Consider the following 72,089-nt stretch of genomic DNA (forward strand, 5'->3'; position numbering starts at 1 on the left):
GAAGTCTTTATAACTTTTAAAATTGTAGCATACATATCATATAAGGCATATGTATTTGCATAATAAATACTATTTAGCACATGTATTCTCCCTCAAGATTAAATAAAATATTGAAAAGGGGCCGTAACTCTCACCTTATCGAGTGGTAAGCGAGCAGTTCTGAAGACCAGAATGTATTGCCGTGAGGTCGTGATCTCCGGGATTAGTTCGATTTCCTAGAAATTTCGATATATATTAATATTTGGACGTGATTAGGTATTATAACAATTTATTGAATAAATTCTTAAGTTTTGCCAATTTAAAATTTATTAAACTTTAAAATTTAATTTATTATTTTTCTACAAGTGTTAAATAACCCAAAATTAATTTAAACTTGAAATCAAATTTAGAATTTCTAAAATATACGTATAACATTATTCATTTAATTTTTGTATTTAAAAAAATTTGTCCATCTTAGGGTAAGTTTTAAACATTTTAATAAAACTTTCATGATTTAGAACTTAATTTCAAATAATTCTAAATATGGAGGGACTAATAATGGACAATTTCAAAGTTAAGGGATCATATCTATTTAAATGGAATGCATGTTTGTATAGTGTCGATCAATTACACAGGAGGTGTTAACCTCCTGTGTTCATTCAATATCCATGCATAAACAAAGGAAAATAATTACGCATGATTTTTATGGTTCTTCGATTGTTTATGATGATCGACGATACGGAGGAAATAAATATACAAGTTGGTGCGGTAGGGACTTACAGTGACAGCAACACAGCAGTGGCAAAAAGAGAATGTGGTTTGTTCGTCGGTGGTGGCAGGAGGGTCCCCGACAGCCTCCTGTTGCCTTCTGTTGCGTTTTCTTGGTGGAGAGACTCTCGGTGGTTGAAATCAGGAGCAATCCATGGTTGAAGGAGGTGTTTGATATTAGTTGCAGTGGGTGGTGGTGTAAGGAAAGAGGAAGAGAGGGAGAGATTAAGAGAGGGAGTAATAGAGAGAAGAAGAACTGATGAGTTTGTGAGATTTCAAGTGAAGCAAAGCCCTCTATTTATAGTATAAGTCTACACACACATGCTTACTAATGGCCATACCTCCATCTGTTTATGTACTTTTGGTGATACTTGCACACCAAGATGAAGAGTGAAGGAGAGGAGAAGGAAACCCACGTGGGTTTATACCAACTGGAAAAGGATCAGATTTTTGGAGTCCTTCACTCCATGTGGGCCCCACATGGGGTCTCCATTTTATGTTCAAAACAAGCAAAAACCGGGTGCCTTGGGATTCGTGCATCGAATATTTTTTTCGAAAGCATTTTTAGATAGAGTATACTTCAAGGATTCCAGAACCTCAAACGGATTAATTTTTCGAGTTACGGATCTCCGGGAACTTGTGTTTGAAGTTTTGCGTCTTAACGGTAGGCGGTGTCCGTTTTCGCGACTTTCATAAATATTTTCGTAAAAATTATTTCGAGTGTGAAATTAAATAATATACTATATCCTGATTCCAAAAACGCTCTCAGAAATCCCGTCGGCAAAGCGTACGAACTCCATTTTGGACGTTCTTTATATTTTCGGAAATAGGGGAACACGTACTATCATATTTTAGTATTTGTTTTGCTCAAAAATGATTAATGCTAAATTTCTGTTTTTCAGACGTATTACCCAACGCTGCAGTTGAGCATTTTGATTTGGTTACTAGTTTACACGTTTGGGCATAAAAATATCAATAGATATTACATAATAATTGAAATTAACTCATTTATATTTCATTAGATGCTAGTTAAAGCTGAATGAGTTAATTACAAATAGATTTGCCGTAATTTAGTCGTTTGAAATTTATGCCCTAAATTCCAGGATGTCACAGTATTAACAAGACATTTGGTTTACGGGGCTAACATACCTTCAAATGGTTTTATTTAATAATACAACTACCTTCCACTTTGTAACAATACAATTGGTAGTGCCAAACACCTACATTAAATGGGGTATTAACAATACATTTAGTTTTCGAATACATACATATCTTTAAGTAGTTTTATTTATATAAAAATACATTACACTATTTTCCTGTACATTACGCTTTACATTTCTAGAAACATGAATTCAAATGGTTTTATAAAGACATGAAACCACATTATACTACTTGATTGTACTACAGTACTTATACATTTTCAGTCTTAGGATGTTTAAGACTACATTTCACTTTAAAAGAAAATATTGGATTTTCTGGAAGATCCTAGTTTCATTTTCAAGGAACAATGACATATCTTTCTCATACAAAATACTTATGAACTCATCAATTTAGTTTTTGACACTTTTTCGAAACCACTTGTATTTTCAAGGAATCAATAGACAGGTACAAACAATGAAAGTATAGCATGATGGTCAAAATTAGATAATTGAGTTACAAGGAAATCCATTGATTGTTTATAGGATCTATGGCATAAAACCTTGAGAGGTGATAATAATCACCTTCCTAGTTGTACTCTATTGATTTATATCTGAGATTACATATATTATGAAGGTAATACGAGTACAAGTGTAGTAGTAGAGCTAATCGTGTGTGTAGTATGCGTGTTACATATGTAATTTTTAGTTTAAGCTAATTAACAAGAAGTCTGAGATTTACGAGATCCTCTTTAAACAAGTATTTACATGACGTTTGACATGGTATTCCTGAGTCTTAAGCTTATTTAAGGTGACACTTAGGTGAGAATGAGTCTTGTGTTGACTAATTCTGCATATATGAGAAAAAGAAAGAAGAACATAGGCGTTACAAGTGTTAGTAAATATCAATGAGAATAATCAGGATCCTGTGATATATTTAAGGATCCTGAGGTTTCAGAAATGTTAAGGATCCTGAATATGATTTTGCTATCATGCCCTTAACATCTTGCTATCAATAGGCTAACCATTACATCATTTTTTATTGAAACAATATTCAACAACCATACTCATCACTCATGATTTCAATAAGTCAACATTAACACACCACATTTACTCCTTAGACGCATCATGTCCTTCATCAATATTTTATATATAGCAACTTACATTCCTTATAGCTCGCGTATTCTTTACTTACGCACAGTGCTTAGAAATTATTTACCATTTCTAATAATTCTTATCACTATAAGGCTTCATACAAATTTCTCAATGACCTTTTTACACATGTGAGCTTATAACTGCCTAGGTAATCACTTTTTACATACAAAATTATGCATACATATACATTACCATAGAAAATGGTTCCAGTAAGTAGGATAACTCGATCCCTATACTATTACAGATGTAGATGATCGTTATGTTTATTACGACGTATCAGTTACTTACATTTTTTCTTCTTAGAAGTTATATCTCCCTTCCTATTTACTTTTCTCTTTCCTTTATGCATGGTCGTGTTCTATAAGTGTTTTGGTCGAAAATTGATCAAGCAAAATTCAACCAAATTGCATGAGAGGCTATGGTGTTAGGATAATGCAAGTGTAGAATAATAATCAAAGTGAAGCAAGTGAGTTATAAGGAAAGCCCTTGAATAACAAGAAGTCCAATATTTTCAAGATGCTCGTTGAACAAGCGTTTGCATGTTGTTTGACTTGGTATTCCTAGGTCTTAAGCTTGGTTGAAATGATTCTCCATTAAGAATGAGTCTTGTGTTGACTAATTCTACACATGTGAGAAAAAGAAAAAAGAATATAGCATTTATAAGTGTCAAGAAATATTGGTGATAATAGTCAGGATCTTGAGATATGTTTAAGGATCCTGAGACTTTAGGGATATTGAGGATCCTGAATATGATTCTAGGATCCTGCCCCTAACAATTGCCCCAAAGTTATACCTGCGAAATATTAAGTTTAATTTCCAAATATTTTAAAGTATAATTTGAAAAAAATAAAAATAAAATAGATAAGGAGTTTTGAATTTTAAACCCTAACCGGATAGGATTTATCCGCTCCATAAGAATCGTTACATAGTCAAACCATACTCTCTCTCTTTTCTATCACTTAGGTGAAATAGGGAAACCAACTTGACTTCTTTTATCTTCCCTAATATTTCATTTGATCGTCTCTGGTCACCTTCATAGGTAATTTCTTTCTTATCTTTTTCCTTTTATTTTCCTCTGTAACCGATTATGGATAAGAAGGCAACCTATTCTCATTCTAGCGTTACCTCCCCTTCTAAGAATGACTTCACTAATCATGGGATCCTGACCCATGATGAGGTATGTTTCTTTGATGATGAAGACATGTAGTCTCTCAAAGCTGGTGGAGCTTTTCCTTCCGACATAATCATCATGTCTTTTGAAGCTTCTATTCAGCCTAATTTCATTTCTCTTTCCTGGGTATGCTTCACTGAGTATCCCATTTCTTTGGATCTCAAATATCATTTTTCAGGCATTATTTTTGATTTCTTTCAAGTGACCAATCTTTCATATATTAAAGTTATTCCTGTTATCTGGAGAGTTTAAATTTTGATTAACCAAGTGAATTCTTCCCACAATCCGGACATAGGTCTTACCGAGTTGGATTGTATTTATGATCTTTCTACTTTTGGGAATTATCGTTTTTTTCTTAAAGTTAAAACCAAAAAATCTTCTCTTATTCTGAAAACAAAAGACAATGATGGATTTGTCGACGAAGATTTGTTGCCCAAAGCTTGGGTTAAAAAGGGCAGGAACTATTTGTTGATTTTAAGGATCTAAGAATCTACTTTTCTTATTTTGTTTATTTGATGCATGTTTCAAGTTTAGAGAAGCTTTTTCTGTTGCTAAGGATGTAGAGGAAAAGAACTTGAACTTCCATACTTTACCTACAAACATCAAATTATTCAAGCTTGGGTACCTAGCCTTCAAGAAGGCTCATTTACCATAGCTTCGATGGCTACTGGTAAGGATTCTTTATCAGTTTTCACATTTGGAGCCTGAACTTAGGAGGATCCTTGACAATATGTAGGATCTAAAGATACTCATTCTAGTGCTCGATTTTTCTTATCTAAGATTGAAGATGACATCTCTAACAGCCTACTCGTGGTGAAAAAGGAAAGGATCCCTCCATCTCTTCGTCCCAAGTAGACTCAACTTGATCTTGTTGTGAAGACGCCGAGATCTCGCAAGAGGAAATTGTCCTATGTGTGGCATCGAGAGAATGTTGGAATAGACGATATGCTAAAGAAGTTGATCTTGTTCTCCCAATCCATAACCGTTTTTATGTTATTTTTGTTTAATTATATTTTATACTTGCAGTTTCTCCCATGATCCTGATCATATCTCTCGCTCCTATTAGGATCTCACAGTCAAGTTTGTTCAAACAAAGTTGTAACATCCAGTCCAGGTATGAATCATCTTTCATGTGATTTTTAAAGGAGTGGCAACGACGTGGTGGGCATGAACACAACATGGCGTATCAGTTTGGATCACGGATTCTAATGACCTAGCACAACGTAGTCTTGACGCACCACGACAGGGCGGGTGCTTTCTAGTAAAAACCCTAATTTCGGGTCTTGGACCCTATTTAAGGAACATTAAGTCTAGGCTTTCATCCTCCATCTTCCTCCCAACCTCAGAAACCTAAACCCTAACCTCCATTGAATTTTTCTGCTCATTCTTAGTTCATTTTGGTGATTATAGAAGGAGAAGGATGCTTTTGGTGAGGTGGTTTCGTGGAAGGCATCGTTTATTCCGCTAAGCTCATTTGTTGAACCTTGGTTAGTGCCAAGACTCAACCTTTTCTTTCGATGTTGTTAGATCTTTTCCTTTTTCCCCTTTTTCCATGTTTTCGATGGAGTTAAGTGATAAGGTCTCATAAAGTTTGCAACTTTATGAATCTGTAGGTCAAAATGTGCAACTAGTGTCTTGGATATGGAATTTTTTAAACCCTACTTTTCCCTTAAAATGCAAAATGGACGTTTTGGACATGAAAGTATATAAATCCATCATTTTTATGGTTACTTTGGAGGGTGGAAACATTCTAGAAACTTTAGAGGATGCAACTCCAAATATTTTATGCTTAATTGAAATATCGATGCAATAGGTCACCATTAGTGGTTGGGTTTGGGAGTTGGGCTTATGGACGGATTTTGAGGGATAAAGTTGGAAAATTTACACATCAAGACCATGAGAAGGACCGGATCAGAGCCTTCGAGTTCTTGTAGTTGAAGGAAAAAGTGCTAAATGGGTTATGATTGTTGGATAAGGTGTCTAAGTCCATAACTATTTCTGGTATGTACTTGACCCGACCTGGCATGGTCCATTTGGGTTGCATGGCATCATGCAATTGAATAAACTAAATGAGAGAACTAAAACTTATGGTTTATTAATATATTATAAGCTCTAATATATTAATAATATTATTTAATTAGTTTTGATCAAGGATTAATTTAGAATTAATTAAGTGATCAAAAGATAGCTAATTAGATATATGGGTAGATTATGTAAATCTTCCATATCTTATATTGTCACACCCCGAAAACTGAAGGCGAAAACATTTCCGGGGTTGACTCAACGTTGAGTATCAAATCCAATGCACATAGTAAGTAAAGTAAAACAACCATTACATTTCATATTGAAAAGTTTTACAATTGTTTCAAAAGCAAAGTTGTACAGTTGTGATACATAGTATATATATAAACAAAATGAAACAGGTCTTCTGCGCACTCCATCTTTGGAAAAAAGGATCTTCGGGTACCTGTTCTAACGCTGACCTGAGAACACAAGCGGTTTGAAAATCAGCATAACGCTGGTGAGTTCATAAGCGGTTTTGTTTTGTGATAATGTTCAAGTTTTGGAACAAGTAAAGTCTTGATTAAAACTTTAGTTCCAACCCTTAGAATTTTAAAAGTTAAATTTCAACCCTTATACTTTATAATATTATAAGTTAATAATATATATATGTATAATATCAAGTCGTCTTACCGCTAGTACGCCTTATTCACGAAGCCGTTCTATAAGGGGGGGTATAAGGTTGTTGCCTATAAAATGGCAACTTAATGCGTGTCCACTCTCACCCACCGCTTCCTTGATGGGTGGAGGGTCGTTATCTGAACGGGTAGGACAAGGACTTATAAATTCTCATTAAAAGTATGATGAATATATTAAAGTAACTAAATGCTTTTATTAAATTCCCAATCTTAGTTACTTTAGGAAAAATGTGAATAAGGTGCTAATCCATGAAATTACACTTTACACTTTGTTTAAGTCGTTAGTGGAACATGTGTGGTTAACCGGCACACTAACATGAACTTAACAAGGTACGTAAAGGGTGACTTAATGTTTATCATAGTATCGATGGAGAGTGTGTGGTTAACCGGCACATCGATTGAGGGGTAATACTTTAAGGGTACCAAGTGATTTGCATTGTTACTGTTGGGTTTTGAGCATTCTAACACTTCCTAAGTGAACATGCAACCCTAATAACCTTGGATCTATGTTTGTCTAATTATTATGCAAAGTTGATTTCCAAGGCTATGTTCCTATCTAGCATACATGGGCAACAATCCTAACTTGAATAATTGCTAGAATTACATACCTTGTTGTTGTAAGTGTTCCTTGAAACCTTGTGAGCCTAGCACCTCAAGTGTGATGCCTCAAATGCTTCACACAACACCAAATGCAAAGTATAAACTTGAGAGAATACTCTAACACACTCAAAATCGGCCAAGCCCTCTTGTTTCTCTACTGTATCACTAGTGTAGCCGATTTTGGGGAGAGACATGGTCCTTATATAGTATGTTGGATTAGGTAAAACCCTAATGTAACATGACTCTACATTTCTCAATCCATGGGTTAACTCTATGGAGCATCCATGGAGCATCCTATTGGTGGAACCCAACTTGATAATCCATGGAGCCTTTTAGCCCACTATATAAGATATGGAAGATTTACATAATCTACCCATATATTTAATTAGTTATTCTTTTGATCACTTAATTAATTCAAAATTAATTCTTAATGAAAACTATTTAAATAATATTATTAATATATTAGAACTTATAATATATTAATAAACCATATGTGTTATTTCTCTCATTTAGTTTATCCAATTGCATGGTGCCATGCAACCCAGATGGACCATGTCGGGTCGGGTCAAGTATTTACCAGAAATAGTTATGGACTTAGACACCTTATCCAACAGTCTCCCACTTGGATAAGTCTAATAGCTATAACTGCAATACTTCAAGAATCGATCGGCAATCCTAGCTCTTTCAAGGTCTCTCAGAACTGAGAAGATGTTGATACGCCATTTAAGATAAGTGATCATATAATCCTCTGTTCTCGATATCAGCCAGACAAATACATGGAACAATGTCTTACTTATTCTCCAACAGTTTGTTTCCCGATTTCCGATTTGCTTGAGAAAGAACTTAATTGAACACATCAACTTAGTTCTGACCTGGCCCGGTACATAGGTCAAAACAAAATCATCGAGTGTCCCAGATATCAGCTTCTAATCCAAGAAGGAACAGATAAACTTCGACTCATATGTTTGTTCTACCAGTCATTTAATTACACACAAAAGCATGTTTTATAACATCGAGTTACCAATGCGTTTTCGTTCAATCAATGCATAACCAACTCGTAAGTAACAAATCATATCTCTAGGTTTGAAGACTTATATGATATTACTGTTTCACGATCACTCGAGATAAAAATTCCATGAAGTGATTCCAGTGAGCGTGGGTTGAGTCCAATGCTCAGAACTTATGAGCACTCATGATTGTTGTAGCCATGTCCATCACCTTAGACTTCTGTAACCAATCATGACAGTATTGATTCATACCTACTTCCGACATACGACCGACTGTGGAGGTTTGAATAATATGATATACTAACCATAATTATTCTGGAAGTCAAAACACGCAAATGAAATATAGTAAACGATCGACAAGAGATAGCAACACTTTACTCATAAATAAAACACCTTTTATTCATCATCTAATGTAAATTACACTTTACAAATTTCATAATTTATCTAACTACTAAAACTTATATCATCCTTCAGCCCTATGCTCCGAGCATGCTGTAGGTGCTTAACCTTACTCAGTCCCTTCGTGAGGGGATCTGCTGGGTTCTCATCCGATGATACCCTCTTTTCCACGAGGATTCCTTCTTCTATGCGATGTTTGATAAAATAATATTTTCTGTCGATGTGTTTGGATCTCCCGTGATCCCTTGGTTCCTTAGCTAAGGCAATCGCACTTTCACTATCACAGAAAATTACCATGGGCTCCTTTATAGCATGTACAACTGCAAGGTCTCCAATGAAGTTCTTTAGCCATATTGCCTCCTTTGCTGCCTCGCTCGCTGCTATATACTCTGATTCACAAATGGAATCAACCACTGTCTCCTGCTTGGAACTCTTCCAAGTGATTGCTCCTCCGTTTAAGGTAAATACCCAGCCCGACTGAGAGCGGAAATTATCCCTACCAGTCTGGAAGCTAGCATCACTATACCCTACAACTCTCAAGTAATCACTCCCACCGAGGGTAAGGACCTAGTCCTTAGTCCTCCGTAGGTACTTGAGGATATTCTGTACCGCGATCCAGTGAGCCTTGCCAGGGTTCCCCTGATACCTGCTAACTATGCTGAAGGCAAAGGCTACATCAGGTCGAGTACACGTCATAGCATACATGATCGAGCCTACTTCTGAAGCATAAGGTACTTGACTCATTTCTGCTATCTCAGCCTTCGTACTTGGGCTTTGTGCCTTCTCAATATGGTGTTACTCTGGATGGGTCACTCTCTTTTCTTGGAGTTCTACATGCTGAATCTCTTCAACACCTTGTCCAAGTATGTACTTTGACTATGTCCAATTAGTCTTTTACTCCGGTTTCTCAAAATCCTTATCCCTAGAATATAGGCAGCTTCTCCTAGGTCCTTCATAGAGAAACACTTCCCAAAACAGGACTTAACTTCCTGCAGAGTTGGGATGTCATTTCCTATGAGTAGTATGTCATCTACATACAATACCAAAAAACTAACTATACTCCCACTAGAGTTGACAAACACACAAGATTCATCTTCACCCCTAGAAAAGCAAAATTCCTTGACCTTATAAGTGTGTACATTACCATCCATGTCGGTCTTCTTCTTGAAGATCCATTTGCACCCTACAGTCTTACGACCTGGTACATTCTCAACCAAGTTCCAAACTTGATTGTCATACATTGATTGTATCTCGCTATCCATAGCCTCTTTTCATTTCGCAGACTCGGGGCCTGCCATGGCTTCCGCATAGCTGTTAGGTTCATCCAGACCTACTAGTGTCTCATCACTAATAAGTGTCTCACCTTCCGCAGTAATATGGAAACCATAGTAATGCTCAGGTGCATTCCTAGCTCTCGTGGAACGCCTCAGAGGTACAAACTTGTCAATTGGCTCAAAAGGAGTTTCGTCCTCAACTTGAGGGCTAGGGTTTGAAGTTCCTTCACCACTTGACTTTTGAAGTTCTTCAAGGTCAATTTGCCTCCCACTGTCTCCTTGGCTTATAAATTCTCTCTCTCTAAAGACCCCTCTTCTTGCTACAAAGACCACATTATCACTAGGTCTGTAAAAGAGGTAACCAAAGGATCTTTGTGGGTAGCCGTTGAAAATACACCTCTCGCTTCGGGGTTCTAGCTTATCATGAGACTCGCGCCTCACAAAAGCCTCGCAACCCCAAATCTTGATGTGGTCTAGTTTATGTACTTTACCAGTCCACATCTCGTGAGGAGTTTTGGCAACATTCTTTGTAGGGACTAGATTAAGAATACGGGAGGCAGTCTCTAAGGCATACCCCCAGAAAGAGATTTTTAGCGAAGCTCGACTCATCATGGAACGAAGCATATCCAACAAGGTTCGATTACGCCTCTCAGCCACAACATTCAACTGCGGTGTCCTGGGAGGTGTCAATTATGAGGCAATCCCACATTCCCTAAGATAGTCGAGGAACTCTGAACTAAGATACTCACCACCTCGATCGAATCGAAGCATCTTAATGTTCCTGCCCAATTGATTCTCGACTTCCTGTTTAAATTCCTTAAACCTTTCGAAAGTCTCTGACTAATGCTTGATTAAGTAGACATATCCATATCTACTGTAATCATCAGTAAAAGTCAAATAATAACGATTTGCATCCCTTGTGGCATGTTTGAATGGTCCACACACATCCGTGTGTACAAGGTCCAACAAACCTTCACCCCTCTCACAAGAACCTGTGAAGGGTGACTTTGTCATTTTCCCAAGTAAGCATGATTCACAACTATCATCAGACTTTAGGTCAAATGACTCCAAGACTCCATCCTTTTGGAGTTGGCCTATGCGTTTCTTGCTTATATGTCCAAGATGACAATGCCATAGTGATGCTTTATCCAAGTTATTATTATTAACATTATCAATACACAATACATTATTTCCTAAGTTATCAACCACATATACTGTTTCATACATGCCATCACAAGGTAATGCTTTAAAATAAAGAATATTATTAAAGAAAGCATTAATCGAACCAACTTCATTCTCAAATGAAAAGGTGAAACCTTGTGTATATAATGCATGAAAGGAAATAATATTTCTTGCCATTTCTGGCGAATAACAACACTTATTTAAATCTAAACTAAACCCACTACTTAGCGATAAAGTATAAACTCCAATCACGGTGACAGGTGAATCTTTCCTATTTCCCATGATCAAGTTTATTCTTCCTTACTCCACATTCTCACTTCTTCTTAGTCCCTGTAAATCAGAACAGATATGAATACCACAACCAGTATCAAGGACTGAAGAATTCGAATGCGGTGAGTTATTAGATAAGATAGTGTAAATACCTGCATGGTTGGGTTTAACATTCCCATCCTTCACATCTTGCTGGTACTTTGGGCAGTTACACTTCCAATGTGCCTTTTCATGGCAATAGAAGCATTCAGCCTCTTTTGGGTCAGAAGAAGGGGTGATGAAACCTTTCTTGGTTCCACTTGAAGAAGAGCCATCAAGGGTCCTAACCTTGGTACCCTTCGAAGAACTCTTTCTCTTCTTCCCTCGTCCTTTCCCGATTGCAAAGACAGGGGCGAAGTTGGTAGGAGTAGGAGTAGTAACAACCGCCTTACCCTTAAGACCACTTTCCACGGTTTTTAAGAGTCCTTGAAGTTTTCTGAGAGTGACCTCTTCCTCTTTCATGTGGTATGTCATGCAGAATTGATCATAACATGAAGGTAAGGAGTGCAAAATAATATCTATTGTTAGCTCCTCGGGGAAGTTCACATTAAATTTCAGCAAGCGGTCCACAAATATTTGCATTTTCTGCATGTGGCCCGTGATGGGTTCTCCATCCTTCATTCGGGTTGTGATCATGGAGGAGATGATTTCATACCTCTCTTGTTGTGCACTTTGATGGTATCTTTCCATCAAATCTTGGTGCATTTCAAAAGGGTAGTAGTCCTCGTAGGACTTTTGGAGATCGGTTGTCATAGTGGCCATCATGATGCATGCCACCTTGGTGGCATCCCTTTCATGTGCCCTAAAGTCAGCGCTCTCTTGAGGAGTAGCATCTGTCTCAACAATCTCCTTAAGCTCCTTACCGAGGACATATTCTTTGTCCTTGTAGCGAGTAATCATTCGGATGTTTTTGATCCATTCATTAAAGTTGGATCCATCAAAAGTGACTTTCCCACACAAGTTCATAAGAGAAAAGGAGCCATTAGGATTAGAGCCAGAAGCAGTAGTGTTTGCAGACATCTGAAGAGAAGAAAAGTTTAGTTTAGAAATAGAGATAGTCCTTAATAGAACACCCAAATGTAGTATTAAGGCTAGGACCCAATGAAAATATATTATACTTAGAAGAGGTATGCCGTAATCTAAGTAATAACATATTTGAAAGGTAGGTGAATGACGATTCACCAATCTCCACCATAGTCGAAATATTAAAATATTTAATTTGGTTCATAGAAACTCCTAGATTCTTTTGAGATTCAATAAACTTTTCAAAGGCATGTTTAAATCTCGAGTGTGCCCTCCAAGTTTTGTGACCGGGATGCCGAGGATCACAAAACGAGGTGTGAAGTAACCATGAAAATTACTTGGTACCCTTAATAAATTACCCCTCAATCGATGTGCCGGTTAACCACACACGCTCCATCAATACTATGATAAATATTAAGTGTGACAACCCGAAATTTCCATTATGAACAAATCATATCAAGCAAATAGAATTCATAACAGCTACAGTGAAATTCCAGACTTCGGGTGTAAGTTTGGCAGTTTTTCAGGATTTACACTTAAGGAGATCTCAAGAGAGTGGATGCACTAGTGTTTTGTGCAACACTGTTATTCCTATACTCTAGGATATTAGAGTTCATTCCGGGAATAAAAATATTTTCTGCCAAAAATTGTAGGACTATATATAAAAATCTTAACCAAAATAATTCATTAGCTACATTTCCAATTAGAGAAAAGCCAAAATTCTCTCTCACGGATCTTCGGGTTTTTATCCCAAATCGTGAGTACTTCTATCTAGTTGTATTATATAGCTTAAATTATGTTTTATAACATCAAAATCAGACCAAAACCCCAAGATTTGGGAGTTTACCGCCCAAGAACACTTGGGGAGTAAACTCCATTTCAAGCGCCAAAAGTGTCCCAATGTCCCTCAAAGCCTTGGAAACGAACCTAGAAGCTACTATTACATGTTTAGACAACAAAATCAATTAGAAACAATGGCTAGAAGTGAGTTCACGGCCAAGGAAGTTCTTGGGCCGTGAACTCCATTTTAGGTTGCCAAAATGCCCTAAATGCCTTCATTGTTCCAAGTGACTAGCATAGCACATTACCTTGATGTGTCTAGGACCCAAAACAATCAAAATACCAACACCTATGGGTGTAAACAGCCGAAAACTCAAGTTAGGGGCGTTTTGATGCCACAAACACTTCCTAAGGCTTAGGCTTGAACTTAGACATGTACCCTAATGAGTTTAGGACTAGCAAACACACTTAGAACACCAAGAGTAAGGTGTTCACGACCCAAGAAGTTCTAGTGTCATGAACTCCATAAAATGGTGCCAAATGGTTCCATAAACTCTTCTAAAGCCTAGTACAAAAGCCTAGTTTAGTTCCAAGTTAATTCAGGGACTTGAAAACACCATAAATGTCCTCCCAAGGGAGATTACAGCCGTAATCTCCAAGGGATATGGTCCCAGGGCCGTGAACTCCTCAAAGGAGCTAAAAGGAATCCCAAACACTTGTTTATGCCTTGAAGCAATTCACCACTTGAGTTGTAATAATGTTAGGCTTCATTTAGGAACCTTATTGAGAGATTACGGCCAGGAGTTTACTCCCCTGGGCCGTAAACTCCAACATATATGGTCTTTTGACCATAAACTCCCATGAGAGGTCTTGCACTCCTTTGTTGCAACCCATTAGCCTCCTAGCACTTGACCAAAGTGTTTACCTCGCATTAGAATGTTTATACATGTTTAATTAGTGTTTTAATCACTAATTGTTTATATATATATATATATATATATATATATATATATATATATATATATATATATATATATATATGTCTTCATATGTAATTAGGATCATTGTGTGTGTCTAAAGTCTTCACTTGACACCAAGCACTTGTTCGATCCTTCCTTACATTATAGTCCGTTCAATTCCAGTCACTTACTATAGGTGAGTTCATACCCCTGAATCAACGTTTTAACTATTTTTAAATGTTTTATGGGGGGATACAAGTAGAATCATGCTACTTATTATATCAAACACATGTGATTAATAAGCAACATTCAAATGATTTACTACTCATTAGCCGTTTTACCAAATAGTTTTCCTTCAAATGATTTTCATAAACACTTTATATGTTTAAAACTCCTTATTACACTGTACATTTTACTCTGTATGTTGTATTTCAAACTTATTTAGAATTGTGTTTCAAACAAATGTTTCTTTATACTAAACTGTTTTATCAAACCCATGCATTCAAACTGTTTTATAGATTGACATCAGTTCGATCTTTTCTTAGATAATAATTATGTTCAAAGGTTTTACAAAACTTATTTTATGCTTTGATATTATAAATTGCATGCCTATATATGTATAGTTATATAAGCAATGTTTAAAAGACTTAGGAAGGCTATCCACCCTATTTCCTTTTCGCACTTGAGATGTGGTCTGGTGGGTTATCGGGTACCCGTCCGAAGGTCATTTAAATATTAGTTATGTATCATGTGTACATATATAGTCATAAAGGTCCTTCCAGTTCAGGCCGTGCCCTTAGGTAGCAAGGGTATACACCCATGTCCATACGTACCAGTTAGATTACTAATAAACTACCATATGGGTATTTTAGGAAGATACTAGAACTATTACTAGAACGCGATATCATACAATGAGTCAGTTCATTCATCAGTCAATACTTGCTAGATAGAGAGAACATACATTACAGCTAGAACATTACAGTACATTACTATACAAATTCATGAGTACATTTACTTAGATACGTTTACATAGTGATCCTGTTATAAGCATGCTTATATACGTATAGTTATATAAGAAATGTTTAAAAGACTTAGGAAGGCTATCCACCCTATTTCCATTTCGCGCTTGAGATGTGGTCTGGTGGGATATCGGGTACCGTTCGAAGGTCGTTTAAACATTAGTTATATATCATTTATACATATATGAACATAATAGTTCCTTTCAGTAAGTTCAATACCTTCGGGTAGCAAAGGCATACGTTCATATACTTTTACATGATTACGCTTACATGAGTACATATACATAAATACGTTGACAAAATTGTGATCCATTGTATGGGAGCATGCCTTAAATGTCATGGCCCGAGTTGTAGTCAGAGTCTCTTGGAGGGAGAGCATGAGTTTGCGTATAGATCTATATTGGATTGACTAACCTACACCTTGTTGCTAGCTACAGCCGGACCTGCAGGTTTGCGGGTGCCAAATGTCATACCTTTTTACGACCATACTTATGTCGTTGTTACCAGTCAATAGTATGGTGCAATTAATCACATTATACCTTAATATAAATCCGGTTTAAGGTTGTTAGTACAACAGTAGTTCCTATAATACAACACTACAGTACTACATTAATTTTCCCTTTACATATATTTAGTGATCTTTTCGCTTAAACATTAAATGTAAAAACTATATTTTGTTAATGATAGTTACACTTTTACAACAAAACGAACATTTAGAACAGTTAAATCTTGGTAGAAGACTACATTCAGAACAGTTAGGTCTTGGTAGAAGGCACCCTTATTTAATAGTAGGAATCATAGGGATTTCATGGGTTTTTCAAACATTTACAGTTGTTTTACAAACATTTTCATAGTTACAATTCATATACATTTTCAATACTTATAGTTCATATACAAACATTTTCTTACATACAAATTAAGACACTACAATACTTTGGATCTCACCAGCTTCAAAGCTGATAGTCGCTTTCAAAATTACTTGTATCCTTAGGTCATCAATAGACAGGTACAGATGCAAGGTTTAGAGAAGATGGAGCTCGTTCAAGACTCATCTTTCATTTTGATTTATGCTTTAGTGTCTATTAAAATTTGACAGAAAACACTTGTATAATAATTATATTATTAATGCAATGGAGGATGTTGTTGCTTGCTTACTACTTTACATTGTTGTGATACTGTACATGACGTCCTTCGCCCCAGAACGTTTCCGCCGTTCTTGGTTTTGGGGTGTGACAGATTGGTAGCAGAGCATTGTTTATAGTGAATTAAGTATATCAACCCATAAAAGATATACTAACTATAAATACATAAGGGATTAAAAATACCGTGACCAAGAGTTTATACATTAAATAATAAAATATTTAATTAAGTATACGTGCCTGCATTCATACAAAAATCAGTGTCACTAGGACAGTAAAAAAGAATTACGATTGTTGGGCAACACAGGTGGGCTTAGAGACATATGGTCAAAACTAGGAAGATATAGCCTGATCACCTATATTATCCGAGGGTTGACTAGCATGTGCCTAAGTTTAATTGTGTGGTTACAACAAGTCTAAAATATTACCAACCCTACCACAATGAGAACAATAGAACATAACATTAAACTTAAAATACTATAGGAGTATTTGTTATTACTATAAGTATGTTATACTTGAGAACTAAAACGGGATCTTCATTACTAAGTTGATAGTTGCTAAGTGGATACAGTAAGGATATATGTAATTAGGATGTTATAGACTTAGAATCTGTTAAAATTTTACTTTACCCCTATTTTGTGTGAATTTGGAGTTAAGGTCACTTATTCGAAGGTCTATCATGTTTAGATTACATATAACTGGTATGCACTTCACAAATAACGATGTAACTAATGAAGATTTTCTAAATAATTATCTAGATAGTTCGTCTAACCATTATTTTCCTATCCCAATTCTAGCATAGATAACATGGCTGGACTCCATCCCCACGGCAACCAGTATCTTCCGAACGAAGTCATTACTGGTTGGTTTGGAGAAGAACCAGAGAATGATTATCCTATCCCTATGCATGATCACCATGATGAAAACCTTTCGGAAGATGCTAACTCCGAACCAGAGGTTGAAAACCTACCCCAATCAGCTCCTTTTTCAATTCCTAACCCTCGTCCGACTTTTCATGGCCCGACCCCTGAATGGGTGGAATGCTTAGAAACATGGAGCCAAGGACAAGATCAGCCCATGCCATTTAATGACGACCGAAGCTTTTATGACCTGAGCAATGGGGGCTCAGCAGACTGAATCTTGCCAATCTTGGGCCGCAGAGTGGCCCTAAATGAGATTCAAAGCATGACAGCCCTACATCAGATTACCGAAGTTGTCGCCGATGCGAGAATGCATACCCTCCGCACCATTCGTCTAGAAGATACTCGCGAGAGATCAGAGAGAAACCAAGAAACCCTACTTCAAGCACTTGTTGAATCATGAGCCGAAGTCATAGAACTCCGAGTATGCCAGAGGGTGTATGAAAGACACCTACTTGATGTGGAACGTCAACTGGATGAACTGAGAGTTCACCTGAAGGATGACCGTCACCAGTAGTAGATTCTTTACCTTACTTTCCTTGTTAGAAAGTAATCGTTTTCTTTCTTTGCCCGATGTGGCATTTTCTATGAAATTATCTTGTACTGTAAGTACTTTTGGTTAGGTCTTTATGCTGTCAAGGACTATCTTCTCTAGATATGATCTAAGACCTTTTTCCAAGATCATTTTCCTGAATCTTTATGTCGTGAATATCAAAGATATTGACAGTCGGCTAACTTCTGCGTCATTCTTTGTTCAAGTACTCTTATCATACTTTTATTAGAGTCTATCTAAAACACGCTTTAGTCAAGTCATTGGACTATGGCAAGTTAGATCCTGAGACATTTCTAAGTCTCTTTTAGTGGTTGGATCATGTTATTCTCCAACCATCGATACCTGGGCTTGAACGACAAACGTCTTGAGACCATTCTATGAACTTACTTCTACTCATTACTAGGACTACATCATAGGGATGTAGGTCAAACCTTCGTGAACACACTTCCACTCCGTGCTAGGACTGCATCATAGGGATTTAGGTCATACTTTTGAGAACAAACTCTTACACTTTTCTTGAGCAATCGAAGTACATCTAGGGTCAACCAGAGTCGCTCACAAAATCCTTATCTTTCGTGCTATCAGAATCATGTCGTCATTAAGAAATAATTAGCTTCACACGTACATCTCTTTCTTCGAGATCGCCTTTCTAGCGAAGCCGTCATATCAGAACACCGAAGTACTCATGCATGGAGTACCTCATAGTATTTTTCTCTCCGAAGAAATCCCTGAAGTACCACTCGTGCAGTACGTCAAGTTTAATCCAAGGATTCATACGGTTGATCTATCACTGAGGAATGTATACATAAGAGTGATATATAATCAAGGTTCTACAGGTTTAGAATTGATGATTCCACTGTAACTTCTTTTTCCTTGAAGGGATGTGAGCTTAAAGAAGAATTAGTTATTCGACTACCTTTTCAATCTTAATTATATACGACTCGTATACACGAGACTGTGATTGTGAAACCATGTATGAATTCTAATATGAACTTCAGGACGGAGAACTGCCCAAGACTACGAGTAATCACATCGTCATGCGAACAAACTTAGAACCTAGTACGACTTCTGTAAATCGATCGCCCTACAGCCTAAACACCTACGGACACTCAAGAATAGTACAGACAACTTAGCGAACCACATAGAAATAGAATTAGAAGAATAGGCTTCTCCCCCTGGAGAACTCCGGTCTTATCCTTCCAGAGATCGACGGTTTGCATCGTATGTGCCTCGGATATCGAGGACTCCATCAAGATTTTTCATTAGAAATCGTTATCTCTGCCTCGCATAAATGAAATGGTTGAGCAAACGCAAGGAAATAATTACTTTCAGAATTCGATCTGAGATGCGAATATCACCAGTTCGAGTGTTAGGGAAGGATGTCCGGAAGACTATCTTCCGAACTCAATGCGGACACTTCGAGTCCGTAGTGATACCCTTCGGATAGGACCAATACGCCCATAGCTTTCATGAGCTAAATGAGCAGGGTACGTCTTTCTTACTTGGATCAGTTCGTCATTTCAACATGTAATTGTTGGATTAGGTGTCTAAGTCCATAACTATTTCGGGCTTGTACTTGACCCGACCCGGCATGGTCCATTTGGGTTGCATGGCACCATGCAATTGGTTAGACTAAATGAGAGGAATAACACTTGGAGATTATTAATATATTATAAGTTCTAATATATTAATAATATTATTTGATTAGTTGATCAAAGAATTAATTTGGAATTAATTAAGTGATCAAAGGATAACTAATTAAATATATGGGTTGATTATGTAAATCATCCATATCTTGTATAGTGGGCTAAGAGGCTCCATGGATTATCAAGTTCGGTTCTACCCATAGGATGCTCCATGGGAGTTACAAACCCATGGGTCATGGAAATCAAGAGTCATGACACATTAGGGTTTACATGGTGTAACCCTAGATGTGTCAACACTATATAAGGATCATATTCTCCACCAAAATCGGCTAGGAAAAAGAAACTAGAGGGCTTGGCCAATTTTGAGAAGTGTGTGTTATCTCAAGAGTCTTTCCAAGATCATTTGGTGTTGTGTGAAGCATTTGAGGCATCACACTTGGGGTGCTAGGCTCACAAGGTTTCAAGGAACACAATCAACAACAAGGTAAGTTATTCTATCTATGATTCAAGTTACAATTGTTCCCCATGTATGCTAGATAGGAATATAACCTTGGAATTCAACTTTGCATGATAATTAGACAAACATAGATCCAAGGTTATTAGGGTTGCATGTACACTTAGGAAGTGTTAGAATGCTCAAAACCCTTCAGTGGTATCAGAGCCTAGGCTTGTTTGTTTGTTATTTGTGCTTAAAAGTTGAAGAAAGTCGAAAATTCTGCTGTCTAACTGATGGACTCGGCGAGTCCAAGGGGAGGACTCATCGAGTTCATGTGTCTCTTCAACCTACTCGGCGAGTAGGTTTTTGCACTCGGCGAGTAGGATCGACAGAGTGCAGAATTTCGACTTGAGTTGCTGGAAATGGATTAGAATCATTACCCTAAAATGTTTTGGTACTTGAAAACTTGTTTTAGAAGATGTAATGTCTTTTCTAACTCATTTACAACAACTAGTTATCAAAATTACAAAGATTAAATGTGATTTTGATTCTTGAAAGTGTTCATATTCATATTCTTGTTCTTATGATGTTTAGATGATCATAGGAATTATTTGTAACCTATGTGGTAGATTAATTCATGATCATAATGTGTTTCAATGGAGTCCATAACTTGTCCTCAAGTTATGGAAAACCAAAAGTCTCTTGGATTAAAAACCATTAAAAGAACACAAGAGTTAGGAAAAATGAAAAGTCCTCATTTTATTACTCTATTAAACTCATAAGTTACAAGAAATGAAAAGTTTTGAAGGTTTACAAAACTTGCCCTCAAGTTTTGGAACAAGTAAAGTTAAGTTAAAACTTTAGTTCTAACCCCTAGAATTTTAAAAGTTAAAATTCAACCCTTATACTTATATTATTATGATTTAATAATTATATATATATGTATAAGAACAAAGTCGTCTTACCGCTAGTACGCCTCATTCACGAAGCCGGTCTATAAGGTGGGTATAAGGTTGTTGCCTATAAAATGGTGACTTAATGGGTGTCCACTCTCACCCACCGCTTGCTTGACCGGTGGAGGGTCGTTAGCCGAACGGGTAAGACAAGGACCTACAAATTCTCATTCAAAGTATGATGAATATTATAAAGTAACTAAATGTTTTATTAAATTCCCAATCTTAGTCACTTTAGGAAAAAAATGTGAATAAGGTGCTATTCCATGAAATTACACTTTACACTTTGATTAAGTCGTTGGTGGAGCGTGTGTGGTTAACCGGCACACTAACTTGGACTTAATAAGGTAGGTAAAGGGTGACTTAGGGTTTATTATAGTATCGATGGAGCGTGTGTGGTTAACCGGCACATCGATTGAGTGATAAACTTTAAGGGTACCAAGTGATTTGCATGGTTACTTCACACCTCGTTTTGTGATCCTCGGTATCCCAGTCACAAAACTTGGAGGGCACACTCGAGATTGAAACATGCCTTTGAAAAGTTCATTGAATCTCAAAGAATCTAGGAATTTCTAAGAACCATTCAAAAACCTAATACTAAAATATTGCGGTTTTCGTGGTGGAAATTGGTGAATCGTCATTCACCTACCTTTCAAATATGATATAGCTTAGATTACGGCATACCTCTTCTAAGTTATATTATATTGTGATTGGATCCTAGCCTTAATATTACATTTGGGTGTTTTATTAAGGACTCTCTTATATCTAAACAAATCTTGTTCTCTTTTCTTCAGATGTCTTTCAACAATGCTTCTGGCTCTAATCCTAATGGCTCCTTTACCCTTATGAACTTGTGTGGGAAAGTCACCTTTGATGGATCCAACTTCAATGAGTGGATCAGAAACATCAGGATGATTACCCGCTACGAGGACAAAGAATATGTCCTTGACAAGGAGCTTAAGGAGATTGATGAGTCCACTGCAACTCTTCAGGAGATCGTTGAATTTCGGGCACATGAAAGGGATGCTATGATAGTGGCTTGCATCATGATGGCCACGATGACAGCGAAACTCCAAAAGTCTTATGAGGATTTCTACCCTTATGAAATGCACCAAGATTTGATGGAAAGATACCATCAAAGTGCACGACAAGAGAGGTATGAAATCATCTGCTCCATGTTAACAACCATGATGAAGGACGGGGAATCTGTCACAAGCCACATGCAGAAAATGCAAAGGTATGTGGATCGTTTGCTGAAGCTTAATGTGAACTTCCCGGAGGATCTTGCAATAGATATTATTTTGCATTCCTTACCATCGTGCTATGATCAATTCCGCATGACATATCACATGAACAAGGAAGAAGTCACCCTCAGCAAACTTCAGGGACTTCTCAAGACCGCATAATCAGGTCTTAAGGGGAAGTCGGTTGCTATCACTCCTACTCAAAACTCTACTCCGGTTTTGGCAATCGGGAAAAGTCGAGGTAGGAAGAGAAAGAGCTCTTCTAAGGGTACCAAGGTTCGGACCCTTGATGGCTCTTCTTCAAGTGGAACCAAGAAAGGTTTCATTACTCCTTCTTCTGACCCAAAAGAGGCTGAATGCTTCTATTGCCATGAAAAATCTCATTGGAAGCGGAACTGCCCAAAATACCAGCAAGATGTGAAGGATGGGAAAGTTAAACCCAACCATGCAGGTATTTACACTATCATTTCTAATAAGTCACCCCATTCTAATTCTTGGGTCCTTGATACCGGGTGTGGTATTCATATTTGTTGTGACTTGCAGGGACTAAGAAGAAGTGAGGATGTGGAGCAAGGAAGGATAAACTTGATCATGGGGAATAGGAAAGCTATACCTGTTACCAAGATTGGAGTTTATACTTTATCGCTAAGTAGTGGGTTTAGTTTAGATTTGAATAAATGTTGTTACTCGCCAGGAATGGCAAGAAATATTATTTCCTTTCATGCTTTGTACAAACAAGGGTTTACCTTTTCATTTAATAATGAAGTTGGTTCTATTGATGCTTTCTTTAATAATGTTCTTTATTTTAAAGCATTACCTTGTGATGGTGTGTATGAAGCTGTATCTGTTGTAGATAACTTAGGAAATAATGTTTTGTGTATTGATTCTACTAATAATAACTTGGATAAATCATCTTTATGGCATTGTCGTCTTGGACATATAGGCAAGAAACGCATAGGCCAACTCCAAAAGGATGGAGTCTTGGAGTCGTTTGACCTAAAGTCAGATGATAGTTGCGAATCATGCTTACTTGGAAAAATGACAAAGTCACCCTTCACAGGTTCGTGTGAGAGGGGTGAAGGTTTGTTGGACCTTATACACACGGATGTGTGTGGACCATTCAAACATGCCACAAGGGATGATACTCGTTATTATTTGACTTTTACTAATGATTATAGTAGATATGGATATGTCTACTTGATCAAGCATAAGTCAAAGACTTTCGAGAGGTTTAAGGAATTGAAACAGGAAGTCGAGAATCAATTGGGCAGGAACATTAAGATGCTTCGATCCGATCGTGGTGGTGAGTATCTTAGTTCAGAGTTCCTCGACTATCTAAGGGAATGTGGGATAGTCTCACAATTGACACCTCCCAGGACACCACAGTTGAATGGTGTGGCTGAGAGGCGTAATCGAACCTTGTTAGATATGGTTCGTTCCATGATGAGTCGAGCTACGCTACCAATCTCATTCTGGGGGTATGCCTTAGAGACTGCCGCCCATATTCTTAATCTAGTCCCTACAAAGAAAGTTGCCAAAACTCCTCACGAGATGTGGACTGGTAAAGTACCTAAACGAGACCACATCAAGATTTGGGGTTGTGAGGCTTTTGTGAGACGCGAGACTCATGATAAGCTCGAACCTCGAAGCGAGAGGTGTATTTTCATCGGTTACCCACATCGATCCTTTGGTTACCTCTTCTACAGACCTAGTGACAATGTGGTCTTTGTAGCAAGAAGAGGAGTCTTTCGAAAAAGAGAATTTATAAGCCAAGGAGACAGTGGGAGGCAAATTGATCTTGAAGAAATTCAAGAATCAAGCGGTGAAGGAACTTCAAACTCTAGCCCTTAACTTGAGGAGGAAACTCCTGTTGAGCAAATTGACAAATCTGTACCTCTGAGACGTTCCACGAGAGTTAGGAGTGCACCTGAGCATTACTATGGATTCCATATTACTGCAGAAGGTGAGACACTTATTAGTGATGGGACACTAGTATGTCAAGATGACCCTAACAGCTACGAGGAAGCCATGGCAGGCCCCGAGTCTGCTAAATGGAAAGAGGCTATGGATAGCGAGATACAATCCATGTATGATAATCAAGTTTGGAACTTGGTTGAAAATGTACCAGGTCGTAAGACAGTAGGGTGCAAATGGGTCTTCAAGAAGAAGACCGACATGGATGGTAAAGTACACACTTATAAGGCTAGACTGGTTGCAAAGGGCTTCTCTCAAATTCTTGGAGTGGATTATGATGAGACCTTTTCTCCAGTAGCCAAGATTAAGTCTATTCGGGTTCTGTTAGCCATAGCTGCATTTCATGATTATGAAATATGGCAGATGGATGTCAAAACCGCTTTCCTTAATGGAAAGTTGGCTGAAGATGTTTACATGAGTCAGCCAGAGTGTTTTGTCAGCAACGAGTACCCTAATAGAGTGTGTAAGCTTGAGAAATCCATTTATGGATTGAAGCAAGCGCCTCGCAGATGGAATCTTTGCTTTGATGAAAAGGTCAAGGAATTTGGCTTTTCTAGGAGTGAAGATGAATCTTGTGTGTATGTCAAGGCTAGTGGGAGTATAGTTAGCTTTTTGGTATTGTATGTGGATGACATACTTCTCATAGGAAACGACATTCCAACCCTGCAGGAAGTTAAGTCCTGGCTTGGGAAGTGTTTCGCTATGAAGGACCTTGGTGAAGCTGCCTATATTCTAGGGATAAGAATCTTGAGAGATCGGAGTAAAAGACTAATTGGACTTAGTCAGAGTACCTACCTGGATAAGGTGCTGAAGAGATTCAGCATGCAGGATTCCAAGAAAGGAGAGTTACCCATCCAGAGTAACACCAGATTCAGTAAGACACAAAGCCCTAGCACTGAGGCTGAGATAGCAGAAATGAGTCGAACATCTTACGCTTCGGCTGTAGGATCGATCATGTATGCTATGACGTGTACTCGACCCGATGTAGCTTTTGCCTTGAGCATGGTTAGCAGGTATCAGGCAAACCCTGGCAAGGCACACTGGACTGCGGTAAAGAATATCCTCAAGTACCTACGGAGGACTAAGGACTGGGTTCTTACCCTCGGTGGGAGTGATGACTTGAGAGTTGTAGGGTATAGTGATGCTAGCTTCCAGACTGATAGGGATAATTTCCGCTCTCAGTCGGGCTGGATCTTTACCTTAAACGGAGGAGCAATTTCTTGGAAGAGTTCCAAGCAAGAGACAGTGGCAGATTCTACTTGTGAATCAGAGTATATTGCAGCTAGCGAGGCAGCAAAGGAGGCGATATGGCTGAAGAACTTCATTGGAGACCTTGGAGTTGTACCAGCTATTAAAGAGCCAATGGAAATTTTCTGTGATAGTGAAAGTGTTGTTGCCTTAGCCAAGGAACCAAGGGATCATGGGAGATCCAGACACATCGACAGAAAATACCATTTCATTAGACATCGGATCGAAGAAGGACACCTCGTGGCAAAGAGGGTATCATCAGATGAGAATCCGGCAGATCCCCTCACAAAGGGACTGACTCGGGTTAAGCATCTTCAGCATGCTCGGAGCATAGGGCTGAAGGATGATATTAGATTTAGTAGTTAGATAACCTCGAAATTTGTAAAGTGTAATTGACATTTGATGATGAATCAAAGGATTTTTATTTATGAGTAAAGTGTTGCTATCTCTTGTTGATCGTTTACTATATTTCTTTTGCATGTTTTGACTTCCAGAATAATTTTGTTTGGTATAACATATTATTCAAACCTCCACAGTCGGTCATATGTTGGAAGTAGATATGAATCAAGACTGTCATGTTTGGTTGTAGAAGTCTTGGACAAGGCTACAACAATCATGAGTGCTCATAAGTTCTGAGCATTGGACTCAATCCACGCTCACTGGAATCACTTCATGGAATTTTATCTCGAGTGATCGTGAGACGGTAATATCATATAAGTCTTCAAACCTAGAGATATGATTTTTTACTTACAAGTTGGTTATGCATTGACTGTACGAAACCGCATTGGTAACTCGATGTTATAAAACGTACTTTTGTGTGTAATTCAATGAGTGGTAGAACAAACATATGAGTCGAAGTTTATCTGTTCCTTCTTGGATTAGAAGCTGATATCTGGGCCCCTCGATGCTTTTGTTTTGACCCATGTACCGGGCCCGGTCAGAACTAAGTTGATGTGTTCAATTAAGTTCTATGTCAAACAAATCGGAAATCGAGAAACAAACTGCTGGACAATAAGTAAGACATTGTTCCATGTATTTGTCCGGCTGATATCTAGAACAGAGGATTATATGATCACTTATCTTAAATGGCGTACCATCATCTTCTTAGTTCCGAGAGACCTTGAAAGAGCTACGATTGCCGGTCGGTTCCTGAAGTACTAGAGATATAGTTATTAGACTTATCCAAGTGGGAGACTGTTGGATAAGGTGTCTAAGTCCATAACTATTTTGGGCTTGTACTTGACCCGACCCGGCATGGTCCATTTGGGTTGCATGGCACCATGCAATTGGTTAGACTAAATGAGAGGAATAACACTTGGAGATTATTAATATATTATAAGTTCTAATATATTAATAATATTATTTGATTAGTTGATCAAAGAATTAATTTGGAATTAATTAAGTGATCAAAGGATAACTAATTAAATATATGGGTTGATTATGTAAATCATCCATATCTTGTATAGTGGGCTAAGAGGCTCCATGGATTATCAAGTTGGGTTCTACCCATAGGATGCTCCATGGATGCTCCATGGGAGTTACAAACCCATGGGTCATGGAAATGAAGAGTCATGACACATTAGGGTTTACATGGTGTAACCCTAGATGTGTCAACACCATATAAGGATCATATTCTCCACCAAAATCGGCTAGGAAAAAGAAACTAGAGGGCTTGGCTGATTTTGAGAAGTGTGTGTTATCTCAAGAGTCTTTCCAAGAGCATTTGGTGTTGTGTGAAGCATTTGAGGCATCACACTTGGGGTGCTAGGCTCACAAGGTTTCAAGGAACACAATCAACAACAAGGTAAGTTATTCTATCTATGATTCAAGTTAAAATTGTTCCCCATGTATGCTAGATAGGAATATAACCTTGGAATTCAACTTTGCATGATAATTAGACAAACATAGATCCAAGGTTATTAGGGTTGCATGTACACTTAGGAAGTGTTAGAATGCTCAAAACCCTTCAGTAATGACTTACTTATCTACCCTCGTGGTAAGAAGGAACCTCTAGAAACATTACCCTCGGAGATACTTTTCGCAAAGTTCTCTGAACTTGTGTTTTGGAATTGAAGAGTCAAAATTTCCTAAGACACACTATTAGTGATGTGGAAATTCTTGAGTACTCTGTCAATTGATCCGAAACCGTTGGGAATTGGTCGGCACCAGAAAGGCCGACGGACATTCGCCAAATTCTAGGTCTTACAGACCTACTGTTATAGTTCATTCAAAACTCCTTGCAAGTTACGGAAACCCATACGACTTTGACCCGACAAGGGATGGCCTTTGACTGGGAAGTTGAACAAGAAAAGGAAACTTTGGAGATTTCAAGTGAGAAACCAAGTTCTTTAGGAAAACTCACCCTGCGGATGGCTTAATACGCTTCGTATCGCGTGAAAAGCTAAATCAAATATAGTTAGGACCTCCAGGATTCTTACCAGAATCGGTCCTGTACATCACAAACTAGACCTACTCCACGAACTCAGTAACATACATTCTACTATTCGCGTCTCGATTGTGAAACCATACCTTTCCGTTAGGACTCTTGTAAGCCTACTCGTCGAGATCCTCACCTTCGTATTAGAACCGTAGTAACTCTCGACCGAGAGGTCAAGCGGACGAAGCAAGGTCGTCGCCCATTAGTGAAGGTTCGTTTGGATACCAACCGACAACCTGATTTCACTTAGGAGCGCTAGAACCAATCGATTAGGAAGTTTTCTCCTCACGACTCGATCATTCGTACCTACTTCCTTGCCTCAATTCTAATTTCAGGGCAAAATTCCCTTCAACAGGGGGATGATGTGACAACCTGAAATTTCCATTCTGAACAAACCATATCAAGCCAATAGAAGTTAGAACAGCTATAGTGAAATTCCAGACTTCGGGTATAAGTTTGGCAGTTTTTCAGGATTTACACTTAAGGAGATATCAGGAGAGTGGATGCACTAGGGTTTTGTGCAACACTATTATTCCAATAATCTAGGATATTAGAGTTCATTCCGGAAATAAAAATATTTTCTGCCAAAAATCCCAGGACTATATATAGAAATCTGAACCAAAATAATTCATTAGTTACATTTCCAATTAGAGAAAAGCCAAAATTCTCTCTCACGGATCTTCGGGTTTTTATCCCAAATCGTGAGTACTTCTATCTAGTTGTATTATATATCTTAGATTATGTTTTATAACATCAAAATCGGACCAAAACCCCAATATTTAGGAGTTTACTGCCCAAGAACACTTGGGGAGTAAACTCCATTTCAAGGGCCAAAAGTGTCCCAATGTCCCTCAAAGCCTTGGAAACTAGAAGCTACTATTACATGTTTAGACCACAAAATCAATTAGAAACAATGGCTAGAAGTGAGTTCACGGCCAAGGAAGTTCTTGGGCCGTGAACTCCATTTTAGGTTGCCAAAATGCACTAAATGCCTTCATTGATCCAAGAGATTAGCATAGCACATTACCTTGATGTGTCTAGGACCCAAAATAATGAAAATACCAACACCTATGGGTGTTCACGGCCGCAAACACATGACCAAATGGTTCATGGGCCGAAAACTCAAGTTAGGGGTGTTTTGATGCCACAAACACTTCCTAAGGCTTAGGCTTGAACTTAGACATGTACCCTAATGAGTTTAGGACTAGCAAACACACATGCCTTCAAACCGTTTTATAGACTGACATCAAGTCGATCTTTTCTTTGATAATAATTATGTTCAAAGGTTTTACATAACTTATTTTATGCTTTTATATTATAAATTGCATGCCTATATATGTATAGTTATATAAGTAATGTTTAAAAGACTTAGGAAGGCTATCCACCCTATTTCCTTTTCGCGCTTGAGATGTGGTCTGGTGGGATATCGGGTACCCATCCGAAGGTCGTTTAAATATTAGTTATATATCATGTGTACATATATAGTCATAAAGGTCCTTCCAGTTCAGCCAATGCCCTTGGGTAGGAAGGGTATGCATCCATGTCCATACGTACCAGTTAGATTACTAGTAAACTACCATATGGGTAGTTTAGGAAGATACAAGAACTATTACTAGAACGCAAATTCATACAATGAGTCAGTTCAATCATGAGTCAATATTTGCTAGATAGAGAGAACATACATTACAGTAAATTACTATACAAATTTGTGAGTACATTTACTTAGATACGTTTACATAGAGATCCTGTTATCAGCATGCCTATATATGTATAGTTATATAAGAAATGTTTAAAGGACTTAGGAAGCCTATCCTCCCAATTTCCTTTTCGCGCTTGAGATGTGGTCTAGTGGGATATCGGGTACCGTTCGAACGTCGTTTAAACATTAGTTATATATCATGTATATACATGGACATAATAGTTCCTTTCAGTCTGTTCAATACCTTTGGGTGGCAAAGGCATACGTTCATATACTTTTACATGATTACGCTTACATGAGTACATATACATAAATACATTGACAAAATTGTGACCCACTGTATCGGAGCATGCCTTAAATGTCATGGCCCGTGTTGTAGCCAGAGTCTCTTGGAGGGAGAGCGTGAGTTTGCGTATAGATCTATACTGGATTGACTATCCTAAACCTTGCTGCTAGCTACAGCCGGACCTGCAGGTCCGTGGGTGCCAAACGTCATACCTTTTTACGACCATACTTATTTCGTTGTTACTAGTCAATAGTATGGTGCAATTAATCACATGATACCTTAATATAAATCCGGTTTAAGGTAGTTAGTACAGTAGTAGTTCCTATAATAGAACACTATAATAGTACATTAATTTTCCCTTTACATATATTTAGTGAACTTTTCACTTAAACATTAAATGTAAAAACTATATTTTGTTAATGATAGTTACACATGGGAAAATTACACACTTTTACAAGAAACGAACATTTAGAACAGTTAAGTCTTGGTAGAAGACTACATTCAGAATAGTTAGGTCTTGGTAGAAGACACCCTTATTTAATAGTAGGAATCATAGGAATTTCCAGGGTTTTTCAAACATTTACAGTTGTTTTACAAACATTTTCGTAGTTACAGTTCATATACATTTTCAATACTTACAGTTCATATACAAACATTTTCTTACATACAAATTAAGACACTAAAATACTTATGATCTCACCAGCTTCAAAGCTGATACTCGCTTTCAAAATTACTTGTATCCTCAGGTCATCAATAGACAGGTACAGATGCAAGGTTTAGAAAAGATGGAGCTCGTTCAAGACTCCTCTTTCATTTTGATTTATGCTTTAGTGTCTATTAAAATTTTACAGAACACACTTGTATACTAATTATATTATTAATGCAATGGAGGATGTTGTTGCTTGTTTACTACTTTACATTGTTGTGATACTGTACATGACGTCCTCCGCCCCATAACGTTTCCGCCGTTCTTGGTTTTGGGGAGTGACATTAAGTCACCCTTTACCTACCTTGTTAAGTCTAACTTAGTGTGCCGGTTAACCACACACGCTCCATTAACGACTTATACAAAGTGTAAAGTTTAATTTCATGGATTAGCACCTTATTCACATTTTTTCTAAAGTAACTAAGATTGGGAATTTAATAAAACATTTAGTTACTTTATAATATTCATAATACTTTTAATGAGAATTTATAAGTCCATGTCTTACCCGTTCGGATAACGACCCTCCACCAGTCAAGCAAGCGGTGGGTGAGAGTGGACACCCATTAAGTTGCCATTTTATAGGCAACAACCTTATACCCACCTTATAGACCGGCTTCGTGAATGAGGCGTACTAGCGATAAGACGACTTTGATCTTATACATTCATATATTATTATTAACTTATAATATTATAAGTATAAGGGTTGAATTTTAACTTTTACAATTCTAAGGGTTAGAACTAAAGTTTTAATCAAGACTTTATTTGTTCCAAAACTTGATGGCAAGTTTTGTAAACTTTCAAAACTTTTCATTTCTTGTGACTTATGATTTTATTAGGGTATTAAAAATGAAGACTCTTCGTTTTTATAACCCATGTGTTCTATTAATGGTTTTTTAAACAAAGTGACTTTTGGTTTTCCATAACTTGAGGACATGTAATGGACTTCATTAAAACACATAATGATCAAGAATTAATCTACCACATAGGTTACAAATAATTCCTATGATCATCTAAACATCATAAGATCAAGAACATGAATATGAACACTTTCATAAATCAAAAATAACATTTAAAACTTTGTAATTTTTATAACTTGTTGTTGTAAATGGATTAGCATAGACGTTACACCATCTAAAACATGTTTTCAAGTACTAAAACAGTTTACGGTAATGTTTCTAGTCCATTTCCAACAACAAAAGTCGAAAATCTACATTCTGAGGCTCCTACTCGCCGAGTTCATGAACCTACTCGGCGAGTAGGTTGAAGATTCACATGAACTCGGCGAGTCCCCCCATGGACTCGGCGAGATCATCAGGCAGATTGCAAAAATATCGACTTTTTCAACTATTTAGGACAAATAACAAACAAACAAGCCTAGGCTCTGATACCATTGTTGGGTTTTGAGCATTCTAACACTTCCTAAGTTACATGCAACCCTAATAACCTTCCATCTGTGTTTGTCTAATTATCATGCAATGTTGATTTCCAAGGCTGTGATCCTATCTAGCATACATGGGGAACAATTCTAACTTGAATAATAGATAGAATTACATACCTTGTTCTTGTAAGTGTTCCTTGAAACCTTGTGAGCCTAGCACCTAAAGTGTGATGCCTCAAATGCTTCACACAACACCAAATGCAAAGTATAAACTTGAGAGAATACTCTAACGCACTCAAAATCGGCCAAGCCCTCATGTTTCTCTAGTGTATCACTAGTGTAGCCGATTTTGGGGAGAGACATGGTCCTTATATAGTGTGTTGCATTAGGTAAAACCCTAATGTAATATGACTCTTCATTTCTCAATCTATAGGTTAACTCCATGGAGCATCCATGGAGCATCCTATGGGTGGAACGCAACTTGATAATCCATGGAGCCTTTTAGCCCACTATATAAGATATGGAATATTTACATAATCTACCCATATATTTAATTAGTTATTCTTTTGATCACTTAATTAATTCTAAATTAATTCTTGATCAAAACTAATTAAATAATATTATTAATATATTAGAACTTATAATATATTAATAAACCATATGTGTTATTTCTCTCATTTAGTTTATCCAATTGCATGGTGCCATGCAACCCAAATGGACCATCTGGGTCGGGTCAAGTATTTACCATAAATAGTTATGCACTTAGACACCTTATCCAACAATTACTTCACACCTCGTTTTGTGATCCTCAGCATCCCAGTCACAAAACTAGGAGGGCACGCTCGAGATTGAAACATGCCATTGAAAACTTCAATGAATCTCAAAGAATCTAGGAATTTCTAAGAACCAAATAAAAACCTAATATCAATATTTCGTTTGTCATGGTCGAAGTTGGTGAATCATCATTCACCTACGTTTCAAATATGTTATTACTTAGATTACGACATACCTCTTCTAAGTATAATATATTGTGATTGGGTCCTAGCCTTAATATTACATTTGGGTGTTTTATTAAGGACTAACTCAATATCTAAACTAAACTTTTCTTCTTTTCAGATGTCTGCAAACACTGCTGCTTCTGGCTCTAATCCTAATGGCTCATTATCTCTAATGAACTTGAGTGGGAAAGTCACTTTTGATGGCTCCAACTTTAATGAATGGATCAGAAACATCTGAATGATTACCCGATAAGAGGACCAAGAATATGTTCTCGATAAGGAGATTAAGGAGATTGAGGAGACAATTGCTACTCCTCAAGAGATCGCTGACTTTAGGGCACATGAAAGGGATGCCACCAAGGTGGCATGCATCATGATGGCAACTATGACAACCGATCTCCAAAAGTCCTACGAGGACTTCTACACTTTTGAAATGCACCAAGATTTCTTGGAAAGATACCATCAAAGTGCAAGACAAGAGACGTATGAAATCATCTCCTCCGTAATAACAACCCGAATGAAGGATGGTGAACCCATCACGGGCCACATGCAGAAAATGCAAAGATTTGTGGACCGGTTACTAAAGCTCAACGTGAACTTCCCCGAGGAGCTTGCTATTGATATAATTTTACACTCCTTACCATCATGCTATGATCAATTCCGCATGACATATCACATGAACAAGGAAGAGGTCACTCTCAACAAACTTCAAGGACTCTTAAAGACTACAGAAAGTGGTCTTAAGGGTAAGGCGGTTGTTACTACTCCTACTCCTACCAACCCTTGATGGCTCTTCTTCAAATGGAACCAAGAAAGGTTTCGTCACTCCTTCTTCTGACCCAAAAGAGGCTAAATGCTTCTATTGCCATGAAAAGGCACATTGGAAGCGGAACTGCCCAAAGTACCAGCAAGATGTGAAGGACAACAAAGTTAAACCCAACCATGCAGGTGTTTACACTATCTTATCTAATAACTCACCCCATTCTAAATCATGGTTCCTTGATACCGGTTGTGGTATTCATATCTGTTCTGATTTGTAGGGACTAAAAAGAATTGAGAATGTGGATCAAGGAAGAATAAACTTGATCATGGGAAACAGGAAAGCTTCACCTGTCACCAAGATTGGAGTTTATACTTTATCGCTAAGTAGTGGGTTTAGTTTAGATTTGAATAAATGTTGTTAGTCGCCAGAAATGGCAAGAAACATTATTTCCTTTCATACATTGTATAAATAAGGTTTCACCTTTTCATTTGATAATGAAGTTGGTTCGATTAATGCTTTCTTTAATAATGTTCTTTTATATATAAAGCATTACCTTGTGATGGCGTGTATGAAACTGTATCTGTGGTTGATAACATAGGAAATAATGTATTGTGTATTGATTCTATTAATAATAATAACCTGGATAAAGCATCATTATGGCATTGTCGTTTTGCACATATAAGCAAGAAACGCATAGGCCAACTCCAAAAGGATGGAGTCTTGGAATCATTTGACCTAAAGTCAGATGACAATTGCGATTCATGCTTACTTGGAAAAATGACAAGGTCACCCTTGACAGGTTCCTGTGAGAGGGGTGAAGGTTTGTTGGATCTTATACACACAGATGTGTGTGGACCCTTCAAACATGCCACAAGGGATGCTAATTGTTATTATTTGACATAAGTCAGATACTTTCGAAATCTTTAAGGAATTTAAACAGGATGTCGAGAATCAATTAGGCAGGAACATTAGTATGCTTCAATCCGATCGAGTTGGTGAGTATCTTAGTTTAGAGTTCCTCGACTATCTTAGGGAATGTGGGATTGTCTCAGAATTGACACCTCCCAGAACACCGCAGTTGAATGGTTTGGCTGAGAGGCGTAATCAAACCTTGTTAGATATGGTTCGTGTTGGATTAATGTCTAAGTCCATAACTATAATTAGTAAGACTTGACCCGACCCGGCATGGTCCATTTGGGTTGCATGGCATCATGCATTTGGATAGACTATAATGAGAGAAATCACACTTAAGATTTGTTAATATATTATAAGTTATAATATATTAATAAGATTATTTATTTAGTATTGATCAAGAATTAATCTAGAATTAATTATGTGATCAAATGAAGACTAATTAAATATATGGGTTGATTGTGTAAATCATCCATACTTGTATAGTGGGCTAATGCTCCATGGATTATCAAGTTGGGCTAAAGCCCATAGGATGCTCCATGGATGCTCAATGGTGTATTTGAACCCATGGATCCAAGGAAATGGAAAGCCATGACAATTAGGGTTTACCGTAATTGTAACAACTATATAAGATCATATTCTCTGGGAAAAATCGGCCACTAGACTAAGTAAGGAAAAGAAAGCACTAGCCGATTTTCATGAAGTGTGGTGTTTCTCTCAAGTTATTCCAAGTGCAATTGATGTTGTGTGAACCATTTGAGGTGTCACACTTGGGGCACTAGGTACTCAAGCTTCTTGAGAACATTCTACAGCAAAGAGGTATGTATTCTATCTTGTTATATTCATCGTTTTGTATGCTAGATTAGGATAATACCTTGGATGTTCATATTTGCATGTATAATAGAGAAAACATAGATCCAAGGTATTTAGGGTTACATGTACACTTAGGAGTTTTAGAATGCTCAAAACCCAACAGTGGTATCAGATCCTAGGCTTGTTTTCTTGTTATACTTGCAAAAGTAGCTGAAAAATCGAGTTTTGATGTTGTCTGCCCAGCAGACTCGCCGAATCCATGAACGGACTCGCCGAGTCCAAGGCAAAATGCATCCAACTCGCCGAGTTGGTTCGTGCACTCGACGAGTTGGACCCCCAGACAGCATATATTCGACCTTTTTGGCTGGAATTGGACTAGGAACATTGCCTTAAGATGTTTTTGGACTTATAAACTTGTTTTTGATGTGGTAATGTTCATGCTAATCCAATTTCTAAGATAATTATCATAATTTCAATATTTGTATTAGTTTGTATGTTCATGCTAATTTCTTGAAGATTGATGATTTAAATTATCTTGCTCTTAGATTAATAGAAAAGTTGTGTGAAATAGTTGATTTCAATCCATTTTAATCTAAGAGTTGATTCTAAAATGTGTTTGTGTAACTTGTCCTCAAGTTACATGAAAAGTCACATTAAGGAATCATAAAACTCATAAAAGTTGGCAAAGGTTACAAAATGAAGAGTCTAGTTCCAATTAAATGGTTTTATGACTCCATAACTTGTCCTCAAGTTATGGAGGTTTAAGAGTCTCTTCATTAAATAATTAATTAAAAAAGTGTAACCTTAATTAGTTCCATAAGTTATAAAATAAAGAAAAGGAACATTCTTTTATTAGTTTAAAGTCTTCCATAACTTCTCCTCAAGTTATGGAACTTGAAGGGTTTTAATTAAAAACTACTTTAAACTCATAAGTTATGGAATTAATTAGTTTTGAATAGTTTCAAAACTTGCCCTCAAGTTTTGGAATTTGAAAAGTTTTCTCTTATGAATACTTTAATTCCATGTTAAGCCTTTAGGTTTTTAAAAGTTAAAATTCAATCCTTATACCTTATAATATTATAAGTCAATAATATTTATATATATGTATAAGAGTAAAAGTCAGTCTTAGCATTAGTAGGCCTCATTCACGAAGCCGGTATATAAGGGGGTATAAGGTTACTGCCTATAAAATGACAGTTTAATGGGTGTCCACTCTCACACCACCGCTTCCTTGACTGGTGGAGGGTCGTTACCCGAACGGGTAGGACAAAGACTATAAGTTATCCCTTCATTAAAAGTATTAATGATAAATACTAAGTAACGGAACACTTATAATTCTTAATCTTAGTTACTTAGGAAAAATGTGAATAAGGTGCTAACCCATGAAATTACACTTTGTACTTTGCTTAAGTCGGTTGGTGGAGCGTGTGTGGTTTACCGGCAGACTGGCTTGACTTAACAAGGTAGGCAAAGGGTTTTCTTAAAGTTTATCATAGACTGGTGGAGCGTGTGTGGTTTACCGGCACATTGGTTGGGTGATAAATATATAAGAGTACCATGCAATTTGCATGGTTACTTCACACCTTGTTTTGTGATCCTCGGTATCCCAGTCACAAAACCTGAAGGGCACACTCGAGATTGAAACATGCCATTGAAAAGTTCAATGAATATCAAAAGATCTAGGAGTTTCAAATCCAATTAAAACTTAATTATATTTCGTTTTTTATGGTGGAAATTGGTAAATCGTCATTTACCTACCTTCAACTATTTTATAACTTGGATTACGACATCTCTCTTCAAGTTATAAATAGGTTATTGGGTCCTAGCCTTAATATTTCATATTGGGTGTTATATTAAGGACTTTTAAATCAACTAAACTTGAATATCTCCCAAAAAGATGTCTAGTTCAGACATCTATGATCTTCCCAAATCTCTTGGAACTTCACTTCCTTCACCTCCTCCAATTATTCTCCCTAACCCACAAGTTAAAGGTCACTCAAGCCCTATTGGCAAGGCAAGGTCTAGGTGTGATCACATCTTGGAGATGAAGTCACATATTGACAAGTCGGGAGAGTTGGGTGTCAAAGTCTTGAGAAAGTTGGTGGCTCAATCACTTTCTAAATCACATAGTGAGTTCCTTTGGGACTCCTATGAAACAGACTATGACACAACCCTTAACAATCTTATCTGATTTCTTGGTATTGCTGAATCAGCAATGCTTTGGAAGGCTAGTAAAGCAAATTTGATTAGAAGATCGACTTCCCAAAACATTATGGACATTGAAAATGGTGACACTGGAAATCCAGAAAAAGCATTCTTTTCCCTATGGAAAGGGATCGGCCATAGTCAACTAGGTTGACCAAATGGTAAAGAGAAATGCTATGTTTGTGATAGTCCCATGTACCATTATCAAAGAGCCCATATGTTAAATTGCCAAAGGAAGGGGCATTGGTTACAAAGCTTCCAAACTTACCTAAGGATGGTAAAGTCAATGGGTTTGACTTTATTTCAGGTAAAGTCCATTGTCTAACTCTGTTAAGTTTATACTCTGAGATTCTTATTACATGATGTGACTGGGTCATATAGTGATGTTTTAAGAATCAAAGAAAAAGTGGAGAAGGAAGTATATGCTAATTCTGATCGCGAAGATGGATTTCGATCGCATGGTTAATGATCAGAATTTTGAGCAGGTGCTTAAGAGTTATGATAAATTGCTTAGGAATAGATAACAACAAGTTTTCATATACGTTTGCATTGTAAGGATTAGTTTTTCTGCAAAGTTTTAAAATAAAAGAAAAGTTTTTAACTTAATTTATTTTATGTATCCTTACAATGGCATTTGTGAAAGAAATTGTTGTTTATATGATTCCATTGATGGCAATAATGGAAAATGGTTTTGATTCTTTTATTTGTGGTAGTGTCTAAATTTCGCAAATAAAGAAAATTTCTCATCACCCAAGTTACAATTGGACCGAAACTTGGAATCATGCAAGTTGTATAGTATGATTAATGAGAACTTTCAACCATTGGAAAATTAAGACTAATTACTTGTTCACATGGATGTGAGAGTCAAGTAAACGACTAAGGGATCGAGTACACATTCATGTGCACTTGTCAAAGTCCACCACAAAAGATGGATAAGACTATTCGTCATGATTTAATAAAGTTTAGTAAATATGGTTATACTTACAAGCTTAAGTGTAATTCTGATACATTGGAAAAATTTCAGTGTATGGCAGAACGAATAAGAAGAATCAAATTAGGCAGAAGGATAAAAGTTTCTCAAATCTGAAAAGATGGGAGAGTACTTCAGTATCATGTTATATGATCATCTTAATGATTAAGAGACCTTATCACAATTCATCCTCTAAGTGCATTCTGATAGCTAAGTAGAGGAGCTGGGAATTGTTGAAGTGGTCAAATCAGGAAGATGAGTCATACTTCGTTCCAAAACAATTGTTAGAGTCTGATGAGATTAAAACAACAGTTAATCTATGAAGATCGATTAGATCTTGAACAAGTATATAAATATGAAACAGTAAACACGCAACAATAAGAACAAAACAGCTTGAATCAAACGTGTCGAATGATTAAATAAAATCCTTAGAAGAGCTCGATTAAGAACATCAACTGTAAAGGATTAGAAGATTACAAGAACGATTAACTTAAAAATTGTACTCTGTATGAATCGCTATGTCGATAATCTCAGCAATCTTAACCTAATATGCATGCAAGCATTAACTTAAATACTATACATAAAAGGCTCTCGGTTGGACAGGCCCAAACCGGAGAATACAAGGCTAATACAAACGAGCCCAAAAGACGCAACTTTAAAATAAAACTTCAGCCCTACAATCTCCCCCTTTGCGTCAATTTGGAGCGAGACCTTCACTTCTTACTTGGGCCGGCAGCTGAAGCTGGTACCTTCTTCTTCACGGTGCTAAACAGACACTTGGTTATGGAGAGGATGGTCTGTCTAAAACGGATGTACCAATTGATCATATCATTGAAGTACTTGATGTCATCAGCCGAATTGTCCTTACACCGCTTGATGATTGACAAGACGTGTTCCAAGCAAGCTGTGGTGTAAAGGTGCTTGTCAGCTAAAGCGAAGAGACACTTCTGTCCTTCGGCTCTGGTGAACATCACTGAGTTTCGCCTCGGATCTATCTTACCCATTTGCATTGTGTTTAGATCACTGGCCGATCCCACTGGTGCTACTTTCGGTTTCTTTTTGAAAACAGTGGCGACCTCCTGATCCATTTGGTCAACCTCCATGATGTAGCAGGCCAACATCCTTTTGACATGGTCTATAATGGGACCATATTCAGATTCATTTGTCAGCAGGATATTGTACAGGACTATCCAGTCATGAGGATTCAGATTCGGTAGATCCGCCAGGGTGATGATGTGAGCAGTTCTTGCAGATCCACGAATAAGCTTGAACTTTACATTCGTGAATCTCCCCACGACAAAAGGCTTCAGCACCCGAACATAAACAATCTTCTGGGCGCTCCATGTAAGGTATTGAGGGCGAGCGGCCTCCAGGTAGAAGTCAATAAGCTCCCTGTCAAGCTCATCGTTCGGATGCGAGACTTCAAAAATGTTAGAGAAGGCGTGGAAGATGAACGCCTTTCGAGTCAGCGGCATATCAAACTGCGAATCGATAGTGTTGTTGCAGTCGAAAGATATCACCGGCTCGAGCCATAATATGCTTGGAGTTTCTATGGCCTCTTTTATCATACGATCCCTGGTCCAGGCAGGGAAGAGCAACTTTCGGCTCTCAAGGAGATCGTTGGTTTCTTTTTGCTTTCGTTCGGCTTCTTCAGCCTCACGCGCCACACGACTGGCATCGTCTTCAGCATTGCGACTATTTTTCCTTTTTAACATGTCGGCAATGGTCTCCCTATCTTCATCTTCATCTCCTCCCTCAGCTATATTTTTGCCCTTGTTCTTCACACCCGAACCCGAGGCATGACCAGTTGGGGGTGGGTCGGTTGTGGACACGAAACTCGGTAGGCCTTCAATTTTGCTTAAAAGGTCCATGGCCGGGGAGAGCTTTTCAGCGAGGGTACGCCTCACCGAATGGTTCAGGATGGGATCATGTGCTTCCAGGATGTTTGATAATGCTGCGTGGACATCCGAAACACACGATTTGATTACCTCCCGTTCGGATCGAAGAGCTTCCAGTTGTTCTTGAGAGTTGGAAAGTTGCGTGCTCTTGACCTTAAGGGCGGTAGTCTTACTCGCCAAGACGTCCATCAGTGAATTTTCTGCCGCAAGATCCTCTTGTAGCTTTGCGAGGCGGGCATCGATGGAGGCACGGAGTGCCGAGTTGTCTTCGCTAAGATGTTGTCTGAGAGTAGCGAATGATGACAGCTCCGTCGAGACAAACTTGCCCAATTGTTGAACAACTGGTTCCAGAGTTGTCTTAGTGGTGTCGGCGCTCTCCTGCAAGGACTTCAGCAGGATGGAAGCGTCGTTAAATAGTTTATCGACTTTTTCGGTCGCAGCCTCACAGGCTCGGGTGGAGGCGTCTATAGCAGTAGTTGCTGAGGCCACGAAATCATTTTGAGCCCTGGAGAAGGCGTCAATGATCTTTTGAAGGGCAGCTTCAGACAAAGATGACTGCTGGTTTGAAGAGGAGGCGAGAAGTTGATCAATCTTCTCGTTAAGCTCGCGAAGATGCTTCTTTGTCACTGGAGCATCATTCTCCTCATCACTCTGAACTTGAAACGGACTATAATAGACCGAATCGAAGTTCATGTGATCACCACCAAGGTATTGATCATCGCCATCGGAGGCGTCTTCCGGAGATTGAGGTGGTGGTGAAGCTGGGGGTGTTATGGGTTTGGTTGGTTCGGGTTGAGTGGGTTTTGGGTTAGTTTCGGGTGGTGGTGGTGTATAGGTTTCAGTTTGTGGCGGTTTGGTTACAGGAGGGGTTTCAGTAACTGGTGGTGTTTCGGTTGATGTGGTGAATATGGGTGGAGGAATTGGGAATGAGGTTGGGGGAATAGTAGGGTTTATGGTGGGAATGGAAATAGGAATTGAGGGTGGAGGTGAAGGAACTGGGGATGAATGAAGTTCCATCTCTGGGGTTGGGGACCGAGGTGGTGTGTTGCCTCGTTTAGGAGATACGTCTCCTTGTGATCCTTCAGAGTCCGAACTCCCACCTTCGGATTCGCTTGAAGAGGAGGAAATAACGAGCTTTCGCTTCGGTTGGGTCTTCCTCCTTTTTGGCTGTGGGGATGAAGCAGCCTTCGGTTGTTTTCGCTTTTTGGGAGAAGGTCCCTTTGGTGCTTTGGACACTTGCTTCCCCTTCTCTGCCTTTTTGCCCCTGGCCACCGGTTTATCGGCATCATGAATCGATCGCAGCATGTCCGGTGTCAGTTCCCTCGGACCAGTTGGCCTAAATTCCTTGATCGTCCTGATCAATCTGCTATCGGCTGGCACATCGGCATACATCGACTCCGGGATAGAGCCAATGAATGAAAATTTAGAAGCATCGGAAACGATGATCTTCTTGGTATGAAACGTACCAATAGATGACATCGATGCGCCGTCGGCAGTTGGAACATTGTACTTGTCCATGGCCCATCTTGTGATCAAGATCCAGAACCGGGCCAGTGACACCTCAGAGTGTCGGGAAGAAGAAGATAGGCTCTGAATCAGCTGTTGCCATAAGACAAACCCATAGTCCAGGTTTATCCCGTTGTACACCCCATACATTATTGAAAGGAAAAGACGACTTGCACCGTCAGATCCTGAGCTCCTCTCTGACAGACCCTTAAAAAGGACTGTAAATAAGCCATTCCACATTGGCGGTAAGCAAGACTTTTTGAACTTGGGGACGGAGGAGAGAACTTCTGTATATCCCATGTTGTAAAACATGCTAAACAGCATCCCAACCGGAATCGTCTCCGGGTGAACTCGCGATGGGTCAGCAGCAAACCCTAACATAGTGCAGAAACGGGGGCGAGAAATTGAAGTCTTGTGTTCACCCACTTCAAAGAATACCCGGTCGACGGTCTTGTCGTAGTAAGCCGTCGCATAGACCTGAGATAAGGCCACCATTGGCACCGTTTCAATCCTTGACAGTGTAGGAGCAAGCTGGGAGTACTTGAGGCATTCTATGACCGGCGACATGTAGGAATCATACGCCAGTGGGTTTAGATCAATGACAAGGCATTGTTGAGGTCGGATGGGAAGAATCTGAGAAGTTGCATGAACAAAAGAAGATTCAGCCATTGTTGCAGGTTTGGAGAAGAAGATGACCGGGAGAGTGTTTGGAAGTATTTTTGCTTTGGAAATTATGGAGGCAGTAAAGAGGTAAAAGGTGGTGTTGAAGGCTTTTTATAGTGGGTGATAGGAGAGAGAAAAATCGTTTCAAATCTCTTATGGAAATACGAAACGGGTTTTTGATTGACTGATTGGTGACAGTTGGGGCGTGCGATGATCATGTAGGAGAGAGAGTGTCAGATTCCTAGGATTACGCCGCCCAATAAGCGCCGGTTCAGAGAGAAGAACCGTTTCCATTTCCACACGCGCCTTTAATGCCAGATTGATGACGCTTCAATATCGCACACGCGTCCATAAGTGTCAGAAAAAGTGCGGCCGTTTCAAATTCACGCGCCCTCCTTTTTACCGTCGTTTGAATTTCAATCCATTTAACTCCCGCTGAGTCAGCAACTTTTTGTCTTTTCCCTTTTTAAACGGTTGTTTTCAATTAATGACCCACGTGGCTGATTTTTGACCACAACTTCATTAGTAACCATCTAGTAATAATCCAACCTGTAAATTAATTAGTAACGGAATTTTGGAAAATCTTGGATTTTCGTGCAAAGAGTGTAAAAGAAAAAGAAATAAAGCAACTCTTTTTAGGATAATCTGTGATGTCAATAACGACACGAAACTGATGATCCCGGGCACGAATCTCTTCCTTCAAGATCAAGAGAGACCTCAAAGTGTTAGTGTGGAATCCCGTTGAATTACGATCAAACATTTATTAATAAATGTCGAAAGGCCTCTTTTAATAAGGCTAATTAAGGGTGGTTTCGCTTTGATTCAATCAATTCAATTCTTGATATAAGAACGAAGGTGAACAAAGTACTTGTGAGACCGGTGTAGTCTATTGAACAAGTAGGTAGGAGTTGATTTTATAATGGCTTGGATTAATATGAAATCTCAGAAAAAAAATGTAAAACTGGATTCCTTGGGAAGAAATGTTATGGTGTGTAACAATTTCATTGGAATCACGTAAAAGAAAATTTGAGATTCCATGAAGGTACATTCGTCAGTTCATTGGTGAAAACTTGATCAAATTAATTGGTCACCGTCAATTCGTTGGTGTTGAATTTGGGGTTTCACTCAGCTCGTAGTGGCACGAAACTAAGATCATAAACACAGATGTTGTGTAACCATAAACCTCAGTGGTAGTTCCTGAGAGTCTCAAGGGTTACGTTGATGAAACGAATGTGATGGAGAAGAATAATGGTGATGGTGTAAGAAACATAGTACCTCTGCTGCGAACATAAGGACCAAGCAGGAAACTCTTAACTCATGTGAGAAAAGAGTGAGGTAGCTCACGATTATAATAAATATGTTAGCCTTATTGGGAAGACAAGGTTTGTGTATACCAGGTCATGAAGGCTATTATTCAAAATCTTATGAGGCTTGGGACACATACAGCAGCATGCTTCTAGGGACACTTAAGTAAGAGATCAAATATATTCCCATAAACAAATGAGCACATGAAAAGAAAAAATATTTTTGGATTTTTGATATTAAAAAAAAATAAAAAAATAAAAAAATAAAAAAAATATAAAAGAGTGAAAAGAAAAAAAATACGATATAAAAAAAACTTTGGAAAAAATTGAAAAACCGAACCCGAACGTTCGGTTGGAATCGGTTCTAGAAAATTTTGAAAAACCGAACCCGAACCTTCGGTTGGTTTCGGTTCCACCAAATTTTGAAAAACCGAACCCGAACCTTCGGTTGGTTTCGGTTCCACAAAATTTTGAAAAACCGAACCCGAACCTTCGGTTGGTTTCGGTTCCACGAAATTTTGAAAAACCGAACCCGAACCTTCGGTAGGTTTCGGTTTTGGAAAATTTTGAGAAACGAAGGAATTTAAATATACAAGACATAAATACTTTTAACATAAGGACAAACAAAATTTTACAAGAAATATACAACTTAGAAAAACTACCTTTGAAGAAATGAGCGAGCCAGATGATTGAACCGAACCCGAACGTTCGGTTGGATTCGCTTCTTACGTTTGAGTTTGAGAGGTAGTGTGAGGTACGGACTCTGATTCCATCATACCTAGCCCTTGCAATATTTTATTGAATGATGCTTCAGGAAGAGCTTTGGTAAAGACATCAGCCAGTTGATCAGTGGTTCTTACGAAGTGAACTTCGACATTTCCATCTTCCACATGATCTTTGATGAAGTGATACCTCAGTGCTATGTGTTTGGTTTTAGAGTGTTGCACTGGGTTATGATAGATCCTAATTGCACTTTCAGAGTCGCAATATAGTGGGATCTTCTTCATATTGAGTCCATAGTCTCGAAGTTGACTCTGGATCCAAATCACTTGGGATGTGCAGGATGCAGCGGCAATGTATTCCGCTTCGGCAGTAGACAGCGACACACACGTTTGTTTCTTGGATTGCCAGCTGACCAACTTCCCATCAAGAAATTGACAGCCACCAGTTGTGCTTTTACGGTCGAGTCCACATCCTCCAAGGTCAGCATCAGAATAGGCTTGAACGAAGAAGCCTGAATTGGATGGATACCAAAGACCTAAGGAGGTGGTTCGCTTGAGATAATGTAGGATGTTCTTTACTGCCAGCATGTGAGGTTCGCGTGGGTTAGCCTGAAATCGAGCACAATAACACACAGAAAACATGATATCAGGCCTGCTAGCAGTTAAATACATCAGTGAGCTTATCATTTGACGATAGAACGTGATATCGACAACCGGTTTATCTAGTGAAGGGGTAAGCTTGGTGCCGAATGCCATTGGGACTTTTACTTTTGAGTCTCCCATCATTCCAAACTTCGCTAGGAGAGTCTTCGTGTAAGCTTCCTGATTGATAAAGATGCCTTCGGGTCCCTGTCTTATGTTTAAACCAAGGAAAAAGTTAATAGGACCCATTGAGCTCATTTCAAACTTAGTCTCCATCAGCTTTCTGAATTCAGCTGTTAAGCTGGGATTCGTGGAGCCAAAGATGATGTCATCGACATAAATTTGAACTATCATAAGGTGGTTACCTTCCTTTTTGCGAAAGAAGGTTGGGTCAACCGAACCTTGTTTGAACTTAGACATCTTTAAAAATTTTGTAAGCGTTTCATACCAGGCTCTCGGAGCTTGTTTGAGGCCGTACACAACTTTATCCAGAATATAGCAATGATTTGGATACTTTTCGTTCACGAACCCAGGAGGTTGCTCCACATACACAGTTTCTTCGAGTTCTCCATTGAGAAATGCACACTTGACGTCCATTTGGAAAACTTCAAAGTTTTTGTGAGCAGCATAGGCCATAAATATTCGAACAGATTCTAGCCTAGCTACTGGAGCGAACGTCTCTTCATAATCAATCCCTTCCTCCTGACAGTATCCTTTGACCACCAGACGAGCCTTGTTCCTTATGACATTACCTTCCTTATCCATTTTGTTTCTAAAACCCATTTAAGACCAACAACCGAAGCATCTGGAGGAGTTGGAATGAGGCGCCAGACTTTGTTCCTTTCAAACTCATTCAGTTCGTCTTGCATTGCTTGAACCCAATCAGAGTGATCGAGGGCAGTGTTCACTGTCTTCGGTTCAACTTTTGATACGAAAGAGTTAAACATACAAAACTCAACCTTTGAAAATAAGGATGTCTATTTTGCCTTCAGCTGAGATCGGGTCAGAACCTTTTCAGATACATCACCAACTACTTGAGAGATAGGATGATCTCTGGTCCATTTGATAAGAGGAGGGTAATTCGGATCGAAGGTTGGATCTAGTTCAGCATTGATCATCTCTTCTGGCTCAGATTGACTATCGTAATCAAGCGTCATATCATCATGCTCCCCCTCAATTGATGAGTCTTGAGAAACATGAGGTTCAGGGGTTTCTTGTGGTGCCGGACTCTCAGGCATTGAAGCACCTTCGTTTGGAGGGGCATCTTCGGTTGGAGAGGCACCTTCGGTTGGTGAAGGACCTTCGGTTGAAGTAGTAGAGCTTGGCTCCCCCTGGACTAGTGAGCTTGGCTCCCCCTCGACTGAAGCATTGTTGGATGGAGATTCATCAGTGGGCGATTCTCCTTCATGCATTCTTCTTGCAGCATCTTCGACAATCTGCTTCATATGATCAACTTTATTGTCAGCTGCATTTGCTTCTGAGAGAGAAGCTTTTTCCGGTTCTTCAAAGAGTTCCATAAATTTCTCGTATAAATTGGCGATCGAGACTGTGACTTGGCCAGTTTGAGGAAAGATTTCCCCGGCAGTGTCTTCTATGGCCTGCAGCTTCTTGACATAGCTATCGTCGAAGGTCACATAGTATGTCTCTTCAATCCTTCTTGAACGTTTGTTTAGGACCCTGTACGCCTTGGATGTGAGTGAGTAACCCAAAAAGATTCCCTCGTCGGCTTTGACATCAAACTTGTTGCGGTGTTCTTTAGAGTTGAAGATGAAACACCTTGAGCCAAATACATGGAAAAATTTCACATTGGGCTTTCTGTTGTTTATAATCTCATATGGTGTGAGCGTGAATCGCTTGTTGAGATAGGACATGTTCTGTGTATAACAAGCAGCAGAAATAGCATCAGCCCAAAAATAAAGAGGTAAGGATGCGAAACTTAGCATAGTGCGGGCAACTTCACACAAGGATCGGTTGCGTCTTTCGACTATTCCGTTCTGTTGTGGTGTGTAGGGAGCTGAAAAATTATGACTAATTCCCTTTTCTGCAAGAAACGCTTCAAACTCCCTGTTTTTGAATTCAAGACCATTGTCGCTCCTGATGTTTCGAACGACCTTCTTGAGCTGGACTTCAATTTGCTTGATAAACACTTTCAGCTTTTGAGTCACTTCAGATTTGAGCTTTAGAAAGAACACCCATGTAAATCGTGAAAAGTCATCAACGATAACAAGAATATACTTGCTACCACCGATGCTTTCGATAGATGAAGGTCCACACAAATCGATATGAAGCAATTCGAGTGGTTCAACAACCTTTGTGTTGATTACAGATGGGTGACTTTGACGACTCTGCTTTCCCATTTCGCATGCAACACACAAATGCTCTCTGTCAAACTTGAGCAATGGAAGTCCCCTAACATGACCTCCAGTGACAAGTCGATTGATATCTTTGAAATTGTGATGTGAGAGTCTTCGGTGCCACAACCAGCTTTCATCGGATTGAGCCTTTGATAATAGACATATGGCTGGGTTTCCTTTGATGGGTTTCATGTTTAGAGGAAACATTTCACCCTTTCGCTCTGACTTCAGAATCACTTTCTTTGTCTTTTTCTCTATGATTTCAGAACCTTCATCATCGAACGAGACTTTGAGACCTGTACCTCCAACAAGCTGAGATACACTGATGAGGTTGTGTTGGAGTCCCTCCATATAAGCCACCTTCCTTATTGTAAAGTCACCATTCGTTATCATCCTGTATCCCTTTATGGTGCCGAAAGAGTTATTTCCAAACTTAACGTTGTCACCATTTGCAAGAGATCTGTATTCCCTAAGCTCCTCTTTCCTCCCTGTCATGTGACGCGAGCAGCCACTGTCGATGTACCATTCTTCGTCAAACTGCTCGTCACTTATAACCTGCAAAAATTAAGCAGATTTAGGAACCCAAAGTTTCTTGGGTCCATGTGAGCTTATCATGGGAACGGGAATAGTAAGAGAGACATCAACTAGATATGTTTGTTTTATTAGATTTGTTTCATCTTTCTTTTTAATGGTAAAGACTTTTATTTTGTTAGAATTGGATGTGTTCGTTTTGGACTCTGGTTTGGATTCATCGACCTTCTGCTTTCCCTTCTGTTCAGCTGATAAACGAGGTTTTTGAGGATAAGCAGGATTAGCTTTAGAGCAAGATGGAGATGAATTTGTGGAAGTGGAAGAGTTAGAAGAACGAGAAGAGTTAGAATGAGAGGTTTTGGATGGAGAGGACTTCCTGGCTGATGACTCTGGGTGACCCTTTTGCTTGTGATCATTGGAGGAGCTAACCTTCGGGTCTTGTTCTCTTTTGAGTTTAGAGCCGAACCTCTGTGTTCGGTTGGAGTTGTTCTTGGAACCGAACCTTTGGTTTCTGTTGAAGTCCTTTTCAGAACCGAACCTTTGCTTTCGGTTTTTGGAACTTTCAGGCTTTCTTACAGGATTGTTTTCATACTTCAGATTCTTGTCTTGGTGTGAGAAGTATGCATTCTGGGAGTGCCAGAATTGTTTCCTTTCAGAAAGGTTTTTCCTGTATCTTTGGTTCCTTTCTATCTTCTTGTCCCTCATTTGCTTAGGTTGATGATGAACGTTCGCTTTCGTTTTTGTTGTCTCTTTGGCTGGTTCCTTTTGAACTTCAGGAGTTTTACTTTGAGCCGAAGTAGCAGAGGGAATATCCGAAGAGGTTTCACTTTGAGCAGAGGGAGTAGAAGGAATGTCTTCTTTTGCTGATCTTCCATCCTCCTGAGAAATATCTTTCGTACCACTGGTGCTTGGCTCACTGAAATTATCAGGCTTATTCAAGGGTTCAGGTATGTATCTCCCTTTTCTCATCCAGGAGGTTCTTTCAGATAGCCCAACAGTTTCGTTTCCATTATCTATTGGAGCTTCCCAGAAGTACTCATCACATCCATCTGCATTATCTTCGTTTACAATATCTGTGAGCTCAGCCGTTTGATGTTCGGTTACTCCTGTCACTTTGTATACTTGATTCGGAGTGGTCCTGACCTTTTGATACACAACAGCTTTTTCTACCAATTTCGGGGACTTTTGTTTGGACAATCTAGCGAACTCCACAGAATTTTCAGAAATTAGGTTTTTGTGGTTTTCAGTTTCGCTTTTAACAAATTCTGAGCAGTCAACCGTATCCTCTACAGAAATTTCACTCATGCTATCGTCTTCGTTAAGCTCATATGCATTTTCAACATCGATTTTATTTTCTGAGCTTACGTTGGCGTTTAGAGAGTCAAATTTTAGCATAGTTTCGGTTCTCAGTTTAAGTCTGTCGTTTTCGTCCAAAAGATTTTTGAGCATGTCCTTGTGGTCTTTGGATTTGATGAAGGACTCGATTTTGTCCAGTCCATACATGTAGGTCGGATTGACATCATCAGACGATATCACACTCTCACAATTGTAGGCTTCGGCATCGATTTCATCCTCCTTAAATTCTAGGAAGGGCAAAATCATGCGATGGATCTTTTGGCCTATCTCACAATCCAAGTGAAGTTGAGTAATATTGGAATATAAACGTTTAGCTATTAAACAAAAAACATTTCGTTGTTTTAACAATTTCAAATTGTCTCTCTGCAAATAAATGTTTTCGTCTTTAACTTTAACTAATTCCGACTCTTTTAACTCAATCCACATTCGCCGCTCCTCACTCTTCGACGCCGCCCTGCTTAATTGATCAGTCAGGTTAGAATTGGTGACCCGAGTTTGAGTTAGGCTACTATCTAAATGAGAAATTCTTGTATTAATATTTTTTAGTTCTTTCTCGTATGAGGATGGTGGTACTTTAGATGAAATAAAAATAGATTGTACCTTCTTTATCAGTTCATCGAGCTCATTGAACTGCTGGCTGAGTGGTTTGGCCGTAAAGCACATATCCTCCTGTACCTTCGGTCCGTCGCTTCCTCCATCGGTGTTGTATCCCCTCATTTGTGATATGTCAGTCACCATGAAGCATTTTCCTCCACTGCTTTCTTCCTTAGCCACATACGCCTTTCCATGGGTAGGCTTCCTCACTTCTTCATCTTCTGAGTCAGTAGACCAAACTTCTGTGCTACCGAACTCATCGTCATTAACTGAACCCTGCACAATAAGAGCATTAATAGAAGGGTTAGCGGTAGGTTTCTTCTTTCTTAACTCATCCAATCTTTTCTGCAGCACGGCTTCCTCATCATTTCCATCGTCCTTTTCAGCGATCTTCTTAAGAACACAGTCCTTAGCATAGTGGTTCTTGCCACCACAGTAGAAACAGCTTACTCCGGAATCGCCATCTACCTTCGGTTCCTTCTTGGGTTCCTCAGCTTTCGGTTCATTGTTCACTTTTTCAGAGCTGTAACTCCCCTGCCAGTTTCGGTTTTTGTTGCTGGGGAATCTCTTTTTAATGAACCTCTTAGGATTGGATACCATTATGGCATAATCCTCAGTTGTGAGGTCATATTCTTCCAAGTTGAGCTCTTCATCCTCCATCACAGCTTTACTTTTAGATAGGAGTGCCAACGAACCAAGACTAGAAACAACGTTCTTCTCTTGAACCACAATCTTCTCTTGCGACTTTAGAATACCCACCAGTTTCGCCAAAGAGCATGATTTAAACTGTTCATGGGCTTTGACTGTGGAAACAACTGCTCTCCATTCAGATCTCAGTCCGTTCAAGAAAGTGACCTTTTGTTCGATGAGCTTCCTTTCAATGTCGTGTTTGATCATCTTGCTGAGAAGATGATTGAAGCGATCAAACGTCTGGGTCACCGTTTCTTCGGCCCCTTGCCTGAATTCTCCAAACTCAGATAGAAGCAAGGTTTGGATAGAATGTTCAAGATCTTCGTCTGTGGAATACAGTTCGCGAAGTCTATCCCATACTTCCTTTGCTGTAGTACATGAGCTGACCAGTCTGAATGTGTCGGACTGAAGGGCGAATCTGATCAACCTTAGAGCTTTAATATTGCACTGGAATTTGTCTTTTTCATCTTGTGCAATATCCTTCACGTCCTTAAGCAGATCGTTGTACTCTTTTTGCGTCTTAATGATTCTGGATGTAGCAGAATGAGAAAACGGTCCATTGATGATGGCTTCCCAGATAAGATAACCATTGTCCTCCGATCCAATCACGTAATCTTCAAAATGATGCGCCCATACTTCATAGTCATGGGTGTATAAGATTGGAATCTTTGTCGTCGAACCGATGCTGTTGGAAATATTAATAGGGTTTGATTGCGTTGCGTCCATTATGATCGTAAAAACCTGTTCAAAGATTAGACTTGTAATAAAGCAGATTAGGGCAAAATAATAAATATTAAGATACGTCAATTAAGATGACGGCTCAATAAATATGAATGATTGCGGAAAACCCTAATGGAAATTTTTTTCACAGAAAAGATGTGTATCGATTACACAGCCTCCTGCTCTGATACCAATTGATGAGATTAAAACAACAGTTAATCTATGAAGATCGATTAGATCTTGAACAAGTATATAAATATGAAACAGTAAACACGCAACAATAAGAACAAAACAGCTTGAATCAAACGTGTCGAATGATTAAATAAAATTCTTAGAAGAGCTCGATTAAGAACATCAACTGTAAAGGATTAGAAGATTACAAGAACGATTAACTTAAAAATTGTACTTTGTTTGAATCGCTATGTCGATAATCTCAGCAATCTTAACCTAATATGCATGCAAGCATTAACTTAAATACTATACATAAAAGGCTCTCGGTTGGACAGGCCCAAACCGGAGAATACAAGGCTAATACAAACGAGCCCAAAAGACGCAACTTTAAAATAAAACTTCAGCCCTACAGAGTCATACTCCAAGATTGTAATGTGAGTGACATATCTTAAAGAAGGTTTATTAACACTAGTCAAATGTAAGAGTAAAAGGTTATCTACTCTTGTACATTTGAAATTGGTAAGTTGTGATGTTTTGGATAAAACAGAGACCAACTTAGACAAATTGTGTGAAGTGTTTGTCTTGATAAAGAATCCGCACTATCCCTTGAATATGTGAAAAGGGAGTCTTATATGTCAAGAGAGCAGTGGGAGTTTTAAAGGTCTTGAAAGTCTCAAGAACTAATCAACAATAAAACCTAAAGTTCATCACTAGCAGACGACTTGAGGTTTATAACCTATCGTGTGGACGTATTCTGTGCCCATTCCAGTGAAAGTTGGCTTTGCATATGAGTTCTTAGAGTGCTCAATTGGTTGCACAGCTACTTGGAAGCTATGGCAGGCCCTTGTGCTGCCAAATGGCATGAACTTAAGATTGCACAAGTTCAATCCATATAAGTTTAGATTTGTCACTAACCTTTTCTTGTGATTATGGTTTTGAAAAATTCATATGGGTAGGAACCCATACACCATATAAAAAATCTAAGTGTCATAAGGTTTCTCTCCGATTCATGAAAATGATGGTGAGGAAACACTTCCACTAAGTAGATTTGTAAGTTGATAGTAATCTTTGCATTCTCAAAGTTGTTAGTAGGCACACCAACATGGACTTATGAGAAATAGCAAAGGTCTAAACAATTAAGACTATTATTACGGAATCCCTTTTCATAGTTCTGAAATGGTTTAGACACACTTGTGAGCTATCTATGATAAGGTGTATGATTTTGATAAAGTCTTATCAAAGCAATCTAGTGTTAGAAATCTGAACTTTGGTAAAAAAGTCAATAGCTGATTTCTGAGTACATGTCAAAGCTAGTGGGAGCATAAGTGTTATGCTAATAATCATAATGTTAGTGGGAGCATGATAATTATGATAAGTATTGCAAGTTAGCAATGTTAATTATAGAAAAAAAAGTTTCAATTCGTGAGGTTGCAGGGGTTGAAAAAGTTGTTTTGCTATAATTAAGGGAGAGGAAATTATACTTTATTTCAATTATGAAAAGCTTAGATAGAGTTTATAATCATTCTAAAGAGCTTATATTGAGATTTTAATCACCTTTAGTCAAGAATATATATATATATATATCTATATATATATATATATATATATATATATATATATATATATATATATATATATATATATGAATTTCATGTTGGATTGGTTCAAGTTAAGAAAATTCTATATATTGCGTTCTCAAAATTCGATTATGACTACGGCATCCCTTTTCATAGTAAAATTTTGAGAATATGGCAAACAAAACAAATTATTATGGCAAAAGACTGGTATAGAACCATGTCTTTATGTTAAACATCAGGAATCGTGTCCCATTTACTTTGGGTACCGGAACGATTACATGTGCTATAATAGTTATTCTTTATGAATTTTCCAAATGCCTTGGGGCATTAAGGAGGAAAATTTCTAGAATTGGATATGACTAAAGTGATTAAGCAATTGTCGAGGACAATCTAAGGTTTACCAAAGATTGGCTGCTTAAGGGCAGTTGGAAGCATAGTGTGAATTTTGGAAGGGCCATATTGACATAGTCTGAAAAGAGGCAACTCTTGTTCATAAGTATTAGTCAAAAATGGGAATATAGAGTTGTCTCTATAGATAGAAGCAATATGTGTAAGATTAGAAAGAACATAGTGCAAGAACCATGTTCAAAGCAATGCATACTTTGAACATAAGGCTTTGTGTCCATGGAGTAGGTCTTCATTGGAATACCTTGTAATGGTTGTTGACAAGTCTTTGTGACTTTGTACACACTCATTGCAAGAGGGTGGTGCATTTAAGGTTAAAATCTAACATATTTCGATTTGGGAGTGTGAAATTTGAATTATTGAAAGTTTGGTCAATTGGTTTATTTCACAACGTAATGATCATAGATAAACATAGAGTGCATACTTGGTGTATGGCAAAGATATTGTTTAGGAAAACATAGTGTACATGCTTGGAGCATGGGATACCTAGTGTTTTAATTCAAGTATGAAGTTGATAAAACCGAAACAATGAATAATGAGTAATCAGTATGGTGATAAATAGAAAGTGTTTTATTTATGTTCATAGGTTTTGATACCATATTAGATTCATTTATTCTTGTGTTTCACTTTGCATGTTTTGACTTCCATAATAACTAGGTTATTCTTCCGGAATGACTAGGTTATTGAAAACCATCCTTAGTCGGTCATATGTTGGAAGTAGATATGAATCAAGACTGTCATGGGTTGCCTTGTAGAGGTCCATGTTGGTGGAAAAAGTTGTGTTACAACGCTCATGAGTGCTCATAAGTTCTGAGTATTGGATTCAACCTATGCTCATTTGAATCACTTCATGGATTTTATCACGAGTGATCATGAGACGATAATATCTTATATTCTACAAACCTGGAGATATGAGTTGTTACTATGAGTTGGTTATACATTGATTGCACGAAACCGCATTGGTAACTCGATGTTATAAAATGTGTCTTCGTGTATGATTCAACAAGTACCAGAACAAGCCATATGAGTCGAAGTTTATCCATTCCTTTTACCTTCCGGATAAAAGCGATATCTGTGGGCCCCTCGATGATTTAGCGATGACACATGTGAGTGCTTGGCCAAGCCAGGACTGATTTGATTTGTTAAATCAGTCAGTTGTCATAAATCGGAAATTGGGAAACAACAAATGGACAGAGAGAATGATTTATAATCCATGTATCAGGGCATATGATATCTAGAATGGAGGAATATATGATCCCTTATCTAATGGACAAGTCATTGATAAAGGTCAGAGATCATCGGCAAGGTCAGAGTTCGACGGAAGCTTTTGAGACCTACGATTGCCAGTTGGTTCTTGAAGTCATTCGCAATAATAGTTTTATACTTATCCAAATGGGAGACTGTTGGATTAATGTCTAAGTCCATAACTATAATTGGTAAGACTTGACCCGACCCGGCATGGTCCATTTGGGTTGCATGGCATCATGCATTTTGGATAGACTATAATGGGAGAAATAACACTTAAGGTTTGTTAATATGTTATAAGTTATAATATATTAATAAGATTATTTAATTAGTATTCATCAAGAATTAATCTAGAATTAATTATGTGATGAAAAGAAGACTAATTAAATATATGGGTTGATTATGTAAATCATCCATACTTGTATAGTGGGCTAATGCTCCATGGATTATCAAGTTGGGCTAAAACCCATAGGATGCTCCATGGATGCTCCATGGTGTATTTGAACCCATGGATCCAAGGAAATGGAAAGCCATGACAATTAGGGTTTACCCTAATTGTAACAACTATATAAGATCATATTCTTTGGGAAAAATCGGCCACTAGACTAAGTAAGGAAAACAAAGGGCTAGCCGATTTTCATGAAGTGTGGTGTTTCTCTCAAGTTATTCCAAGTGCAATTGATGTTGTGTGAACCATTTGAGGTGTCACACTTGGGGCACTAGGCAATCAAGCTTCTTGAGAACATTCTACATCAAAGAGGTATGTATTATATCTTGTTATATTCATTGTTTTGTATGCTAGATTAGGATAATACCTTGGATGTTCATATTTGCATGTATGATAGAGAAAACATAGATCCCAGGTATTTAGGGTTGCATGTACACTTAGGAGTGTTAGAATGCTTAAAACCCAACAGTTCATTCCATGATGAGTCGAGCTTCGCTACTAATCTCATTCTGGGGGTATGCCATAGAGACTGCCGCCCATATCCTTAATCTAGTCCATACAAAGAAAGTTGCCAAAACTCCTCACGAGATGTGGACTGGTAAAGTAACCAAACTAGACCATATCAAGATTTGGGGTTGTGAGGATTTAGTGAGACGTGAGACTCATGATAAGCTTGAACCCCGATGCGAGAGGTGTATTTTCATCGGCTACCCACATAAATCCATTGGTTACCTCTTCTACAGACCCAGTGATAATGTGGTCTTTGTAGAAAGAAGAGGAGTCTTTCGTGAGAGTGAATTTATAAGCCAAGGAGATAGTGGGAGGCAAATTGAACTTGAAGAACTTCAAGAGTCAAGTGGTGAAGGAACTTCAAACCCAACCCTCAACTTGAGGAAGAAACTCCTGTTGAACCAATTGACGAGTCTGTACCTCTAAGGCGATACACGAGAGTTAGGAATGCACTTGAGCATTACTATGGGTTCCATATTACTGCGCAAGGTGATACACTTATTAGTGATGAGACACTAGTAGGTCTGGATGAACCTAACAGTTACGCAGATGCCATGGCAGGCCCCGAGTCTGCTAAATGGAAAGAGGCAATATACAGCAAGATACAATCCGTCTATGACAATCAAGTTTGGAACTTGGGTGAGAATGTACCAGGTCGTAAGACTGTAGGGTGCAAATGGATCTTCAAGAAGAAGAACGACATGGATGGTAATATACACACTTATAAGGCACGACTAGTTGCAAAGGGCTTCTCGCAAACTCTATGATTGGATTATGATGAGACCTTTTCTCCAGTAGCCAAGATTAAGTCTATTAGGGTTATGTTAGCCATATCTGCATTTCATGACTATGAAATATGGCAAATAGATGTCAAAACCGCTTTCCTTAATGAAAGTTGACTAAAGATGTTTACATGAGTCAGCCAGAAGGTTTTGTCAGCTACAAGTACCCTAATAGAGTGTGTAAGCTTGAGAAATCCATTTATGGATTAAAGCAAGTACCTCACAGATGGAATCTTTGCTTTGATTAGAAAGTAAAGGAATTTGGCTTTTCTAGGAGTGAAGATGAATCTTGGGTGTATGTCAAGGCTAGTGGGAGTATAGTTAGCTTTTTGGTATTGTATGTGGATGACATACTACTCATAGGAAATGACATCCCAACTCTGAAGGAAGTCAAGTCCTGGCTTGGGAAGTGTTTCTCTATGAAGGACCTAGGATAAGCTGCATATGTTCTAGGGATAAGGATTTTGAGAAACCGAAGTAAAAGAATAATTGGACTTAGTCAAAGCACCTACTTGGACAAGGTGCTGAAGAGATTCAGCATGCAGAACTCCATGAAAGGAGAGTTACCTATCCAGAGTAATGCCATATTGAGTACACCTCAGAGCCCAAGTACTGAGGCTGAGATAGCATAAACGAGTCAAGTACCTTATGCTTCGGTTGTAGGATCGATCATGTATGCTATGACATGTACTCGACCAGATGTAGCCTTTTCCTTGAGCATGGTTAGTAGGTATCAGGGGAAACCTAGCAAGGCACACTAGACTGTGGTAAAGAATATCCTCAAGTACCTACGGAGGACTAAGGACTGGGTCCTTACCCTCGGCGGGAGTGATGACCTGAGTGTTGTAGTGTATAGTGACGCCTGATGCTGGCTTCCAGACTGATAGGGATAATTTCCGCTCTCAGTCTGGCTGGGTCTTTACCCTAAACGGAGGAGCAATCACTTGGAAGAGTTCCAAGCAGGAGACCGTGGCTGATTCCATTAGTGAATCGCAGTATATAGCAGCGAGCAAAGCAGCAAAGGAGGCAATATGGCTGAAGAACTTCATTGGAGACCTTGGAGATGTACCAGCTATAAAGGAACCTATGGAAATTTTCTGTGATAGTGAAAGTGTTGTTGCCTTAGGTAAGGAACCAAGGGATCATGGGAGATCTAGACACATCGACAAAAAATATCATTTTATCAGACATCGCATAGAAGAAGAAATCCTCGTTTCAAAGAGGGTATCATCAGATGAGAACCCAGCAGATCCCCTCACGAAGGGACTGAGTAGGGCTAAGCATCTTTAGCATGCTCGGAGCATAGGGCTAAAGTATGATATAAGTTTTAGTAGTTAGATAAATTATGAAATTTGTAAAGTGTAATTCACATTTGATGATAAATAATAGTTGGTTGTTTACTTATGAGTAAGGTGTTACTATCTTTTGTCAATCATTTACTATAATTTCTTTTGCATGTTTTGACTTCCGGATTATTATGTTGTGTTTCTACATATTATTCAAATCTCCACAGTCAGTCATATGTTGGAAGTAGATATGAATTAAGACTGTCATGAAGTTGGTTGTAGGTGTCAAGGTTAAGGACAACACTTCATGAGTACTCATAAGTTCTGAGTACTGGAATCAACACACGCTCATTGGACTCACTTCATGGAATTTATCTCGAGTGATCGTGAGACAGTAATATCACATAAGTCTTCAAAACTAGAGATATGATTTGTTACTTATGAGTTGGTTATGCATTGATTGTATGTAAACGCATTGGTAACTCGATGTTATAAAACGTGCTTTTGTGTAAAATTCAATGAGTAGTAGAACAAACATATGAGTCGAAGTTTATCTGTTCCTTCTTGGATTAGAAGCTGATATCTGGGCCCCTCAATGATTTTGTTTTGACCTATGTTCCGGGCCCGGTCAGAACTAATTTGATGAGTTCAATTAAGTTCTTTGTCAAACAAATCAGAAATCGGGAAACAAACTTCTCGACAATAAGTAAGACATTGTTCCATGTATTTGTCCGGCTGATATCTAGAACAGAGGATTATATGATCACTTATCTTAAATGGCGTACCATCATCTTCTTAGTTCCGAGAGACCTTGAAAGAGCTACGATTGCCGGTCGGTTCCTGAAGTACTAGAGATATAGTTATTAGACTTATCCAAGTGGGAGACTGTTGGATAAGGTGTCTAAGTCCATAACTATTTCGGGCTTGTACTTGACCCGACCCGGCATGGTCCATTTGGGTTGCACGACATCATGCAATTGAATAAATTAAATGAGAGAAATAACAATTATGGTTTATTAATATATTATAAGTTCTAATATATTAATAATATTATTTAATTAGTTTTGATCAAGAATTAATTTAGAATTAATTAAGTGATCAAAAGATAACTAATTAGATATATGGGTAGATTATGTAAATCTTCCATATCTTATATAGTGGGCTAAGAGGCTCCATGGATTGTCAAGTTGGGTTCCATCCATAGGATGCTCCATGTGGTTAATCCATGGATCATGAAATGAAGAGTCATGTTACATTAGGGTTTACCTAATGCAACACACTATATAAGCAATGTTTTTCTCCTTAAAATCGGCTACACTAACTAGAAGAAGAGGGCTTGGCTGATTTTGCAAGTGTTAGAGTTTTCTCTCAAGTTTGTTCATTGCATTTGGTGCTGTGTGAAGCATTTGAGGCATCACACTTGAGGTGCTAGGCTCACAAGGTTTTAAGGAACACTTTCAACAACAAGGTATGTAGTTCTATCTTTCATTCAAAGAAAAATTATTCCCCATGTATGCTAGATAGGAACATAACATTGGAAATCAACTTTGCATGATAATTAGACAAACATAGATCCAAGGTTATTAGGGTTGCATGTACACTTAGAAAGTGTTAGAATGCTCAAATCCCATCAGTGATATCAGAGCCTAAGCTTGTTTGTTGATTATTTGTGCAAACTGCTTAAAAAATTCGTTTTTCTGCTTTCTGCTCGTATGAACTCGCCGAGTCCATGGGGGGACTCGACGAGTCCATGACCAAATGCAAGCTACTCGTCGAGTTTGTTCTTGCACTCAGCGAGTAGAGGCTCCAGTTTTCAGAATTTCGACTTTTGTTGCTGGAAATGGACTAGAAACATTAACCTAAATTGTTTTGGTACTTGAAAACACGTTTTAGATGGTGTAATGCTTATGCTAATCCATTTACAATGACAATTATCAAAATTACAAGTTTTTAAGTGTAATTTTTGATTCTTGAAAATGTTCGTATTCATGTTCTTGTTCTTATGATGTTTAGATGATCATAGGAATTGTTTGTAACCTATGTGGTAGATTAATTCATGATTATTATGTGTGTTAATGGAGTCCATAGTTGTCCTCAAGTTATGGAAAACCAAAAGTCACTTTCTTAAAAGCCATTAGAAGAACACATGAGTTATAAAAAATAAAGAGTCTTCATTTTTTAATACTCTATTAACTCATAAGTTACAAGACATGAAAAGTTTTGAAAGTTTACAAAACTTGCCCTCAAGTTTTGGAACAAGTAAAGTCTTGATTAAATCTTTAGTTACAATCCATAGAATTTTAAAAGTTAAAATTCAACCCTTATACTTTATAATATCATAAGCTAATAATATATATTTGAATAAGATCAAGTCGTCTTACCGCTAGTATGCCTCATTCAGGAAACCGGTCGAGAAGGGGGGTACAAGGTTGTTGCCTACAAAATGGAAACTTAATAGGTGTCCACTCTCACCCACCACTTCCTTGATCGGTGGAGGGTCGTTAGCCGAACAGGTAGGACAAGGACTTATAAATTCTCATTAAAAGTATGATGAATGTATTAAAGCAACTAATTGATTTTATTAAATTCCCAATCTAAGTTACTTTAGGAAAAATGTGAATAAGGTGCTAATCCATGAAATTACACTTTACACTTTGTTTAAGTCGTTAGTCGAGCGTGTGTGGTTAACCGGCACACTAACTTGAACTTAACAAGGTAGGTAAAGGGTGACTTAATTTTAATCATAGTATCGATTGAGCGTGTGTGGTTAACTGGCACATCGATTGAGGGGTAATACTATAAGGGTACCAAGTGATTTGCATGGTTACTTCACACCTCGTTTTGTGATCCTCAGCATCCTAGTCACAAAAGTTGGAGGGCACACTCGAGATTGAAACATGCCATTGAAAACCTCAATGAATCTCAAAGAATCTAGGAATTTCTAAGAACCAAATAAAAACCTAATATCAATATTTCGTTTTTCATGGTGGAAATTAGTGAATCATCATTCACCAACCTTTCAAATATTTTATTACTTAGATTACGTCATACCTCTTCTAATTATAATATATTGTGATTGGGTCCTAGCCTTAATATTAAATTTGAGTGTTTTATTAAGGACTATCTCAATATCTAAACTAAACTTTTCTTCTTTTTAGATGTCTGCAAACACTGCTGCTTCTGGCTCTAATCCTAATGGCTCCTTATCTCTAATGAACTTGTTCGGGAAAGTCACTTTTGATGGGTCCAACTTTAATGAATCGATCAGAAACATCCAAATGATTACCCGATAAGAGGACAAAGAATATGTTCTCGATAAGGAGATTGATGAGACAATTGCTACTCCTCAAGAGATCGCTGACTTTAGGGCACATGAAAGGGATGCCACCAAGGTGGCATGCATCATGATGGCAACTATGAAAACCGATCTCCAAAAGTCCTACGAGGACTTCTACACTTTTGAAATGCACCAAGATTTGATGGAAAGATATCATCAAAGTGCAAGACAAGAGACGTATGAAATCATCTCCTCCATAATAACAGCCCGAATGAAGGATGGTGAACCCATCACGGGCCTCATGCAGAAAATGCAAAGATTTGTGGACCGGTTACTGAAGCTCAATGTGAAATTCCCCGAGGAGCTTGCAATAGATATCATTTTACACTCCTTACCATCGTGCTATGATCAATTCCGCATGACATATCACATGAACAAGGAAGAGGTCACTCTCAACAAACTTCAAGGACTCTTAAAGACTACAGAAAGTGGTCTTAAAGGGTAAGGCGGTCGTTACTACTCCTACTCCTACCAACCCTTGATGGCTCTTCTTCAAATGGAACCAAGAAAGGTTTCGTCACTCCTTCTTCTGACCCAAAAGAGGCTAAATGCTTCTATTGCCATGAAAGGCACATTGGAAGCGGAACTGCCCAAAGTACTAGCAAGATGTGAAGGACGAGAAAGTTAAACCCAACCATGCAGGTGTTTACACTATCTTATCTAATAACTCACCCCATTCTAAATCATGGTTCCTTGATACCGGTTGTGGTATTCATATCTGTTCTGATTTGTAGGGACTAAGAAGAAGTGAGAATGTGGATCAAGGAAGAATAAACTTGATCATGGGAAACAGGAATGCTTCACCTGTCACCAAGATTGGAGTTTATACTTTATCGCTAAGTAGTGGGTTTAGTTTAGATTTGAATAAATGTTGTTATTCGCCAGAAATGGCAAGAAACATTATTTCCTTTCATGCATTGTATAAATAAGGTTTCACCTTTTCATTTGATAATGAAGTTGTTTCGATTAATGCTTTCTTTAATAATGTTCTTTATTTTAAAGCATTACCTTGTGATGGCGTGTATGAAACTGTATCTGTGGTTGATAACATAGGAAATAATGTATTGTGTATTGATTATGTTAATAATAATAACTTGGATAAAGAATCATTATGCCATTGTCGTTTTGGACATATTAGCAAGAAACACATAGGCCAAATCCAAAAGGATGGACTCTTGGAGTCATTTGGCCTAATGTCAGATGACAATTGTGATTCATGCTTACTTGGAAAAATGACAAAGTCACCCTTCACAGGTTCCTGTGAGAAGGGTGAAGGTTTGTTGGATCTTGTACACACGGATGTGTGTGGACCCTTCAAACATGCCACAAGGGATGCTAATCGTTATTATTTGACTTTTACTGATGATTACAGTAGATATGGATATGTCTACTTAATCAAGCATAACTCAGAGACTTTTGAAAGCTTTAAGGAATTTAAACAGGAAGTCGAGAATCAATTGGGCAGGAACATTAGGATGCTTCGATCCGATCGAGGTGGTGAGTATCGTAATTCAGAGTTCATTGACTATCTTAGGGAATGTGGGATTGTCTCACAATTGACACCTCCCAGAACACCGCAGTTGAATGGTGTGGCTGAGAGGCGTAATTGAACCTTGTTCGATATGGTTCGTTCCATGATGAGTCGAGCTTCGCTACCAATCTCTTTCTCGGGGTATGCCTTAGAGATTGTCGCCCATATCTTGAATCTAGTCCCTACAAGGGGTGACTGATGGCCCTAGTATGTAAGACCGACATTTGGATCTCAACATTGCAAGGAAAGTCCATGGGGGTGGCCCACGAGATTTTTATGTAAGACCGAGATGTGGCCCTTGGCATTACAAGTATCATATTATTGGGTTGAAATATGCCCCAGATTTGGGACCATATTTGTATGTTTGGTATGTGGTACTTTCAGGAACAAACAAATATTTGTGCTTACAATTTATTTTTATGCTTTTAGGTACTACAGATGCGAAAGGGAAGGGCCTGACGTTATGGAACCGCATCCTCCCCTCATGATTTCCACAAATTGAAGAATTATACTTTGATGTTTTGAATATTATGATTTGGTGTTGGTTTTTCATACAATTGATAAATGATTTGATAGACATCCAATAAAAAATTTATTACTATTTTTTGGACGTTACAAGTTGGTATACGAGCCTTGGTTTGAGGGATTTGGGCAGACTTTTGGTGTGCCATAACTCAAACTGAGGAAATGATAATTATTTTTAAAAGAAAAGCGAAATTTAGTTTCTGAAAAGATTTTTGCCGAGTGTAAAGCGGTGCGATGTGTGCAATCAGTCAAGCTCAAGTAAGTGGTTCCCAAATTACTCATACTTATTTGTTATGATCAGTATGTGAATTTCATGTTAAGTAGGGCTATGGATACATGCCAAAATTATGTGATAGAATTGTCTGATTTGTGTGATCCCTATAGTCTAGGGGAATTTCATGATATGTATTATTTGGAGTTATTGTCGGCTTTGTTAATTGCTAAATGTACGCTTTTAATGTTCTATACGACTATGATCATATGGCCCTAGAATGATTGATTTGCTCTCATTTCCTGTTCCTTGTTTGGTTTTGGAATTAGGGTAGAATCATCATTTGATAGTCTCTATGATTCCATTTGTGTATAACTTTCATGCATAAGGCAACCAACAGTATTGATTGAGATTCTCAGTACTGCGAGCGATGGGAGTTGTGGATTCCTAGGAGATTCTAGGATATGTATGTTGTTTAGCATATGAATGGTGTATAGTTGTAGTGTAGTGACTTAGAGGAATCATGACGATTCTTGAGGAAGGTACATATAGGTGTGAAAAGTAGTATTGGTCATGTACTACTGGAAGCTTAGGATCTATACTTGAGATGAAAGTATACCTAGAGACTCTAAGGTGACCTATGTAGGGAGATTTACCCCTCGAGTCTTATGTTGATTGTTTATAAGTCGTGTTTTAGTTAGAGCACGGTGATGATTAGTCAAGGCGGTTGTTGCTAATTTTTTGGTTCAGGTTCTGGCTTAGGCTTAGGCACATAATTGATTGATGAGTGGTTGTGTGAGTTCATTGTGGCTGAGGTTACTCACGGTATGTTAGATGTTACTCCTGTGATTTTCAGTACTATCAAGGAGGGGATTATCAGGCTGACAGATGAGAGGCTAAGGTTTACTGAGCTAAGATTGATGTGGGTTAGATAAGAGCTCGAAATCCTTCATTTTGGGAGTTCAAGACCATTGGAGGTCCTGATTTCTTTAGGGCTAAGGACCCCATTGCTAGCCGATGATGGATCACTAACATGGACAAAGATCATTGGTCAAGTTTTTGCCCTGAGGGGTAAAGGTAGCATTTGCATCCTACCTACTGAGGGATCAAGCGTGATATTGGTAGGAGGAGGTGATGCGGGCCCTAGTGTGGAGGATCGGGCCCTTGCGTTCCTAGAGGCCTACGATCGTGTGACTAAAAGGGCTTCACGAAAATGGCCATAACTTTGGCTACGAATCTCCGTTTTGGGCCTACGACCAGTCAAATCGAAGCTTGGAGCAAGGAGCACGTCTAGAGAAGTCCCCAAAGGGGACTTACCCATTTTTGAGTCCATAAATCGCTTTCTAAATGGAGTTATGAGCAATTTTTGTTATTTTTCCTTAATTTTTGGGTTTTGTTTTTGGGTTTGTATTTGGCCCATGGACTTTTAGGGTTTCATTTTAATTTCTGCTTCTTATTTAACTGTTTTTGATGTAATTTGGATGGTCAATCATCAATTTTATGAACTTTCGATTTTCTCCCAAATTCTGTGTGTTAACCCAGATTTTGAAGCCAATCCCACGGTATTCGTAGAATCAACGTGGTTTTGAAGAGATTGTCCTGGCTATTCTTTTAGAATCAACAGGTTCATTCTTGGTTATCTTTGTGTTGTTTTTTTGCGCTGCATCAGTTGGTATTAGAGCCGAATTCCTGGTTCAAAATGCCTCCGAGGAGAAACAGGACGCCCGCTAATGTTCATGAGCAAGAACTAGAAGAACGTATTATGGCACGAATGGAGGAGAGGATGGATCAAATGGTTGACCAACTGACTGATAGGATGGTCGAACTGATGAATCGAGGAGGGCAAAGGTCTCGAACACATTCTCAAGTAGAAGATGGTGAATTTGGGAACCCGTTCGACGGTAGTGACGGTTCATATTCTGAAGATGATCTAGAAAGGCGGCTAAGGCGTGATCATAGAGGTGACAATAGGCGTTGGGAGGCCGGAATGAGAATTGATATCCCATAATTCGACGGGGTCAGTTTGAATCCAGAGGGGTTCATCGACTGGTTGGCTACTGTTGAGGAAGTTTTTGAGTTCAAAGAAGTCCCTAAAAACAAAAGAGTGTCATTGATTGCTACCAGGCTACGTGGTAGGGTATCTGCATGGTGGCAACAACTGAAACTGACACGAGACAGGCTCGGAAAGTCAAAGGTCGTGACTTGGAGGAAGATGAAGAAGTGTTTACGATCCAACTACCTACCCCATAATTTTCAAAGGTTGATGTACCAACGGTTGCAAAATCTGAAGCAGGGTGCCAAATCAGTTGACGATTACACAACTGAGTTCTACCAATTGATTGCCCGAAACGATATCCAGGAGACAGAGGAACAACTCGTTGCTCGATATATTGGGGGTCTACGGGTCCAAATCATGGACTCTGTAAATATGTTTGACCCGGTATCTATTTCTGAAGCGCACCAACGGGCGTTGGCTTTTGAGAAACAAAGTCGTCGGGTGGGCGGTTCGTCTTCAACTGCCAATATTGGAGGAAGTCCCGGGACGGGTGGTATGGTACCCCGTGTTGTGCCTAATCAACAAAGACCGACATCTAACAGTGTTGGACCAAACCCTAGGACAACTGTTAGTAGCAGCTTGAAGTGTTTTAGTTGTGGGGAGACAGGTCACCGACAATCAGAGTGTAAGAAGGTTGGAAAACGTCATTTGTTTGCTGAACAAGATGATTGGCAAAATGATGATGCCGGTGAAAATTATGAAGATCCCCCTGTGTATGACGAAGAGCATCAATGCGAGGAGGAAGTTGTAACTAGAGATGTGGGGGTAAATTTGGTGGTAAGGCGGTCTTGTTTTACACCAAAAGTTGTTGGTGATGATTGGCTCAAACACAACATCTTTCAGTCGACATGTACTATTTTGGGAAAGGTTTGTACTTTTGTTATTGATTCAGGAAGTTGTGATAACCTTATATCTGAAGAAGCAGTTCAAAAGTTGGCTTTGAAAACAGAAAATCACCCTAAGCCTTACAAGCTACAGTGGCTTAAGAAGGGTGGCGAGGTCACTGTATCTAAACGAGCCGTTGTTCATTTTTCTGTTGGTACCACGTATAAAGATGATGTGTGGTGTGATGTGGTTGCTATGGATGCATGTCATTTGTTGTTGGGCAGACCTTGGGAGTATGATCGTAACATAGATCATAACGGGCGGACTAACACTTACAGTTTCTTGTTTGGTGGTGTGAAGATAACATTGGTTCCCAGTAAGCCAAATGAGCCAGTTTCGAGAACTTCGGGCACTCTACTAACCCTTAATCAGTTTGAAGACGAGTTGGAGGCGGAAGGTGAAATTTTTGTATTGCTCGGGAAGGAAGTCGCTAAGGAGGTTGAAATTCCTGAGGCTATGGTCCCTCTGCTCAAGGAATTCGCTGATGTTTTCCCTAATGAATTACCTGATGGTTTGCCACCTTTACGTGACATCCAACATCATATTGATTTACAACCAGGAGCTCAGCTGCCTAATAGGCCACATTACAGAATGAGTCCCGGAGAGCATGAGGATTTGCGACGACAGGTGGAGGATTTGATTTCAAAAGGTCATGCTCGAGAGAGCATGAGCCCGTGTGTTGTTCCTGCTTTGTTGACTCCTAAAAAGGATGGTACTTGGCGTATATGTGTTGATAGTCGCGCCATCAACAAGATCACGGTGAGGTATAGATTTCCAATTCCTCGACTTGATGACCTACTTGACCAGATTAGTGGTGCCTCTATCTTTACGAAACTGGACTTGAAGAGCGGGTACTATCAGATTCGACTTAGGCCTGGGGATGAGTGGAAGACTGCCTTCAAGACTCGTGAAGGATTGTATGAGTGGTTGGTGATGCCTTTCGGTTTATCAAACGCTCCTAGTACATTTATGCATGTCATGAACCAGTTGTTCAGGCCCTTTATTGGTAAATTTGTAGTCGTTTATTTTGATGACATACTTATTTACAGTGCTACTTTTGGTGAGCATGTCAACCATGTGAGGCAGGTTTTGACTGTACTTCGACGGGATAGTTTGTACGCAGCTATGAAGAAATGTGTGTTTATGGTTCCTAAAGTCTTGTTCTTGGGGTACGTTGTTTCTGGGGAAGGAATACAGGTGGACGAGTCTAAAGTAGCAGCTGTCAGACAATGGCCAAGTCCAACTACCATCACTGAAGTTCGAAGCTTTCATGGCCTTGCTTCATTCTATAGGAGGTTTATTCCAAACTTTAGTTCTATTATGGCACCGGTGACTGATTGTATGAAAGGGAAGACCTTTACTTGGCCGAAGCAGCAGAATCAGCTTTCCAATTAGTAAAAGAGAAGCTTACTACATCATCGATTCTTGTATTGCCAGACTTTTCTCAAGTGTTTGAATTACACACGGATGCTTCCAAGGTTGGGATTGGAGCAGTTCTAAGTCAAGGAGGACGACCGGTTGCCTATTTTAGTGAGAAGTTGACGGGGCCAAAGCTGCGTTATAGCACTTATGATGTTGAGTTCTATGCAGTGGTCCAAGCTGTAAAGCATTGGCACCATTATCTATTTCATAAGGAATTTGTTTTGTTCACAGATCATGATTCATTAAGACATATTCGCAGTCAAGATAAGGTGTCACACAAACATGGGAGGTGGATGTCGTTCTTGGAAAAATTCACTTTCGTGGTTAAACACAAGTCTGGGATGTCAAATCGGGTGGCTGATGCATTGAGTCAGAGGAGTAATTTGCTAGTTTCCATGAGGGTTGGTGTGCCGGGGATGGATGTCCTCATGGAGCAGCTAACGATTGATCCTTATTTTTCTGTTGTTCTGCAGGGTATACAATCTGGACAGATGTCTGATTTTCTACTGCATGAAGGTTTTCTTTTCAAAGGCAATCAATTGTGCATCCCTGATTCAAGTCTCCGCCTTCAAATCATTAGGGAGCTGCATGGTGAAGGGCATGTCGGCCGAGATCGCACTTTACAGTTGGTACAATCATCTTATTTTTGGCCTACAATGCGCAAGGAGGTGGATAGATATGTTAAACGGTGTCGAATCTGTCAGGTGTCAAAGGGCACATCTACCAATGCAGGACTCTATATGCCTTTGCCTGTTCCATCACAACCTTGGGTAGACATCAGTATGGATTTTGTGTTGGGTTTACCACGTACTCAACGGGGAAATGATTCAATATTTGTGGTTGTTGATCGTTTTTCTAAGATGGTGCACTTTATTCCATGCAAAAAGACGACAGATGCAGTTAATGTAGCCCAGTTATTCTTTCGAGACGTCTACCGTTTGCATGGATTACCGTCTTCTATTGTATCAGATCGAGACACTAGGTTTTTGAGTCATTTTTGGCGTAGCCTATGGAAAATGGTGAACACTCAGCTCAATTTTAGTAGTGCATATCATCCTCAAACGGATGGCCAAACAGAGGTTGTCAATCGTTCCCTTGGTAATATTTTGCGGTGTTTAGTGGGTGATCATGTGAAGACCTGGGATCAGAAGCTTTGTCAAGCTGAGTTTGCTCATAATCATGCTATCAACCGAAGTACTGGATATAGTCCATTCCAGGTGGTCTATTCTGTTCAACCACGGGGACCACTTGATTTGATGTCACTTCCTGTTTCTAGGGTAGTTCCAAAGAAAGTGCAGGATTTTGTTGCAGGACTACGTGATGTTCATAGGGCTGTTCATGACAACTTGGTCCGAGCTAACTCCAAGTACAAGCAAGATGCAGATAAAAAACGCAGACAAGTTGATTTTGAAGTAGGTGATTTTGTTTGGGCTGTTTTGACTAAAGATCGTTTTTCGGTTGGTGAGTACAACAAGCTATCAGCTAAGAAGATTGGACCAGTGGAGATTGTGGAGAAGATTAATTCTAATGCTTACCGTCTACAGTTGCCAAGCCACATTCGTTGTTCCGATGTATTCAATGTAAAGCATTTGCTTCCTTATTATGGGGATTCTTCTGATGATGACCATGGTGCACATTCGAGGTCGAATTTTGTCTACCCGGGAGGGGATGATGCGGGCCCTAGTGTGGAGGATCGGGCCCTTGCGTTCCTAGAGGCCGACGATCATGTGACTAAAAGGGCTTCACGAAAATGGCCATAACTTTGGCTACGAATCTCCGTTTTGGGCCTATGACCAGTCAAATCAAAGCTTGGAGCAAGGAGCACGTCTAGATAAGTCCTCGAAGGGGACTTACCCATTTTTGAGTCCATAAATCGCTTTCTAAATGGAGTTATGAGCAATTTTTGTTATTTTTCCTTAATTTTTGGGTTTGTATTTGGCCCATGGACTTTTAGGGTTTCATTTTAATTTCTGCTTCTTATTTAACTGTTTTTGATGTAATTTGGATGGTCAATCATCAATTTTATGAACTTTCGATTTTCTCCCAAATTCTGTGTGTTAACCCAGATTTTGAAGCCAATCCCACGGTATTCGTAGAATCAACGTGATTTTGAAGAGATTGTCCTGGCTATTCTTTTAGAATCAACAGGTTCATTCTTGGTTATCTTTGTGTTGTTTTTTTGCGCTGTGGTAGAGATTATCACCAAATTCAAGGAGATGGCTTTGTTGGTTATGTAGTATGCTGCATATGAAGAAATGAGGATGAAAAGTTGTTGGGAATAAATCTGAGATGACGAATGTGGAATATCAAGAACAATCAAGAATCAATCACCAAAATGTGCAAGTAATCTGATGAAGGTTTTTGCGTATATATATTATGATATGAACGCACATAAAAAAACCTAATCTGGTAAAAAGATTACCATCAAAACCTAACCTAATGATTATTTATAGGGAACATAAAATATAGACCATAAACATAAAACTAATGTCTTAATATAAAACTAATGCGTTATAAGAGCTCAATTAAGAATGGCTATCGTAAAGGCACCGTAGGGAATCTTAAAACGATTAACCCTAAAAAGGCTTCCCTAAAAAACCAAATATAACAAATCATTTCAACATCTGAAACACTCAACAATCTCCCCCTAGATGTTGAAACTGATGAATCCAGAAAGTTAAGAAGAATCACTAACAATCTTTAAAACTCGTCAGATTTGATGAAATAAATCCTTTTTAGAAGATTCATAATTATCAAAAATTAATACCGGAAAAATAACAAAAATTAATTTTGTATTTTTTGATTATTTGAATTTAGACAAACGAATAGAACAATAAGCAATAATTTAGAAGGGTTTAAATAGAATAAGACCAAAGAAAAGGATTAGAAATCCAAAAATTCCAATGGTTAAACCCATGAATTTGTAAACGATTAGAAATGGGGTTATGTCTGCTAATCTTTGTAACTTCCGAGGAAAAAAAACTCTAAATCAAGTCATCTTTTTCAATTGATTCCAAAATTTTTGGATCAAGCTTAAATTTCAAGATCGATACTTCTGATTTCAGTTGTTGTAACATTCGATTCCCATTTCTGATTATGACGATTTTGGTTTCTTAAGATTTCCAAAATCATATTCCTCCTATTATAAAATCTATTTCTGAAACAAAATCAAATAGCTCCGATGTTGAGCAGTCAAGTCAAACTGCATCTTCCCATCACGAGATGTTGGGTTATCAATGCAGATTCCGAAGCTACGTTATGAAGTTCTGATTTTAGGTACCCACGTATGATTCAACATTGAATTTGGTTACTTGCACACCCATTTATTTGAAGAAAAATCTATCATCTTCTGAAAATAATATCCGCTTTTTAGTTGGAAAAACAATTTCCAAAAAATTCATTAAACCAACCAAATATTTTTTTGTATTTTCTCCAACTTTTAACATATTCATCTGAAGAAAAATGTGAATGGAATTTCCTTTGAACATTCTTGACTTCAGCTTTCTGAACATTTTCACATGCATAAGATACTTGTACCTTAGGCATCGAAACCTTCTTTATTTTACTCTTCTTCTTCTTCTTCTTCTTCTTCTTCTTCTTCTGCTTCTTCTTTCTTTTCTGATTTCTAGGATTCATAAATGAACTTCGAATCTTAAAAACCTCTTGATCTTTCTGAATATGAACATTAGAAACATTTGGTACACAAACTTTTGAAGTTTGATAAATCTAAATTTCCTAAAGTATTGGCTTTCTATAAGGAATCATTCCTTCAAAAACATCATCAGAACATAAAAAGTCATATGTTTGAGTTCCAATTGAACAAAATGTCTTCACTTTCACGATTTCAGATGAATTTGTTTGAGATTTGTCTTCTGAAGTACCAGATTCGGAATGTAACTCTTATGAAAAACATAAACCACTTGACTCCCCATGAACAAGAACATATGGAGTCATAATTTCTTCAAAACAAGAGGAACA

This window comes from Lactuca serriola, chromosome 8 (assembly GCF_051521515.1).
Source record: "Lactuca serriola cultivar US96UC23 chromosome 8, Lser_US96UC23_V15, whole genome shotgun sequence".
NCBI classification, from domain to species: Eukaryota; Viridiplantae; Streptophyta; class Magnoliopsida; order Asterales; family Asteraceae; genus Lactuca; species Lactuca serriola.